The sequence below is a fragment of the Ailuropoda melanoleuca genome, chromosome 9 (assembly GCF_002007445.2).
Source record: "Ailuropoda melanoleuca isolate Jingjing chromosome 9, ASM200744v2, whole genome shotgun sequence".
NCBI lineage: Eukaryota > Metazoa > Chordata > Mammalia > Carnivora > Ursidae > Ailuropoda > Ailuropoda melanoleuca.
This window is the reverse complement of record NC_048226.1, coordinates 62,364,118-62,432,954: the sequence shown is the minus strand read 5'-3', so window position 1 is coordinate 62,432,954 and position 68,837 is coordinate 62,364,118. Positions and strand designations below refer to the sequence as shown.

General features: G+C 37.2%; 3 protein-coding genes across 11 annotated transcripts in view; 1 reads left to right on the top strand and 2 right to left on the bottom strand.

Annotated features, from left to right (window-relative positions):
- Nucleotides 1-10,694, bottom strand: part of TMEM67 (transmembrane protein 67) — a 45,824-nt gene extending 35,130 nt beyond the window's left edge. For 2 of the 4 annotated variants that reach the window (XM_034668304.1, XM_002916608.4), the window contains exons 1-6: nucleotides 10,423-10,693; nucleotides 8,738-8,826; nucleotides 6,536-6,629; nucleotides 4,117-4,216; nucleotides 2,571-2,640; nucleotides 2,400-2,474 (exon numbers count right to left, since the gene is read on the bottom strand). In XM_034668304.1, the coding sequence (XP_034524195.1) occupies nucleotides 2,400-2,474; nucleotides 2,571-2,640; nucleotides 4,117-4,216; nucleotides 6,536-6,629; nucleotides 8,738-8,826; nucleotides 10,423-10,648 (654 nt within the window). In that variant the 5' untranslated portion in view covers nucleotides 10,649-10,693. Of the gene's footprint in view, nucleotides 1-2,399; nucleotides 2,475-2,570; nucleotides 2,641-4,116; nucleotides 4,217-6,535; nucleotides 6,630-8,737; nucleotides 8,827-10,422 lie in introns of all 4 variants that reach the window. The other 2 variants (XM_019796856.2, XM_034668305.1) reach the window with 2 other exon arrangements.
- An 11,539-nt stretch (nucleotides 10,695-22,233) lies between these two features.
- Nucleotides 22,234-44,252, top strand: RBM12B (RNA binding motif protein 12B). 5 transcript variants are annotated; one of them, XR_004627843.1, is made up of 3 exons: nucleotides 22,234-22,755; nucleotides 26,023-26,070; nucleotides 38,057-44,252. XR_004627843.1 is itself a non-coding variant. In XM_002916604.4 (3 exons), exon 3 carries the CDS (start codon nucleotides 26,674-26,676, stop codon nucleotides 29,704-29,706), a length of 3,033 nt encoding a protein of 1,010 aa, XP_002916650.2. In that variant the 5' UTR covers nucleotides 22,547-22,755; nucleotides 26,023-26,070; nucleotides 26,646-26,673; the 3' UTR covers nucleotides 29,707-30,326. The 5 variants fall into 5 exon arrangements, 4 of the variants coding, with proteins under 4 accessions (XP_002916650.2, XP_034524191.1, XP_011219839.2 ...); XM_002916604.4 differs by lacking the exon at nucleotides 38,057-44,252 and adding an exon at nucleotides 26,646-30,326 and having other exon boundaries at nucleotides 22,547-22,755; XM_034668300.1 differs by lacking the exon at nucleotides 38,057-44,252 and adding an exon at nucleotides 26,646-30,326 and having other exon boundaries at nucleotides 22,547-22,773.
- Nucleotides 32,488-58,969, bottom strand: CIBAR1 (CBY1 interacting BAR domain containing 1). 2 transcript variants are annotated; one of them, XM_034668301.1, is made up of 9 exons: nucleotides 58,615-58,969; nucleotides 57,832-58,066; nucleotides 55,481-55,549; nucleotides 54,412-54,513; nucleotides 51,869-51,874; nucleotides 50,616-50,720; nucleotides 41,245-41,358; nucleotides 35,207-35,326; nucleotides 32,488-33,553 (listed from the first exon to the last, which is right to left on the bottom strand). In XM_034668301.1, exons 1-9 carry the CDS (start codon nucleotides 58,638-58,640, stop codon nucleotides 33,464-33,466), a joined length of 867 nt encoding a protein of 288 aa, XP_034524192.1. In that variant the 5' UTR covers nucleotides 58,641-58,969; the 3' UTR covers nucleotides 32,488-33,463. The 2 variants fall into 2 exon arrangements, with proteins under 2 accessions (XP_034524192.1, XP_034524193.1); XM_034668302.1 differs by lacking the exon at nucleotides 41,245-41,358.
- Nucleotides 58,970-68,837: the final 9,868 nt, after the last annotated feature.

Sequence of the window (68,837 nt, the reverse complement as noted above, 5' to 3'; positions counted from 1 at the left end):
AGAAGCAGGCTCACAGCGGAGGAGCCTGATGTGGGGCTCGATCCTGTAACGCCGGGATCACGCCCTGAGCCGAAGGCAGACGCTTAACCGCTGTGCCACCCAGGCGCCCCACTGTCCACTTTTTCTTAACAGAGAAGTCTGCAATGGACCTGCTGCACAGTGGTGTGAGGAGGGGAGGACGTGGAGGTGGATGGACGAGAGCAGTGTGGTTCAAAGACTGTTACACTGAGCAAACGTGTTAAGTGAGGATGAGACCCAGATTTCTCACCACTAGAGAAGGTACTTAAAATCTGTCAAAAGGAAAGGTTAGAAGGAACGCTGAGGAATTGCTCTAGAATTGAAAGTATCAGTATGAACTCATTTACTTCAATATATATACAAAATTAAAAAATAGTTATAGATATGTGTATGTATATAAGTGTGTGTGTGTGTGTGTGTGTGTGTGTGTGTGTGTATTTTAGCTATGTCTCCTAAAAGAATAAACTAAGTGCGGTAATCTTGGTTTCTAATATTATCCTCCACAAATTCTTAGAAAAATGGCTGATTCCAGGAATGAGGTAGGAAAAGTACAAGATGAATCTGGAAATCTTCTTGTGCCAGAAAGAAAAGAAATGCTCAACAAATGATGGAGACATATCAAAAAGGCACAGGAGCCAACTTGAAGGGGCTTCAATGGCTAAATCTAGGAAAATTTGAACATCAAAACAAATAATCCATGTATTGGATTATAACCAACTGAATAAAAAGGAACCCACTAATCTATACTGACATGAATAAACAAATAAATACATAAATGGGAAGAAGGGGAAAGTCCTCCTTACAGTAGAAGGTTAACTAATAAATGTAGAAAGGACGATGGAAACATTTGGCAACCTCATAATAGTGGTTGATAAAGGCAAGCATCACCAATGGAGACCAAAGCTTACTGTTACTTAACTTATTGTTAATGTTTGGTGAAGATGAAGCATAATCTTGAGAATTCTCCTCACAAAATACCAATTACAAAGGGAAAAGTGGTACCCTTATAGCAGACATGGGTGACTTCTGTAACAGGTGATCAAAGTTAGCATCACCAGTGATAGGACATATGAATGCTGCATGCCTTCTGTTATGGTACCCTGCACTGAGGAAAGCAAGACATCTTTTGTGGTTTCCTGCCAAGCATATTGTGATTATGAGGCAAAACTGGATGACCCAGTCAAGGGTCATCCTATGGACTGTAAGGCCTATAACCTTCAAAGCTGTTGAGTTCATGAGAGGCAGGAAAAGATTAAGGACCTGTTCCAGGTTGGAGACTGAAAGAGACGGGAGCTCTATATGACTGATCTGACAACAAAGAGGAAAAGGAAATTTATTGGTACTTTCGGCAAAATTATTTTAAAAAGGAAAAAAGAAGAAAAAATAAAAATAAAGCCCTGCAAATTTGACAATGTATACAGCAGGTCACTATAACTTGAGAATCGGAAAGAACACTCCAGAAGATATCCATCTTATTGCTAAGGAGCTAATTTTGGGGTAATCTCCAAACTCCATATCTATACCCCCGTCTCAGTATTTATTTTGTTGTTTTGCAAATATTTGGTACTTGCCTATCACGCTGATAAGACAATACTGGAGAAGAGGAATTTTTGCTTTATTCGTCAAGAGCCCAGATTCTACCTTCATCATGGTTGTCCTCCAATCCCTCCTAATCACTCTCACTAATCTGAGGATGATTTGAGCAACCAGATCCTAGTCTGTCCACCCCAACTCTGCTGGCATACTGGGTATTTTCAGTGCTCATTAACTAACTCCTAGTTAGTCATCTAACTCCTATTTTATTGGATTCATGATCTCTTCAGTTCCAATTCATCCACTTTCTTCCTATTTTACATAGCAGACATTGTCAGACCAGCAACTCTTACAAAGCCTCTAAAACTAGGCCTCCATGCTCTCAACTACAAAATAAGGAACCTGGCCAGATACGAATAACCCTCATTTCTCCAGTGATTACCATGTACAGGCACTGTGAGGTAAGTATTATTACTATGTCCAATGTACAGACAATAAAACTGAAGTTTAGAAATATAAAGTAAGTCCAAGGATATATAATTAATGACTGGCAAATCCAGGGTTCAAGTCAAGAGTCTCTGGTGCTCTTAACACATAATGCTGCATATTTTTATAGGATCTATAAAAGAACTTACCAGCTTAAACATTCAGAGATCAATGAAAAAGGATGAGCCAAGGTAGAGAAGAAAGTAACTGTACTTAATAATGCTGAGTTGTTAATCTTTCTCAGATTGATCATTTCTGTTTTAAAATGACTTGCACAGAACTGTTTCTCATTTTAGTCCCAGACTAATGAGCAAAGGAAGTAATGCAACAAGAATGGAACAAAAAAACTGAAACATACTCACAAGATCTCCATAACGGGCAGATGAAATTACACGTGAAGGAAAATTCCCTGTCCTGCTGAAACATAATCCCCCTGTCTTCATAAATAAAAAAAATAAAAAATAAACAGTTTATGGAAAGGTATAAGCAACTTAATTCTCAAATATATACTTCATTAATTTGATTAGCCTTACCAAAATATTCGGTGCTGAACATGTACAGGACCTGCTGGTATTGATGAATGTTGGTTCACATCGGACACATCTGTCAACATAACAAAAAATTTTTTAAATGTTAATGAATTACGCTAGACCTAATTTCATTATACACTTGTCTTCCTAAAGGCTTATTAGAATAGATTCATTCAGCTAAGTAATTACTTGTAATAAAGTAAACAAATTAAAAATACTAACACTGATTTGATTAGTTTTATACCACTCCTTCCATTACAAAGCAAGGTACAAATAAATAAATAAATAATATTAACCAATAATAGGACAGCATTCTTCTGAAACTACATGGAGTGTGTAGCATAAATAATACTGAATAGCAGAGATGGCTCAGTCACTCAATTAAGAGCCCAAAAAATTCATATAAATAAAACCCAATCTATTTTCAAATGTAGTTATATCAAATCTACTTTCCTTATTTTGTCTGTCACAAAGCAAAAAGGAAACATATGCTGAAAAAGATATGTGTATCTATCCCTTCATCAAGCCTACAACAAACACTGTTAAAGTCTACTCATTATCCTTATTTATTTTAGGAAAATACTTTATATTTTTCATTAATGTATGATATACAGGGTGGAAGAGCATCCACCAGAGTAGTGGGGACAGTGAAGAGTTTATTGTATTCACTACTTGTAAGACAGAGCAGGTAGGAGGGGATGGGGCATGGCACAGAACTAGGCTTGAGGTGGTACTGGAAGGGAGGCCTCGGGATCAACCCAGTAGTCATTATTTGAACACTACAACCCACATCAGCCTAAGAGAAGCAGTGCTCCAATACTAAGTATCCCCAGGAGAAGCTACTCAAATATTTTCTATTTTAAACTTGGGAACTAAAGAGAAAACTGTGCTTAGAGGGAAGTCATCATATAGCTCTCTAAAAAAAATTAGAAGAAGCTGAAATAGGGATACTATGTTTGAATTAGGCAGGGTGTGTGTGTGTGCGTGTGGCGTGCACATACGCACACATGAAGGGGAAACAAGAAGTGATACAGAATAGGGCTATAAATCACGATTCTTGGGTTCTATAATTATCATTTACTTATTAATATCTTTTTTATATAACTTTATTATAACACACAGTTCCTGGCACATAGTAAGTATGCTGCGAATAGAAGTTAATATTTATACGCTATATATCATATTATAGATTATGTACAAATTACATAATAAACAAAAACAGCTACCTTTTACTGAGCATTTATTCTAAAGCACTATGCTAAGAATTCACATATTCATTTCTGAACTGTGATAAAAGTCTATGGTATATCTCCATTGTAAAGACAAGAAGACTGACTTACTAAGCTTACCACCGTCAAACAACTGATAAGAGACTGAGCCAAGCTTTGACCTCTAATCAGTCTCATTCTCTGGGATTCAGCTTCTTTATGTGTTAATGTCTACTTCTATATTGTGAGGAAAAGTGATATAGGAAGTATTTTAAAAAGGTACAGATTCCATATAAATGTAAGATGACATTTAAAAATTCAGCACCCAGCACATGGCTTACCTGTTTCCTAAAGCATTTGGTGCCGTAAAAGAGTTTTCATTTTCATCACAGAGCTTACAAGTTGCTTGGGACAACAATGTTCCATTAACATCTCTTTCCACTAGATGATTTGGAAACAAAATTAAGATGTAACTCAAAGTCAGCATATAAGCTTCTTCATACTTTGTAGAGCCCACTCTTAATTATTATTCTAATAATTCTCAAAATACCTGATTTGCAGAAGATCCTTGTCAAACACCATGAAAACAAGGCATAGAAAAGTGAAGACTTCCTCATTCCCACATAAAAAAATACAAAAACTAATTTTCCAAATCATAATAATAAATTAGTGGTTTTTCCTCAAGTTTTTTTTGTTTGTGTGTGGTTTTTTTTTTTTTACTTTTTACCCATATGTTCCTGGATATGCAGAAACAAGTAATTTCATAGACAGCTGACATGTTTCTACAACTTACAGGGTTTTTGGTAGCACCTATTAAAATTAAATTCACATATCCTTCAACACTACAATTTCATTTTTAGATACCTAACCTAGAGAAACACTCGTACATGTGTATAAGGGTATTTACTGAAGCATTACTTGTTAGAAAACCTAAATATTCACAATAGCAAAATGATGGCATATTCAACCTATGATATACTATGGAGTAAATAAAATGAGGTAATCTAATAGATCATACTGGCAACTGAAAAAAGTATGCTGTAGAACAATATTTTTGGTATGAAACATTTATATAAAAATAACAGTTATATTTCCTAATGGCTAGAATGTATACTTTAAAAACAGGAAAAAAAAAAAGTTCTAGAATGAAACAGACATGCAAACATGTATGTGAACTCACATCAAAATGATAACAACTACTTTAGTGCTAAGGGAATTAACAGAGAACCAGCATTGGGAAAATGGGTCAAAGACCATATGATGTTTTAGAATTTGTATTTAGTCAAATATACCAATGTTTCCTTCTGTAGGTTCTGGGTTTCTCCTCAAACTCAGGCCTATTCCATTCCAAGACTAAAAAAAATTTGCCTATTTTTTATGATCTTTTATAGAATCATATTTAATATTTAAATATTTGACTAACCTGAAATTTATCTTTCTTTAAGAAATAAGTTAGAAACCCAACTTAGTATTTTCCAAGTTTCCACAACACCATCTACTAAACAGTCTTTTCTCCACTGACATGAAATGCCACTTTTATCACATATCACATTCCAATTGAAATTGGATCTATTTTGATTCTCTACTTTAAGTTCCATTCATCAGTATGTGTAATCCATATGCCAGCCATACATGTTATTACAGTGGCTATAAAATGTGCATAATACCTGATAGGGTTATTTCCTCTCTCCTTTTTCATCATTTTCTTGGTTTTTCACATTTTTTCCAGAAAAGCTTTGCAATTAGTTGTGTAGTCTCTAAAAGAGACAAACAATATCCTAGTAGAATTTATGAGGGATCCATTAAATGTATGGACTGGGATTGGGAGAGCTGACATCTTTGTAATGTTTAATTTTCCTCTCCAAGAACATGGTATGTAATTCACTTATTAAAGCCTACTTTTGTATTCTGCAGGAGCATTCTAAGGTTTCTTCGATTTATCTTATAGATTTCTTCTGAAGTTTATGCCTTGGTATTTTTTTCTTTTTGTTGTTACTGCAGATGAGATCTTTTCTTCCTTCATACATTCTAAAGAAGTGTTGTTTAGATAGAAGAAGGCTACTAATTTTTGGAAAATAATTTTGTATCCAAACCCTTTATTGTTTATAATTTTTAGTAATTCCCTTGGGTTTTCTAAACATATAATCAAATCATTAAAAATTAATTTTTAATGATTTTTACCTCCTTTTTAATTACTCTACCACCTATTTCTTTCATTTACCTAAGTCCACAGTTTACATCTTTATCTGGGTCCTAACATTAATAGAAATGCTTATCATTTCTCCCTATTAAGCATCATGTTGGCTTTTGAGCTGAAACATACATACACTTTATCACGTTATTTTAAGGAAGTATCAATCTAATCACACATTATAAAGAATTTTTTTTTAAAGATTTTATTTATTTACTTTACAGAGAAAGAGAGAGAAAGAGCACAAGCAGGGGTAGTAGCAGGCAGAGGGAGAAGCAGGCTCCCCACTGAGCAAGGAGACCAAGGCAGGACTTGATCCCAGGACCCCAGGAACACGACCTGAGGCAAAGGCAGACACTTAAATGACAGCCACCCAGGCGTCCTGAGAAATTTTTTTTTTAATCAGGTGGGGCTTTTTATTCTCTTCCCAATGCCTGCTATTGTCTTAAATATCATTAAATTTTGAACAATAAAAATACTGTTCACCTGCTATTTCGATTAATGTCCTTATCAAAAACAGCATAAGTGAAGATTCATTACTACTTTTTCATAAAGAAGCTACTTCTTACCTAAAATATGGCCAGTGGGACAGTGGCATTTTCCTTCTGCAGTTAAACCACCAGGGCAAGAAATGCAATTCCAGCCATCTTCAGTAATACCTTTCTAAATTAAAACAAAAGAAAATTAAACTAAACTAAATTAAATTAAATTATATTAAATTAAATTTCTCCTTCTTAATTGGTGATGTAAATCCAAAAAACCACAACAGTATATAATTTGTAGTCAATATTCAAATAAATCATGCACATATGAGCCACATAAAAATTTCCTGGATAGCCAAACTGTCCTTATGTTCCAAAATTAAGTTATACATTATCACTATGTACTGACTACTGTTAACTCTGGGCAACAGTTCTTTCTTCTTCATGATTTTCAGTTCAAATGAGTCCTTACTTTCAAAGTTAATACTGTCATTCAGTTTTTCCGTTTACAAAGATAAAACACAACAAAATTCAATAGGATTTAATCAACAGATAGCCAAGTATAGTTTGGTTTTACCTGTTCTAACATATTCTTATTTTTATAATCCAAATACATTAGCTTTTAAAAATTAAGCTATGATTCAAAATGGGTGAATTTTATGGTATATGAATAACATGTAAATAAAGTTGTTAAAGTTAAATTATAAAGATATTTCTTTCTATCCATTGTTTGTATTAATAAAGTTTTTTGATAAAATATGACATCATTCAAAATTGGACTTATTATATCATATGGTTTTTCCTAAACCTGGGGCAAAAACAAATATGGATGTAACCAAAATGAATAGAGAACAAATGGTAATAACAAAACAATAAGAAATTATTTTTAATTTTGATTGAAAAGACTGGCTATATCAAGAAATGCTCTTATATTTGGCAGTACATTATAGAGGACTATTTAAAAATTACGATCATTTTGTAATTTCACTGAAAAATAAATTTGCTTTGCAGCCATTTCATATTGGCAGCTTTTTATCATTGATAATTCAGCAATGGTCAATATTTCCAAAAGTATAAAATAAGTATTAAAGTAATAATCAAACTTATAAATTAAATCAAATTAGCCATAAATTAATACAACTGGTAAATTAAACTATTAACTTAATAGTAATTAATTTAATAGTAATTTAAACTATTAAATTGCAAGATTCAATTTTTTTATCTTGATAATGAGACGAAAAAGTACTATTAAAGAACTGCCTCACAAAGACTCCTCTATTTTTTTTTGAAGACTGTATTTATTTGACACAGAGAAAGAGAGTTAGCACAAGGAGGGGGACCGGCAGACAGAGGGAGGAGAAGCAAGCTTCCCACTAAGCAGATAGCCTGACGTGGGGCTCAATCCCAGGACCCTGGGAACATGACCTGAGCTGAAGGCAAGACGCTTATCTGACTAAGCCACCCCATGAGCCACCCAAGTACCCCAAAGACTCCTAATTATTGAAGATGATTGGAAAATGTATTTCTGTTAATTAAGAATCATTATATACAGTAATTAATTTGCTAATTTTCCAAAAATTATGATATAATGACTAACAAAACAGCAATAGGTAATATTTAACCTATTTAATGATGCAATTGGCATTTCGTGAACTTATCACAACTTAGGTATTATTATGAACGTGAATTGTTATAAAACTATTGACACAACAGGTCCAAGACACAGAACTCAATCTGTACCAGTCAAAATATACAGACATCGCAACTTGCTCTTTATATTATCATTATAAAAACACTGAGTTACTCTATGAGAAAATATAAAGACACAAATTTTCACAGCTTTGTGTTTTTTTAAATTTCAGATTTTAAAAACTAAGGCAATACATTTGTTTTTCCAAGTTTGCATAAAATTTCACTGATCACTCAAAATTTACTCCAGTAAAAACAAAATTAATTTAATAGTTTTAAAGTTTGGGAATATACTAGAGTACAGCATTAAAACATAGTTTAAAAAATAAAGACATTTAAGGGGCGCCTGCGTGGCTCATTTGGTTAAGCGGCCAGCTCTTGATTTCAGCTCAGGTTATGATCCAGGGTACTGAGATTGAGCCCTGCGTGAGGTCTCACACTCAGCAGAGAGTCTGCTCAAGGATTCTCTCTCCCTCTCCCTCTGCCCATGCCCTGACTTGTGCTCTCTCTAAAATGAAAAAATAAAATATTTAAAATAAATAAAAACATTCAATTCACTACCTTTTAAAGTAAAATTATTTTAAAGTAAATACTTGATACCATGTTTTCTGGGCACTTTTTACAAATAAAATCAGGTCCTCCATTATTAGAGATCATCTGAAATCCTGGTAGACACATACATGAAGTTCCTAAAAAGAAAAGAGCCAATTTTGACCTTGGTAAATAAAAATAAAACTCCAAGATAGGGAAACTTTCAATATTCTTAAGATCTTGAAAAGCAGTATATCTGTTAAGAGCAAATCCAGAAACATATGTGGGTTCCAATCTTAATTCTGCTATTTAACTATGTGACCTTGAGCAAGTTACTGAACTCTGTGCCTAGGTTTCCACTTCGCCAAAATGGGGACAATAACAGTACTTACCTCATAGGGTTGGTATGAGTATTAAACGAGTTATTATATGGAAATGTCTTAGAATGTGTATGGCACACAGTAGGTATTCTGTTTGCTACCACTTTAACTGCAGGCGTAACTGAACTATTAAAGTACTGAACTTTAATTTTAATAATCAAACTATTCATTAACTGTTATGGGAAGTTATACAGTTCTATTTCATCCAACCATACACATATTCAATGACTTCAAATTTACTTTGTCAAAACAAAACCTTATTAGCAAAGTTACCTTGATTCAAATAAATCAGTTTTCCTCTGGACAGACAGTAGATGTTATAAGATAACCATTATTCAACTTACTGGATAGGTAAGGACAACATCTTCTAAGGAGACATCAAGTGGAAACAGATCCCATAGGAATCTATGTGGTAGAATGCATGTGATATTTGGGTTCATAAGTATGAAGCTAAGACCTTATACTTTAAGAGTGTGAAGCGCCTTCTCATTCGTATTTCCTCACCTGAGGAGCCTGACCAATCTTATGTGATGGCTTAAATGAGGATATACCAGATTTGAAGATGGCAGAAAGTTAACAAATCAAGATTGAAAACATCCTATACTTTAGAATATGGAAAAAGTCTTATTCTGAGCAGTTTCAGTGAGAACTAGGACCACATGATGGAAGTTTCAAGAAAAAAGAAATAAGCTTAATCTAAAGAGACTTCAAGGGCAGTTAGTAATATTTAATAAAAAAGGGGATAAGTCCTAAGGAAATCTGTTTTAAGGACACACGATATAGCGGAAATACACGGGTCGAAACTGAGGACAAACAGACACCAATTCTTCCAATCCACAATTTAGGTGACAAAGAAGATATTACAACATCAACTGCGCTTCAATTTCCTTATCTGTAAAATGAGAAGACTGGACCTGATCCTGGTTAAGGTCCCTTCCAGCTCTAGGTTTCTGTGATTTGAAAAGCTAGATAAAGAGCTAACAAAGTTTATAAGCGTTCATTTCATTCCCTCCCCAACCTGTCCTGTGACCTACTCCTCTACACTGCGTTACTTCTCTGTTTCTTTTCTGTCTTTGGTAGGCGACTTTCCAGGTGCCTCCCGAAAGACCCCTCCGATGAGAAGTAGGAGACTGGCGCGGAGAAATTCAGTATTGATTCTTGGCTCACCCGGTAGCTTACTCTGGGTTCCCCAACCTCATTTGTGTGCAAGCTGCAATCCTCCAAGGAAACCCATCTCTCAGGCACTGGCGGTTAACTTTCCTGAAACATATCTTCCCGCAGACAAAAAGGTGTTTCAGAGACGCCGGGGGCTGGGGGCAGCAACAGGGCTGGAGTGTTGGAACTTTGGCTAGGGCCCACCCTGAACCGTCTCACCTCCGGCATCCCGCCTCTGGTTGGCTCCGCACGGGACACAGGACAGCGCGGAGATATCGAAGTACTGGCTGTGGCCGCACGACTCCGGCTGCAGGAATGGAAAGGAGAAGGTCTGGGCACGTGAGACTCGAGGGAGGACCCACAGGAGGAATACATTCACGGCCGCCGCAGATAAGACAGACCAAGCCGCCATGGCCACCCTGGCCCCACCGCCGCCCGTCACCATGGTGCAGACGCCGGCCGCCGCGCAGTCTCTGGCGCCCCATCAGCCGCTGCGGCGAATCTGCAGAGCCGATTGGACAACTCCAACTGGGGTTCCGGAAGTGTCTGCAGTCGCTGCCTGGTTGCTAGGTGAGCAAAGCCGCGGGAAGCTGGCTGGTCTGGGAAAGGATGGGTTAGGGAGGCAAGCCAACCCTGTAGGCTAGTGGGTGCAACTAGCTATTTAAAATGTTTCAAACTCTGAGACGCGTCGCATTACCGGGATGTGATATCAGTTTAGGGGGTCGGAAAAGAGAACACCACAGCAAAGACAGTATCTGATTGTATCACACAAATTAAGAGTTGTTTCATTACGCTTTTGAATCATGTTTACATCAGAATTTATTCAGATCAGGCCATTTTCGCGTTAAAGGAGTCATTCCAACAATGTATTTGTCAAAATACGTTTGTCAAAAAAGTAGAAAAAAGCCCACTGATTTGAAATCTGCAATGCTAGAAGACTAGCTTAAACACTCAAAAAAGATCTTTCCTGGCAGATCTTTTCTTTGGGTTTCTAGTTTCCTTGTTGTGGATAAAGGAAATCATGCATATATAATGAGATTGTCTTTTGTGAATAAAGAAGCTAATTTTTAACCAAATTTACGCATACATTAATGCTGCCTTTCAAAGCAAGCACCCTTGTAGGCTGTTACCTTCAAAACATTTTAGAATTACCTTTAGAATCAGTTTATAGATCTTAAAAGAAAATTTTATGCTTTAATATTTAAATCTCACTTCTGTTTTGTTTTGTTTTTTACTGTTTTATTTTGTTCTCACACCCTCACTCTCCCAGTACAATTACCCAGCATAATTTTTAGCCACCTTATTATTCATCAGTAATAGCTTGAAACAACTTTTGGCTTTCTCAAAAAAAAATTTTCGTAATAAAAATGATTTGTCACTGTTAAGGAAAATACATACACGCACACACAATTCTTTTTTTTTTTTTAAAGATTTTATTATTTATTCGACAGAGATAGAGACAGCCAGCGAGAGAGGGAACACAAGCAGGGGGAGAGGGAGAGGAAGAAGCAGGCTCACAGCAGAGGAGCCTGATGTGGGGCTCGATCCCATAACGCCGGGATCACGCCCTGAGCCGAAGGCAGACGCTCAACCGCTGTGCCACCCAGGCGCCCCCGCACACACAATTCTTAATGCATATGGAAAACGCATCTAAGTTAAGTTAGATGGCCTAGGATACTAGAGGCCTAGTATTTCTCATGTGGCCTTCCCAGCATTCACTCAGTCACTAATATCTATGATACAGGACACAGGAGAAATATGTTCTGAAAACTCTTCCTTAAGGATGAATTCAAAAAAGTGTTTTTGAGTAACTATGCATTGTTGCAGTGCCTAGTTGGTAGTGAAAATCACGAATAAGATTTAAAAAAATACATGTGACTATACAAATGTTAATGGGTACTCAGAAAGGGTATGGTCAGAATTATTGAGGTTATCTGCAAAAGCTTTGTATGGGTGATTTTTAATTCTAGTCTTCTTTAATTAAGTGCATACTGTTATATGCTCTGTGGAAGGGATATTTGTTCATTGCCTACTATGTAATTAAAGCAATAAAAGAGCTCCCTTTCATGATGGTTTTCCTTGTGTCCAACACCATGTACTATACTAAGTTCTTGGCAGCATTCATCTTAATTCTTCATTACAGTCCTTTGAGGGAATTGTATCCTTTTTTTATCCTTTAACCAAAAAAAAAAAAGGAGAAGAAGAAGAAGAAGAACAACAACAACAACAACAACAACACCTTGAGGATGAAGAAAGTTACATTTTAGGAAGTGGTGGGACTAGAATTTATCTCCATCTGGCCAACTCCACAACCTGCTATCTTTTCAATTTATTAAGTGGCTTCTTTGTAGAATAGACAGAGAAAAATTCTGGCATTCCACATGTAGGACAAACCTATTGCCTTTAGTTAACAAAATGATGCTGACATTGTATACCACAGTGAAACTATGATTGTCTAAGACCTTTGGGCACTTCACCTGACAAAACTGCTCCAAAGAGCTAAATTAAAAGCTTAGTTGTGAAAGGATTCAAAACACAGTTAAGTTTGCTATAACTGTAGATACTGTGGGTTCATCTGTATAAACTGCTTACAAGGATAGCAGAAAGAATGTTAGCTAAAACTGTTAAGCGTAAATTGGCACTGTACCATGAGGGATATTTTTGCTGCAAGTAAATAGATCAGGTAGTTTAAGCCAGTTCACAATGGCTTAAACAGAAATAAACAAGAGAAGTCTAGAGATAGGTGGTCACTGGTCTTCATTCAATGATGTCAGACAATCATCGCTGTAGTTTTCTTGGCTTTTCCCTCTTAGTTGCAGTGTGCTTCCCTTACACCAGATATCAACATTCAGATTTAAGACAGGAAGAAGAAAATGAGCTGAACCAGAAGATATTTCCACTGTTTCTTTAAAAAAAATGAAAGCAAATGCTTTCTCTGTGTCATGTATTATGCTAAACCTCTTACATGCTTTATTTCAATCTTTTTAACAGCCCTATGAATAGTGCATTTATTAGTCTCAAAGATATACCCAGTATCATCCAGCTAAAATCTGAGAGAATTATCCTTAGAAGTGGATGGGACTAGGAGAACATGGTTTAATGTCAGCTTATGGAGTGTAAAAAACCATGAGAGGATGCGTTCAAAGAGTATACAAATGCTTATTGAACACCTACAGTGAGATAGATACCATGCCATGTCTTACCTACATTAACAAAATTAGGGCAATGGAAGAAGGGAGAGGCAGGAGAGGATGAATGGAAGAGCTGTTTAGGAGGAATAATCATGAGAATGTTATGACTTGGACAAAGAAACAAAAGAGAAGAAACAAAAACAAGGGTCACTCAGTTTCTGACTTGGGTGGCTAGGTGGATTATGACAGTATAGGAAGATAGGAAATGTCTGGGGACAGATAAAAGCTTCTTATTGAATACAGAAAAAAATTAAAGGTAGAAATTAAAGTTATAGGAATTGGGGCACCTGGGTAGCTCAGTTGGTTGAGTGTCTGCCTTTGGCTCGGGACATGATCCCAGGGTTCTGGGATCAAGTCCCTCAGCGGGCTCCCTGCGTGGGAGGGAGTCGCTTCTCCCTCTGCCCTTCCCCTCTCTGCTCGTTCTGTCACTCACTCTCTCTCTGTCTCTCAAATAAATGAATAAAATCTTAAAAAAATAAAGTTATAGGAATTATCTGTTTGTGGGAGTTGAGACCATATAATTATTTAAATAATTGATATTAATTGCTTGTTTTCATGTGTCAGGCACTGCAGTATCTCATTTAACAAAATTGGGATCATTATAATCACTTCTACTTTACAGATGAGAAAACCAAGACTTAGAAAGCAATATAGGACTTCCTAAGGTCATGCTCACATCATGATTCTAACTCTGGTAGTTTGATACCAGAGCCCAAACTTTGGACCCTGATTCTTTCCTGGGCATGAATAAAGAAAAGGGAAAGGCAAGTAAGCCCATGAGGGGGATTAATTAATTAAAATATTACAAAGAATGTGATGAAAAAAATGCAAAGTGCGGAAATGGAGGTTGTGGTCAGAAAGGGGAATTAGTGAGATCAAGATCTTACAGTCAGGGCACTTTGTGTGGTAAGCCCTGCTCTCTTTCCCAATCTTCAGACTCTTGGTGTTACTCTAGTTCCTACCAGAACTGCCACATCACATTCAATATGGTCTATGCTGAACTTGGCTTCCATGATGGAACATTCTCCCAGTTTTTCTCCAGGTTATTTCTAGAATAAATTTTCTGGTTATTCCTGCTCTTTGCCCTTTGTTGGCTCAGCTTCCTTTACCTAACTATTATATGAAGAATCCCTGAAGGCTCAGTCCTAGACTTTTGTCTCTTCACATACTTTGGTTTCCCTGTGGATGATGTCAACCATGTCCTTGACATCATTGACCACTTTTTGCAGATGACTCACGTATTTATTTATATCCAAGCCAAGTATCTTTTCTGAGCTCTGAATAGAACTTCCACTGCTTGCTCAAAAACTCCATTTGGGTGGAATGAAGCATCTTTAATTCAAGGTGTCCAAAAATAACCCATGAACTCCATCTCTCCCCCACCTCCAACCTTGTCTTCTTCCAGTGTTTTATATTTCAGTTAATGGCAACATCATCCCACCTATAATACAGACTAAAAATCTAAGAGTCGCTTTTGATGCTTTTCTTCATCTTCCCATTTCAGTCTAAACTTCTTGATTTTTTTTATCTTCTAAATAGCTCTTGAATTAATTGCCCAAATATCCCTTGAATTCTTTTACTTTTCTTAACTTCTACATCAGTATCATCCTAAAATGCTACCTTCACCCATATGAATTACAGCAATGACCTATTTAAAAAATTATTTTTAAAGATTTTTTTTTTTAAAGATTTTATTTATTTATTCGACAGAGATAGAGACAGCCAACGAGAGAGGGAACACAGGCAGGGGGAGTGGGAGAGGAAGAAGCAGGCTCATAGCAGAGGAGCCTGATGTGGGGCTCGATCCCACAACACCGGGATCACGCCCTGAGCTGAAGGCAGACGCCCAACCGCTGTGCCACCCAGGCGCCCCTAAAGATTTTTTTATTTATGTGACAGAGAGACAGCCAGCGAGAGAGGGAACACAGCAGGGGGAGTGGGAGAGGAAGAAGCAGGCTCCCAGCGGAGGAGCCCGATGTGGGGCTTGATCCCGGAACACCGGGATCACGCCCTGAGCCGAAGGCAGACGCTTAACGACTGTGCTACCCAGGCGCCCCAGCAATGACCTATTTTAAACCTTAATTTTTCAGTGTTATCAATTATTTTGCTTTTTTATTTAGGTATAATTGACATATAACATTATATTAATTTCCGGTGTACAACATGATTCAGTATTTGTATATATTGAGAAATGATCATAACAGTAAGTCTAGTTAACATCCATCACCATATAGTCACAAAATTTTTTTCTTGTAATGCGAACTTTTAAGATCTACTCTTAGCAACTTGCAAATATGCAATACAGTTTTATTAACTATAGTCACCATGCTGTGACTTAATTATTCTATAGCTTATACTTTTTCACTCTCTTCACCCATTTCACCTACTCTCTACCCCCCACGTCTGAAAACCACCAATCTGTTCTCAGTATCTATGTTTGGGGCTTTTTGGGTCATTTTTTAGATAGATTCCATGAGTGAGATCATATGGTATTTGTCTTTCTCTGTCCGACTTTACTTACCATAATGCCTCAAGGTCCATCCATATTGTTGCAAATGGCAAGATTGTATTCTTTTTTATGATTGAATAATATTCTTATATATGTATGTATAATCACATTTTCTTTATTCATTCATCCATCATTGGGGACTTAGGTTGTTTCCAATATTTCCATATCTTGGTTACTATAAATAATGTTACAATGAATGTGAAGGTGCATATATCTTTTTGAGTTAGTGTTTTCATCTTCTTCAGATAAATACCCAGAAGTAGAATTGCTGGATCATGTAATAGTTCTCTTTTTAATTTTTAGAGGAACCTCCATAGAGGATTCCATGATGGCTATACCAATTTAAATTCTCACCAACAGCACACAGAGGTTTCCTTTTCTCTACATCCTCACCAAAATTTGTTTCCTTTTTTATAATAACCAGTCTAACAGGTGTGAGGTAATATTTCACTTTTTTTCTTTAGATTTTATCCATTTATTTGACAGAGAGAGTTAGAGAGAAAACAAGCAGGGGGAGTGGCAGGCAGAGGGAGAGGGAGAAGCAGACTCCCCACTGAGCAGGGAGCCTGACATGGGGCTCGATCCTAGGACCCTGAAATCATGACCTGAGCTGAAGGCAGATGCTTAACTGACTGAGGAGCCACCCAGGCGCGCCTCAGGCATCTGTGTTCTTAAGCACTGTTATGTGGCCTCTAAAGGACATAAACCAAGAATGAAAAGACAGTGCAATCTATTAAACTGGAAGGGGATAGTGGAGTGATGTTCAAGAGAGATCTCAAGTTATGTGTATTGCATATTCTCTTCTTTCTTGGTTTACTTCCTTCTTTGGATAGAGTAAATACTTCATCAGCTTCCTGATAAAAGATGTATAAGATGTAAATTTTTGAGACCTGCATATCTGCAAATATCTTTATTCTTCCTTCACAGTTACTTAATAGTTTACTTGGGTATGAAGTTCTAGTTTGGAAATATCCCCTCAGAACTTTGGAGGCACTGCTTCCTTTTCTTTTGGTTTCTAACATTGCTGTTGAAAAATCTGCTATTTTGATTCTTAATATTTTGTGTTTAAATTTGTTTTTTACCTTCTGGAAGTCTTGAGGATGTTCCTCTGTCCTCATTTTTCTTAATTTTACAGTGATGTGTCTTGGGGTATTTCATTGTATTTTTTTTAAAGGATTTATTTGAGAGGGAGCGAGAGCAATTGCGAGAGAGAAAGCATGTGTATGAGTTGGGGGCAGGGGGCAGAGGGGGAGGATCTCAAGCAGAATCTGGTGTGGGGCTCTGTCTCACAAACGTGAGATCATGACCTGAGCTGAAACCAAGTGTCAGACTGAGCCACCCAGGCGCCCCAGGGGAATTTCATTGTCTTCTTTTGTGTTGAGCACTTGTTGGATTTTAATTGTTCCTCTGAATATGTTTCATTTTTTCCTATTCTTTCTTTCTGGATACCCTATTTTCAGATATTGGACCTCCTAGACTGTTTCTCTAATTTTCTTATATTATTTTTTCCATTTTATTTTGTTTTGCTCTACTTTCTGGAAAATTTTCAAACATTCCCTTGAATTTTTCATTTCCACTATTATTAATTCAATTTCTAAGAGCTCTTTTTTATTTTCTGACTATATCTCATTTATAACATCCTGGTATTCTTTCATGAATGCAATATTTTATCTCTTTGAGTATATTAAATGATAGTGTTTCAAAGTTTTCTTCTGTCTGCACGATCTCTGTTTTTCAAAGTTATGTTTTGTATGAGAGCATTTACTCATAAATCTGGTGACCCTTTGTTATTTATGTGTATTATATTATGTGTATTACATCTATGTATATGTATGTTTATATATGTAATGCATGCATATTAGAGCGGGGCACACTAAAAAGCTAATAGGAAGCTCTACAAGGACAGTTGGGAATCACTTTTGGCTAAGATCAAGGGAAGGACAGGTGGGGCTTCTTCACTGGGCTACAATGTGCAGGGTGATTTGCCTGGGCTGTTTCTTTGGGCATTCACCCATGTCAGTATTTTTTCTTTCTTCTCTCTTGTTGTGCTGATCAGATTCCCCAGAAATAATCTTCTTCCTAGAGAATTTAAGCCTGGCTCCCCAGTTTAGTGGGGAAAGAGGGTGTGAGTTTCATAATTCAGTTTCATCATTAACATACTATCCTTCTTTTATATAATAGAACCCTTGATCTCATTTGTACCCATTGTCCCCTAGTCATACTCTTTCCAGAGAATAAACTTTCAGTCTTCTGCTGTAGTGGGGGATAGAGAGGTTTCTTGGTACTGGAAGGAAGGAGTCTTAAGTGAGGGTCTTTAGGGCTTTACAAATTAATGTTCAACCAACTGTTTTCGCCTCCTTCCCCAACAGAAGATATTGAGGATTTCTAAGGCTTTTAGGACTTATTTATATCAGATTGATTCTTAGCTTTTCTGTCAATTTAGGAGTCAGCCCTCCTGGATTCACAAAAGACCTATCCATCTGTTTCCTGCTCAAAAAGTTTTATCGTTGTTGCCTCCTACTCTAGTATCTTCATTCACGTCAGTTTTTGCTTCTTTCAAAAGTTCCTTTTCTATTATTTTATTAGGATTTCTGGAAGGAGTGGAAGTAAATACCTGTGTTCAAACTGTCACCTTAAACTGGAAATTAAAAAAACCTGTTAACCTGGCCTCATACACATACTCTTGCCACCTTCTAATCCATTCTCCATACCTCACCTGGAGTAATCTTTTGAAATGCAAGTCTAGTATGTCACCTCTCTGCTTAAATTGTTTTTTTCCAGGGGGAAGCTCAAAGTCTTGAGCATGAACCTCAACTCCCAGCAGGGTCTGACTTCTTCCTGCATCTTTTCATTGTCCTGTGCACTCCTGTGCATTCTACCTGCATTGGTCTTCTTTCAGTTCTCTAAATGCTGCTAAGCCTGTGCACCTCTTTGCATGGACCACCCCTCTCTTCCCCCTCCCTGGAAATTTCCATTTACTTCGTTAACTCTCCCCTTTCCCTCCAGCGCATCTGCCACTTCTTTAAGAAACTCCTCCTGCCTTTTGTAATCAGGCCAGGCCCTTCTATGAAATACTCTCACAGCATCATGTATTTCCCTTTTATAACTCTTGTCCCTGCTGTAAATTTACATTTAGTTGAATAATTCTTTTGCTAGTTTTCCTGTCCTCTCCTCTATGACAAGATTTATGAAAGTAAGGATCATGTCCAATTTTGTTCCCCATTGTCTCCTTAGTACTCGGAGTTGTGCATAATACATTTAATACACATTTGTTACAGTGGAAAAAACGTGCTACATTCCTTCATTCTCTAGTTTATTATCATCTTCTAAACTCTAAGGGGATCTCAATGCTGTCTCCTCTCATTTCATCCCTGGGAAGGGGGCAGAGGACCAATGTGGGTTAAGCCTGGAGTAGGCTCTAGCCAGTCATAAGAGACAGAATTTTTTTGTGTCCAAAAAATTTTTGTGTTACATGCACCAGTAACCAGTCTCAGGGGAGGACTCCAAACATTTCTGCCCATTGCATCTTAGTTTTGGAGTCACCAAGGGAAATAAAATGTAGTCAAACACTGGATGGACCACACTTTACTTACATAGAGAAGGGATAGAGCACTATCAGTTTCAATTGTGGTGTCAGTCCCTCATGGCCAATGGGTCTCTCCTGGCCACTGACACAAGGCAAATGGCCTATGTGCCACACCCCTCTCATGCTGCAGTGGAAGCAACCTGGCCTCTCTCCTCAGGGGACAGATATAACAGTGGGTTAACCAAGTGACACATAATGTACATACTTGAAACACAGACAAGAGTAGTTAGTGAGCCCAAAACAAGGAAGGATATCCCTACAGAAGGTGATAGGCCAGGAGCAGTCTGTGTGGGGTCTTTTAACTCTTGGTAAAGAAGTGTTCCAGACCCAAAGCTCATTCTTATGCAGCTGAGTGGGGGCTGAAAGACTACATGCAGGAGACTGCCTCCTCCAACACAAAGTCTTCTAGATTTTATTATTTTATATCATATCAAATATTATATTTTTGGCTTTCTCCTTACGTTCTGTCTTTGAAATTATAAGCACTGTATGATTTAGTCCTCAAAAATGGCCCTGAATGGTGGGTACTGTTATCTTCACCCTACGAATGGAGAAGTTTAAGGATAAGGAACTTGTTCACAGTCATGAAGTGGCAGAGCTGGGATTTAAACTTGGATCCGCCTGATTCAAGAGCCCACTCTTAATCTCCATGCTCTACGTGTCCTCCTGTGTGTGATGGCATGTGCCTGTCTCTTCTGCTATAGTACAAGCTTCTTGAGGAAAGGGGACTGTGAGTTCTTCACCCCAGTCTTTCAGGAGCCTTGACAAGGTGCTTTACACACAGTCTGTGCTCAATAAATGCCAGTTGAATTGAACGGAAGTCAAAGTGTGCAAGAGGAATAAAGGTCCTTGGAGTTGAGAAAATCAAGGAACCTTTAAGACCAAGTGACGAAAGGCTGTTCTTGTGGTTCTTGAAGAGCTTGGAAGGGCAGCTAAAAACTGATACCAAAATCATTCAGGAGCGTAGGGGGTGATGTAGATGTAAAAAGCTTGGAGAGGCTAAATGCCCAGGCAGAGCCATGGAATGCTCATGGCTCAGTGTGGTTACCATATTTTAGGATATAGTCTTCTGTTTTGTTGTTCCAGACACTTACTTTCCTTTCTGTTCTCTAAAATGATTAGGTTTCCATGTTGACATACTAAAGATTCAAGAAACTATCCAATAACCAGAATGCCATGTAATTAAACCCAATACCTCAACTGGAATTTTCTGGTTTTGACTGTAATGGTATTATCTGAGAAAGGCAGAAGGTAGACTAGAAAAGACAGGCATTCACTATAGTGTCCTGTTTGTGGAGAAAAATCTGTGTGCGTAGAAGGGAATAGTCATCCCCAAAGAGTAAAAGAGGCTGACAATACCTAAGCTTGTCCAAAAGAGGGAGTCTGACCTAGCATACTTGTTCAGATTAGCTTTATAGTAAGCGCTCAATAAATGATAGCTATTATTTTTGTTAACACAGGTGAGAATGCTTCCAAGTACCGTTTAACTGAGAACCACTTTTTGAGATTAGGTACCTCCTCATTCCATTTCCATGTTTAGCAAACAACCCTCTGAGCATTTAACTTCATATGGAGAGCATATACAGGCCAGGAAAAGTGCTGGTCAGCCAGAGTTGCTCTCAGGTCCACTTTACCAGTGTTTTTTCTTGTGAATTAATATTGACAATATTGACATTCTGGAGTGTTGGTTCTGTGTGCTTGTTTAAAGGGAGTCTGCCTCAAAGGACAGAATCCTCCCCCTGTGGCCTGTGGGGGCAAATGACCAGGGTTCAATTCTTGGCTTTACCTTGCACTATCTCTGTAGCTTTGAGCAAGCTGTGCAATCCTTTATGCTCCAGTTTCCCTTATCTGTAAAACAGGAAAAATAATAGTACCTACTTCTGAAAGTGGTTTTAAGAATACAATGAGATAATGCACAGGGCTTGCCACATAGTAAGCCCTCCATAAATTTTAACTTTTGAGGCCAGGTTCCCCTAGGACCAAACCCTGGGCTATGGGAAATAATCAGGACAAATGCTATCTACTCAGTGAGCCTAGCTTTCCAAAGTGCTATCCTTTGCTTGTATATGGATCACCTTGACATTTGAAACAAGCCACTAATACTTGCCTAGTCTCGGGTTTTACATATATTAACTCATTTAATATTTATGGCAACCCCATGGGGTAGAGGCTATTATCCCCATTTTACAGATGAGGAAACTGAGGCATGGCGAGGCTAAATAATTTGCTCAAATGAGAAAATGGTGGCTCTCATTCCATGAACCACCTTTTATTCACTTGTTAGACTATCTCTTCTTTCTCATAATCCTATCAGAGAGATTGAAGACTCATTTTTTTCATCTCCAACAGTGTTTTAAAGATATAGTTTCTGCTTTCTTAGTGAGCTTTGACTCCACTCACAAATACATCATGTAGTTATAAAATTGGTGGGCTGCACAAGCTGCACAAACCAATATCCACACCACCTATTACGTGGCCGGCATCACAGAGCATCCCTGTTCTCTAATTGTGCTTTTCACTTACCATTTTTTCAAGTTTGGTCATCTGCTCTCATGTTTCAAAAAATTAGAAAATAGAAACAACAAACGTAAAAAATTGCTTCACAAAATTATTAGTATCTATAGGCATGCATTTATTAAGCCCCCTGTGTGTTAGCATCGTACCTGCTGAACATCTAAGGCAGTAAAACTAACATTTTTGTGTCCTTTTAGATTTTTTGAAGAGCCTTTCAGAAGATGCTTACATTACACAATAACCGCAGAGGTGAAGAGAGAAGGAAATCGTCGGCTTTTCTCTGTTTTTGCATCTCCTTCCTTAACTCCTGGAAATCTCGAACGTTTGTCCAACGTACCTCAGCAATTATTTATTGAAGCTTCTCATTACAACGAATTGGCCCCGAACTTTGTCTAGGAATCTCTCCTCTCTTTGGCGGAGGCTCCCGGATTGGCTGGAATTTGAACATGCGCAGAAGCTCAGCAAACCCAGGGCGGGATGGTGCACTCGCGGGCAACGCCTCTCTTCCCCTGACAACGGGAAGCGGGTGAGCGTCAAGACGCCTGCGCAAACGTGGCCGGGGCGCCGGGGTGGTGGGTTACGCCTGGAGAGCGCATGGGCAGACAAACTGTACGTCCGTTTGTCCGGAGCGGAGGGGAGAGTGGGCGCCATCTTCTTCTAGGCTCACTGAGGGCTCCACCTGTACTGGGCAGGCTGCTGCGACGAGGAGTGCCCCCCGCCCCCGGCCTTGTGTGTCCGACTCGGCAGCAGTGGTGTGTGTTTATTGCCAAGTGCGAAGCAGTTACCCTTGGGGCGTCGGGGGTGGGGTGGGGTTGGCGATGGGGACGGAAGAACAGGGAAAGGCGGGGCCGGCAGCCGCGCCAGGAGCTAGCGTAGCTTCTGCCGTTAGGGCACCCTCATTCCTTGCTAAACACCGACTCTCCCGTCAGCCTCCATGTGGTTTTGTGTGTGCGCTCTCCAGTTTTCTTAAGAGTGAAGATCTCGAAGGATTTCATAGGTATTTTTTTTCCTTTGCTATGTCATCGTAGTCAGTGGTGGCAGAAAAGCGTTGAAGGCCCGGCTCGTTAGGCATGAGAGTGGCCAAAGTGTTTGAGTTAGGTATGGGGCAGTTCACCCCGTGGCGAGTTAGGGTGGAATGTTTGCCCTTGGGACGGCGTAACGGAAAGGCACGGAGGTTGGGCGGTCCAGGTTAATTTGAAGGCTGATTTTGGCTGAAGGTCTGGCGACAGCATCGGATCCCACGTAGCAACTTTGGCCTGGCGCGAAAGAAGGAAGCTCTGACCCCTGGGAGTATGGACAAAGGCTTTGGGCTATAGAAGCAATGCCTTCGGATGATCCCCATTTGAGGATGATGGATGTTATGGGAAATCCTGTGCCGTGTGGATTCGTCTTCATTTACAGTTCCTGTTAAGGACTATGGGTCTGTGTCGTCATGCCTTTGGTTTTTATTTTAACCATCTACATTATAAAAGGATAAAAGGCCTATCTTCATAAAGAATAATTGTGGACTGGGCTAGATTATTTTCTGCAGAGGAAACTCCTGCATTTAGAATTTCGTCATAACTGGGTTTTAAGGAATAGTCATTTTCTTTCCCCTTCCATTTCTGGAAAATGACTTAAAATCAGATAGAACTGAGATAATACCTATTTAAATTTAATCTCGTTTCCCTATTGGGCTTGATTAGAAGATGCACACTGCGTATTGTTTAGTGATAATGGTAATCAAGTGGGATGAATCCTCGGTAAAATCAGCAAAATTATTTAAAACGAACTTACTAATTTCAGTGACTTGCCCTTAAAGGAGCTTTTAAGGACTCACTTCCATCTTTTCATAGGTTAGAAGTTCTAACAGATCACACTCTTTAAATCAACACAGACACAAAAATACTTGTGTTGCATTCATAAGTAGAAAAAATTTAAGTGCAGTGTACTTTAGGGTATTTTGTGTATTTCGATTTTTGTGTAATGTTCTAAGAGTAGAATTTCTGGGGAGTTTGCTTAAGGAAATAACATGGGAACCACAGGAAAAGTGCTCATTTTGGGAACTGGTCTCGTACAGGTGGTCTCCTAGGTGTGTCATTGTTGAGAGATAAAAGTGGTACATTTCCCTACCATCTAAAGGGCAGAAAAGTTAAGAGTTAGGAAAGACAAAATGGCGTGTATCTTACTTTCTAAAATATTTTGAAAGTAAAGGAGCTAAGTCAGTTTGCATAGGAAGGAATCTTGCAACTTTAGTGGGGACTATTCCAGAAGCCATTTATAGTTTTTTCAATGTTGGTGTGGATATTGGTTTGTTGAAGGAATCAGACTTGTACTCACTTTTTATTTTTGGTACTGTGCGGATTTTTTTTAAGAGAGTTTTTTAGGTTTACAGCAATATGGAGCAGAAGATACAGAGTTTTCCCGTATACCCCTGTCCCCACACATGTACCATGTAAATATTTTAATAATAAATGTCACTATTAATATTTCAGCATCAATTTGGCATTGATAATTCAGATGTAGAATATGCCAAGTAATTTCTTGATATCTTTATTAGTTTAGTATGTAGTTTAAAAAGTTTAATCAGTGGACCATTTTCAAAGCAAAATAAACCTTGCAAACCTCAAAGAATTATGTCTTTAGACCACACTTTGTGGAAGAGTGGTACTTAAGTGTAAATATTGAATTAAAGCAGTGTTTATTGGCACATTAAAAACATAAATTTATAATTATTAACTTCAAACCTCTTAAAAACTTACTCAGTAAAACTACATTAAATATTGTTACTTTGGGTATCTCTGAAAATATTAGATATAAAATTCCTTAAGGAAATATTAAGATTTTTCAGTTAATACTGATAATTGCTAAACATTTTAAATAAATGTGCTTTTATTCTATTTTCTACATTGTCGTTGGGTTTTCTTCATGCAGGACAGTTTGAAATGGAATAAAGTTGTTAGCATAATAAGATTCTGTATTTGAACATTTTCTATTTGGCTTAAGATGAACTTTAATAGTAATTGTTTTAGGAGTTTAAAATGAGTATTAGAGATTGTGATTTTAGAGGCATTTTATTTTATTTTTTAAAAGATTTTGAGAGAGAGAGAGTGCACGTGCATGCAGTGGGAAGAGGCAGAGGGAGAGAGAATCCAAGCAAACTGTGCGAGCATGGAGCCCAAAGAGGGGCTTGATCTCATGAACCTGAGATCATGACCTGAGTTGAAATCAAGCTGAAATCAAGCACTCCAATTTTAGTGGTATTTTAGTACTTGCCTTAATTATATTAGAATCAGGAAACTTGGTGCCACGTTTGGAAATGTGATTTGTATGTGTAGAACTTAAAGTTGTATCCAAAGGGGTAGCCATTGGTTTGGATTTACTGCTTTTAAAAATTGGTCTTTGAATTCAAAACATTAGAGTCTTGTTCATTTATTGTATCATTTTGAATCGTTGCCTTATTAGTTTGATTTGGTCTTATATTTTAAAAGGGAGGAAAATTGCAAGAGAGTTGGACTTAATGAGCTAGGTGTTTGGTCTTTTCATGAGTGGAAGTGATAGGCTTTTGGGGAATTTTTGGTGTTTTTAAATAGTCATTTTGTAGAACAGCTGTCTTTTTTTTTTAAGTGGATGTAAAATTTATATACAGTGCAATGCACAGACCTTAAGGATAGTATTCGTTTAGTCTTCATAAGTTTATGCACCCATATAACCAACACTCTAATCAAAATGTATAACATTTCTATCACCCTTTTCCTCATGCCACTTCCAATCAAGGAGCCGTTTAATTTCCAGAAGTTTTTTTTTTTGTTTTAAAATAATTTGCAGATGTCTGCTTGGAACTTGGAATTTGTACTTGTTTTTGCTGAAGAATGATTAATTTCCCCTTGGAACAGAGAAGACCGTTTTGTAATGCCCATAGTTGTGGTTCCTTATATTTCTTCACTTTTAGTAGGTACTTCTGAAGTGAATATCCTAATCTGGCGTTAAGATCAGTTACGGGGTCCGCGGATTAATTATATTTCATTTTCTTTCCACAGTTAAGTTGCTTTTACAGAATTAACAGGTCTCCAAGAAATTTTAAAAAGGTAAGATATCCAGAGCTTAAGGCTTTTCACAGAAGCTTGACAAAAAAATGTAAAATAGAATAGGACATGTAGGTACACCTGGTTTCTGTACTGTACCTCTGGCCAGTGATGCACTGGTGGTAGACAGTTTATTATCATAAGCAAAAATTATATACTGACCATAGATGGCTTTTCATATATGTAAAACTCATCGTGGTTGGTAAAATTCTTTAACCCACAAAGCTCTCTCTCATGTTTCAGTAGAAGATATGTTTCTAAGTGAGTCTGAAAATAGTTTGGTCTTGTTGTGAAGTAGTGCTTGGCAGACTTACAAAGAAGATTTGATATTTTTGATGCTCATATTGTATAGGATAGGTGATATGAAATATTTCTTTGAAATAGTTGATTTGTATGTATAGATGGGAGAAGGTTTATTCTTTAAGAAATTAGATACAGTCAATATTTTTTGTGAACTCATACCTTGTTTTCATTTATAAATGCTGAAGAAGGTAGGAACCACGTAATTACTAAGTTTAGTTTGGGATAAGGTACTTCAAAAATAAGACTTGCTATTATGTGTACCTTTCTGTCTGCAGGTCATTATTGCTGTGGTTTGAGCTCAGCATGGCTGTAGTCATCCGTTTACTGGGGCTTCCTTTTATTGCGGGGCCTGTGGATATTCGTCACTTCTTCACGGGATTGACTATTCCTGATGGAGGAGTGCATATAATTGGAGGGGAAATTGGGGAGGCTTTTATTATTTTTGCAACAGATGAAGATGCAAGACGTGCCATAAGTCGTTCAGGAGGGTTTATCAAGGATTCATCTGTAGAGCTCTTTCTTAGTAGTAAGGCAGAAATGCAGAAGACTATAGAAATGAAAAGAACTGATCGCATAGGAAGAGAGCGACCAGGATCTGGGGCGTCAGGGGCTGGCAGCTTGTCTAACTTTGTTGAGGCTGTTAAAGAAGAAACAAGTAATTCTGGATATGGCTCTCCAATTAATCAAGATGCTGGGTTTCATACTAATGGTACAGGACATGGTGATTTAAGGCCAAGAAAGACACGGCCATTGAAGGCAGAGAATCCTTACTTGTTTCTGCGAGGTTTGCCTTACTTAGTAAATGAAGATGATGTACGTGTCTTTTTCTCTGGTTTGTGTGTGGATGGCGTAATTTTCTTGAAACATCATGATGGCCGAAATAATGGTGATGCCATAGTAAAATTTGCTTCATGTATTGATGCATCAGGAGGTCTTAAATGTCATAGAAGTTTTATGGGTTCAAGATTCATAGAAGTAATGCAAGGTTCAGAACAACAGTGGATTGAGTTTGGTGGTAATGCAGTTAAGGAGGTTGACATTCCTATGAGAACTGAAGAACATTCTCCACCAAGAGGAATTAATGATCGACATTTTCGAAAACGATCTCATTCAAAATCTCCCAGAAGAACACGTTCTCGTTCTCCTCTTGGATTTTATGTTCACTTAAAAAATCTGTCCCTGAGTATTAACAAGAGAGATTTAAGAAATTTCTTTAGAGATACTGATCTGACCAATGAACAGATTAGGTTTTTATATAAAGATGAAAGAAGAACAAGATACGCCTTTGTGACGTTCAAAACTCTGAAAGACTATAACACTGCTTTGGGGTTACATAAGACTGTTTTACAATATCGTCCAGTTCATATTGATCCTGTTTCTAAAAAACAAATGCTAAAGTTCATTGAATGTTATGAAAAGAAAAGGCCAGTGTCAGTAGAGAAAGAGAGGCTTGGACACATTTCACAAAAATACTCTCAAGAAGGCTACCCTGGCCAGAAACTGTGTATATATATAAGAAATTTTCCTTTTGATGTTACAAAAGTTGAAGTGCAAAAGTTCTTTGCAGACTTTTCTCTTGCAGAAGATGACATTTACTTACTTTATGATGACAAAGGAATTGGTCTCGGAGAAGCATTGGTGAAATTCAAAACAGAAGAACAGGCCGTGAAAGCTGAACGTTTAAACCGACAGAGATTCTTGGGGACAGAGGTATTGTTAAGACTTATATCTGAGGCACAAATGCGGGAGTTTGGTGTAAATTTTTCCCTGATGCCCACTGAGAGAATGCAAGACCATTCACAGTCATGTGGTAGAGATGACCATTCCCATTCGTTTGACTTAGGTGATCCACCAATATACTCAGTTGGCCCATCTGAAAACTTTAGGCATCAGCAAGAGGACTTGAGGCAACTGGACAGTTTCAGGGAAACCCAGGCGGATTTCCGACAGCTTGATAGGAGCCTTCCAGAAGACTTTAGGCATTCCCCAGAGGACTTCAGGCGCTCCCCAGAAGACTTCAGGCGCCCTCGGGAGGAACACTTCAGGCGAGCTCTTGAGGAGGATTTCAGGCACCCTTGGGAGGAGGACTTCAGGTACCCTCGGGAGGAGGACTTCAGGTACCCTAGAGAGGAGGACTGGAGGCGGCCATCCGAGGAGGATTTCAGACGGCCTCCCAAGGAGGACTTCAGGCGACCCCCCGAGGAGGACTGGAGGCGGCTCCCCGAGGAGGACTGGAGGAGGCCCCCGGAGGGAGACTTTAGACGGCCACCTGAGGAGGATTGGAGGCGGCCTCCTGAGGATGACTTCAGGCGGCTTCCCCAAGGGGAATGGAGGCGACCACCTGAGGAGGACTTCAGGCGACCACCCGAGGAGGACTTCAGGCGGCCCCCAGAGGAGGATTTCAGGCGGCCCCCTGGGGAGGATTTCAGGCGACCGCTTGAGGAAGACTTCAGGCGACCTCCCGAGGAGGATTTTAGGCGTTCTCCTGAAGAGGATTTCAGGCGTTCTCCTGAGGAGGATTTCAGGCGACCACCCCCGGAACACTTCAGGCGGCCGCCCCCGGAGCACCTCAGGAGGCCACCCCCGGAGCATTTCAGGCGGCCGCCCCCGGAGCACTTCAGGCGAGCCCCTCAGGAGCACTTCCGCCGGCCGCCCCAGGAGCATTTCCGCCGGCCGCCCCAGGAGCATTTCCGGCGGCCACCCCAGGAACATTTCAGGCGCCCCCGAGAGGAAGATTTCAGGCACCCACCGGATGAAGACTTCGGAGGCCCCCCTGATGAAGACTTTCGGCATCCTCCTGACGAGGACTTCAGGAGCCCCCAGGAGGAAGATTTTAGATGCCCTTCTGATGAGGACTTCAGGAGGCTCCCGGAGGAAGACCTCAGGGAACCTCCAGAGGAGGACCCTAGACTTCCTGACAGTTTTAGACCTCCTGGTGAGGAGTTTAGGAACCCACCTGATGACTTCAGAAGTCATCGCCCTTTTGTGAATTTTGGTCGCCCAGAAGGTGGCAAGTTTGATTTTGGAAAGCGCAGTATGGGAAATTTTCCTGAGGGGAGATTTATGCCTGATCCAAAATTAAATTGTAGTTCAGGTAGAGTAACACCTATTAAGATAATGAATCTTCCATTTAAAGCTAATGTTAATGAAATTCTAGACTTTTTCCATGGTTATAGAGTCATACCTGATTCAGTTTCAATACAGTATAATGAGCAAGGATTGCCTACAGGGGAAGCCATTGTTGCTATGATAAACTATAATGAAGCTATGGCTGCTATTAAAGATCTAAATGATAGGCCAGTTGGCCCTCGCAAAGTTAAGTTAATGTTGCTCTAGAGAGCATATCTAAATTCAGTTACCTCCCCACAGTATTGATGCAGTAAAATGCATTTGTTTTTTTAAAGTGTTTATTTTTAATGATCTATTGAAAAGAAACATTTTAATTTTGACTTGTGAATAGAACAAATGTAAATGTTAGAATGTGAATCTGGTTTTCTTTTGCTTGCAAATTGCCATTCACTTTTTCTAATTTAAAATTATATATGCCTTTTTTTTTTTTTGGACAGTGGGGGAGAAAATTCCGAGTGCATTCATTTTTGTTGATGTCATGGGTAAACCTCAAGGCTTGTATAATAGAGCTGTATTTGGGGAAGATAAATTTTATATTCACTTTTGTTTCCAGTCTGTAGTCTACATCTTATACTGTAAGGAAATAGTCAGTGACTGATTGTTCAGGTTTAGCATTTTTATTGCTAACTGCCTGCAGAATTAATGCCCTCTTCTTTGTCTGAGATATTACTGTGTTAAGCCTCCCGTTAATTATAAATAGTTCAAAATGGACAGACTGTGAATTTGAAGTTTACTTATGTAAAAAGCTTAGGAGATTCTTGAAGTTTCCATGTTCATAACTTTGCAAAGTTTTATAAAAATAAATTGCAACTGAATAGACCAACTAATTAACTTTACTTGTATTTGTATATAAAGAAAAAAAAGAATTACAGCTTCTTCTGTGAAGTTTTCAACAGCTACCTTAGTATTTATGATAGGATGGACCAAACATCCTATAATAATAGCATAGAATGCCACGTGTAGTTCTATGGTTTCCTTCACATTTCATCAACCAAACTGATAAGATTAACTCAAAATACTTAAAGACAAAAAGTAACTATAGCTACAAAGGACATTCAGGCTTCTGCTGGGAAGAATCTGATAAATGGATATAGTTTGTTTTTAAGAAGAATTTAGCAATGATTCATTTAAGTTGTGGTTTTTATTAGCTTCTCATTTTTAAATTTCAAGACTTTGTATCCAAATATTCAATAACTAAATATAATCAGACTTTTATGAGATTGAATTTTGACTTCTTTGATACTTAGTGTGGGCATTTTGTAAACACTGGATTTATTTTTTTTTTATACCCATAATAATATTAATGGCTAACATTTACTGGGCACTTACTGTGTGCTAGGCATTAAAAGTGTTTTACATGCATAATCTCAATTTAAATACTCCCAAAGAAGTATGGAATATATTAACTTATGTCTATTTCAGCAAGTGAGATAATGAAGTTTAGAGGTTAAGTAACTTTGCTTAAAGTTATAGCTAGTAAGTCATGGAGCCAGTTTCAACGCAGACAGACCACTGACTCCTGTTCATGCTCTTTAACACTTTTGACTACTAACTTTAAGTGGTACTTCTAATTTTAGTAAGATCATGCTAAAAATATTTTGAAGAGTAAGCTGATATTTTCTTTACACATTGCTGCTTTAAAAATAGCATTAAAAACAAAATTAGTATGCTCATCGTTCATAAAAAACAAATTAAAGTTTTTATATATCCAGGGATTCTCTTGGATAATAACATTACAAATTGACTTCTAATTAAAAATTACTTATCGAATATGATTTGACTTTGGTTGACCTTTTCATTTACATAAAACCAGGTTAATTTTTCTCAATTTTGTGATCCAGGTTTCCTGTATTGAACAAATAAGAATAAAATTTAAATATATATGTGGTAGTTTAGTCATTTAATAATAGGATATTGCGGAAGTAGAATATTTTGTCAGTATTTAGCCATTTACTACCATTTTAGATGAATCTTCAGTGATTTAAGAAGTCTAAGAGAAACCAACTCTTTCTGTGTGTTTATAGTGACTATAATTGCTAGTAGAATAAACTGGTAGTTTGGTTTAAAAAAGCACATCAGTATGGCTCTTTAAACTAGTAAGCTGATAAATAGCTAAGGAGAATGATAAATTAATAACCAAACGATGAACAAAATAGGAAGAAAAGATATTTTTGAATGTTAAAAGATTATATAGATGGTTCATTTGGTCTGTCTTCTTGAGGAATGTACGGAAGACTTTAAAACAGTTCTCAAATGCATATCAATAAGAGCTAAGGTGAAGCCTAAAAGTGAAATGCCACATAATGTAGAACTTTTTCTCAAAATGGGAACATAATAGGTCTAGTGGTCCCCTTAGAAGCCTGAGTGAGAAAACTCGAGTCTAGTTCTGGCTTTGTTACTTGCCTAGTTTTTTTTTGTTTTCTGTTTTTGTTTTTTTTTTTTTAAAGATTTTATTTATATGAGAGAGAGCACAAGCAGGGAGGAAGGGGAGAGAGGGAGAGGGAGAAGCAGACTCCGTGCTGAGCAGGGAGCCCGACATGGGACTTGATCCCAGGCCCCTGGGATCATGACCTGAGCCGAAGGCAGACGCTTAACCCACTGGGCCTCCCAGGCATCCTAGAATTTTCTTTGAAGTAGGCAGAGCATTCATTTTATATCAGAACTATTTGCTGACTGCTTTATATATCAGGCAGTGTTTTAACTTTATAGATAGGGCAACTAATGCTTAAGAGAAGTGAGTTACTATTATAAACAAGAGAAATACTATAACTCTGTTGTTTTTTTTTCCCTCCCAGCTACAACACCACAGTTAAGTACCAAAAAAATAAAAATGCAATACCTTCAGTGTCTTAATTCATTTAGGGTTTTAAAACATTTCGAATGTTTTGTTTAAAAAGTACTGAAGTAATTTTACCACTTAGGACTATTCTCAGGAAAGCAGTGTTTTGTTAAGAACAGAACCATGAATAACGAAGTCAAAAAGCTTTCTATAAAGTCTTTATTTGTCTGTTATGAATAATTGTTTTTTTGTTGTTATCTCAGATGATTTTATAAATGTCATAATTTTTATATGCCTGACTGGTATCCATGAAATATCAAAAGTACAATCCCCATCCAAAGAAAAGTGTTAGACATACTGAAAGGCTCTGATTAAATTGATTGTTTTCAGGAACAAAAGTAACTATATCCTCTTTCATTAATTTGATGGTGGTTTGGTAAAATTTTTATACTTTTAATGATTTTTGGTTTTCCATGATGTTTTCTTAGGCAACATTCCACCAAATTACAGCTTTCCAGAAGTTGTAGTTTTGTGTAATTCTTCAGTACGATAGCATTTTCATTTTAAAACCAGAATCAGGCTGAATGTAGCTTTCTTTTTGAATCTAAAATTTATGGTAAATTTTAATCTAAAATTTAAGACACTGATACCCTAGTGTCCCATTACATTTAATCAGAAGTAATAACACTTGCTGAAAAGTAAAGTACCAAACAATGAAACTTAAGGTTGTAGTAAAAGTGAAAAAAAGGAAAGGGGAAAAAAAACCCTTGTCTTTATTAAGGCTTTATGGAATAGAATTTGTATTTAATCAGAATGACTAAAGACCTTTTTGGCAATGAAAGCAAAAGAAGCAAGTCAAATTGTTAGATCTCTTGTTTTCTGTCATCTACTTATTGTGACCCCAACTATGTATAGTGCATTTATATGAAATACTTTTGAAATAATTTTTTTTAAATGTAATCTATATAAAAATCACATACTGTTGGATAGGATGTTGAAATGACTGGTGTGTAATATTTTTTAAAACCTTCATTTTTGGTCAGCACAAATTTCCTTTAATTTTCATTTTCAGTAGGATTTCATTTTGAGGTTTAATGTGTATGAAGCCAGTATAAAGTTTTACAGTGTAGTAATTCTGGATTCCAAGTCACTTAAGATGAAAACTGAAAGGTTTACTTAAGAAAATTAATTTTCTTCTTCTGTAGCATCTAAGTCTTCATCCTCTTCATTATCATCTTCTGCCTGTTGATCCTTTCTTAGTCGACAGGAGGGTACCTGTTAAAAGTTAACACATTAAAAAAAAATAGTAACTTAAAATATTTTTACATGCTTGGTATCTTTTTAATATGCCCTTATAGAGAAGAGCACATAGAACATTTATTTCAGGAAGATGATAATTTTTAATAATGAAACTTCCCTATGAATTATTGTATTCTAAGGCTGAAAAGAGTTTTTTCATTCATTTATCATGTTATTTTTGAGCAAAAATATGAAATTAATCATTTCATTCCAGTTGGATACCAGCACTTCAATAACAAAATACTTCAGAGGAAAATACAGATTCAGGATATTATGTCAAATATATTTTAGGTTAAGTAGTTCTTGGGTCACAAAAATAGGCATTTCAGTGGAATCATCAAAGGGATAGCAAAAACTCCCAAGAATATTTCAAGTAGGCAGCTGAAATACTAAAATTTAATACTGTGATTTAAATGGAATGAGTTGAGAATCTAAATTCAATCCTTGGCTTTAAGTCCTGACCATTGCCACTTGGGTCGTCTTGCCCTTTCTGAGGGCCATCTGGTAATGTCTGGAGACATTGTTGTCACATCTGGGGAGGGGTGTTTGTGTGACTGGCATCTTGTGGGTAGAAGCCAGTGATGCTGCTGAACATGTTTCGAATGCACAGGATGTCACTTCCCATTCCCTTGCCGGATTACCTGGCTCACAGTCAATGTGGAGGTCAAGAAACCTAGAATGATGTAATTTTAAAGTACTACACAGATGTTAGCTAATTTTGGTAACATTATTAGCTCAAAATAGAAACAAACTTTGTACTGTGATACTAGATCTATGGGACTTACGTGTAAGGCACTTTATGCTGGAATAATAAAAATTAAGTTTGTTGCGGGAGTGAGGCATACATATAATGAAGTAAATAAATGCTTAGAGGAGAACCAAATGAAAATAGAAGGTATTGGGTCACATTTACCTAAAAGTTAAATTTTGAAAATATTTTGTTCAATTTTAAATTCTGAATGCTGAATATGAAAAAGGATATAGATCTCTAGATCAGAAGTCGGCAACCTATACCCCAGTTTGCGTCCTGTTTTGTAAATAAAGTTTTACTATAACAGCCAAATTGACTTGTTAATGTATTGTTTATGGCTGCCTTTACTTGGGACATAGACCATATGGCCCATTTTTCCTATGGCTTCTTGGAGAACAAGGTTGTTCCCCCTCCCAGTTCTAGACACCAGGTAAAACTCAGGCTTTCTGGATGTGGAAGAAATGAGAAAATTGACTCTTACCTACAGATGCATGCTTCTGTATCTAAGATAATATTCAGCAAAAGATCTTTTTTAAATATAATTTTCAGTAAGTCATGATAGTGGAATTTTTAAACCCTAAGCAGTTTGACTTCAGAATCTGTGCTCTTCATATTATACTGCAGAACAAATCTTCTAGATTGGCATTTTCCTGTCCTTTCCACCTCTGCTCTCAAATGTTCTGCTTTCGAGAGTATTATGTGCTGTAGTATGTAAGAGATAATAGAGTTGCACCTAGTGTAACCTTCCATCATTTTATGTATGAAGGTGGGAGGGTAAGTTATATGAAGTCAGGACTTAAGGGAAACATTTTTAGTACCAAACAACACTGAAGGCAGCTGCTCAAATTCCTTTAAGTTATGTATGGTTTCTAGCTTACCTGTCCTGTTCCAGAGATACACTTAGCTGAGAGTGATCTTTGAAGAGGTGACTTTGAATTTGCTCTTACGATATCCAAACGGGATGAATAATCTGGCGGATACAGAGAATTTCGGAAAACCTGTTGGAACAATAAAGCAACATTATAAAGTAGATAGCAAACACTGGAAATCTAGAAAGCCGTATTAAGTTCCTCTTAGTTAAGATTTTTTTAAAGCAATCACATCCACCCACCCACCTCCACCTCCTAGGACAAAATTTCTATTATTGTTAATTTTAAAAAATTAAATATAAGAAATACATATTTTTAAACATTTTACTTATTTGAGAGAGAGAGAGTGCATGCACAAGCAAGGGAGGAGCAGAGAGAGAGAATCCTAAGCAGACTTCATGTCCAGCGAGGAACCTACTCGGGGCTCTGTCTCTTGACCCTGAGATCATGACCTGAGCTGAAATCAAGTGTCAGATGCTTAACTGACTGAGTCACCCAGATGCCCCAATACAAACAGTATTTTAAGTTGTAAAGATGAAAGCTAAAATTTATTTGAGCCAGGTAAGGTGATGATGGGTCCTCAAACCATCACATGAGAGCTTTTGCTAAGGAAGTGTGTAAGCTGCTACTCTCAAAGAGGATGCTTGCCAGTAGGAAGGCTGCAAGTCAGTCATACCTTTGATTCTTTGTCTTCTGCCTATCTCAACTCTTAGCAATTTAGCTTCATTGCAGTACTCTGATAGTACATCACATAAGAGTAAGTTGAAGCCAGTATAATTTATGCATTCCAGTTTCACTGGGATATGGAATACTTCTGTCAGTTTTTTTCCCTTCAAAGCAACAGTTCCAAATACTACTCTCTCAAGCCTGTCTATATCTTTGTTTCCCCCATTTCTCAGAGGTAAGGTTATCAGATGTGAATTTCTTCAACTTCACTCCCTTTTTCAACTCTTCACCCTCTCCCCCACCCCCCTTTTAAGCAAATGTCATTCTGATTCTTTCCAAGATACGTATTTCCTATATCCAAAACTTGAAACCAAAAAACAACAGCTTGCTTTCTCCACAGTTTCCTTCCCCCAGCAAACAAGCTCAAGATCAGTCTTTTTTAAATTACTTCAAGATACAACTTTACTCCTTAAAAATCTTCTCAAATATTCTACTTCATCTCTCTTTGTCAAAAAAATACACTGAGATTGCTCTTGCCAAAAATCACCATCTTTCTGTCTTGGTCTTTACTGACCTTGTTATGAAACTTCTTTTCCGTGCATGCCATCTCTAAACCCTTAATGTGCTAGCTGCTCTATTTCTTCGTATCATCTTTTCTGCTTATACTACTTAAATTTATTTTTAAAGGGTTTCCCTTAGGCCATTTTTTTTTACACCTTTCTCTGAAAGAGTTTACTGATACAGTGTTTAATGCCTACCTTTCAGTGAATTCTCTGTAGACTCTCTCCTGATAGCCATACTTATGATGTGCCCAACTGCCTTCTGTTCTCCTAGACCAACACCATCTAGAACTTTCTGAGATGGAAATGCTTGCTATTTTGTGCTGTCCAGAAGGGCTACATGTGGTTACCAAGCCCTTGAAATGTGGTTCATATGGATAAGGAACTGAATTTTTAACTTTAGCCACATACGCTTAGTGGCTACTGTGCTGGACAGTGTAGCTCTACATTCACCTTTACAATGAAAGATGTTACCATACATTTATTAGACCAAACAAACCTTGGCCATTGTCCCTCAGTTTCTTTTCTGAGGTACTTCTATTTTAATTTATTGACTCTACACATCTTTCTTTGTAGCTTACTTAGAATTATCTTACTGAAGACCAAAATCTATTACTTAAAACCTTTCTGGCTCCTGACTAGCCGGGGTCCAAATTCCTTACGTGACATCCAAGGCTTAAGATCATTCAAACCTATCACTCTTCATTTCTAGCCTACGTACCTATATATACAACATCTTATACACTGCCTTTGCAATGCTGATTCCTCAGCCCAGAATTCCAGTAAACTCATCAAGAATCAAGTCAAAGACCATTTTCTGCTTTCTCCTATTCTCTAGTCAGTCTATTTCTCCTCCTCTTCTATTCTCTAGCTCCTATTGTTACACTCTCAATACAGCTTTCATTTCATTGTTCTTTTTTTTTTAATATTTTTTTATTATGTTAGTCACCATGCAGTACATCCCTGGTTTCTGATGTAAAGTTCGATGCTTCATTAGTTGCATATAACACCCAGTGCACCATGTAATACGTGCCCTCCTTACTACCCATCACCAGCCTATAATTACATACCTCTCCTACTAGTTTTAAGTTCCTCTAGAGCAAAGAGCCCTGTTTTATCTTTTCAGTTCCTCCCAGCTTAAGACAGTAACATGATAAATGAATGATGTGAACATGACCTTAATCCCCATGTTTTGGGGAAAAAAAGACTCGTGTAGCTACACATTTCTTTAAACCTTACAGAAGTGCAAGACACCAAAGAAATTGATGAAACTTAGCCCCACAGGTGAGACTTGTGTTTTAGGGCACTTCAGGCACGCTGATTAGATTATTTAACATGTTACTGAGGACTGATTAATGTTTTGGTGCCAGATATGGAACACTGGCACCCTGGTATGATATAAAAACAAGATGACTCGTTAATCAACTGGTATTTGGAATGGATATATTTTTGTTAGAACAACATTCCTTTTTTAACTGTTCCAGCAAAGATGAGGTTAAAAGTGGGAAATGGAAGACAGTATACACCCATAATATAAAAGTCTAAACCAATTAAATATTAAAATTAATCTCAGTGCAAAACAGATTTACAGAAATATTTACTGGCAATAATGCATTTCCCAATATGGTCCAAGATCTCTTCTAGGAGTGAGTCTCAAGATGTTCTGAAGTGACTGCACAGAGGTGATCTTTTGAAGGGGGACATGAGCCCGACAATGCTTTTTTATGTGAAGAACAAATAAGGTAAGATGGTTTGTAATATAACTAGATGCCTAACTGCAAAAAAATTAGCTGCTGCCAGAATTTGTCTCAGCAGTTCTCGTAAGGCATGGACTACCTAAGAAAAGTAGCAAGTTCTTTCTCTGTTCCTCACTACATATTTTCTCTGTTTGTTTCCAAGAAACCCTGTATTTAAAGGATCCTTTTTCTTCTTGGTACCTGTTTGATACCATTTTATTTGCCCTGGTCCCACAACTGTCCCTAGACTCCTCTCTCCCCACAATCTCTATATGGCATAATAGTAATAGCATATGCCTGTAGTTTGTTATATCTAACTGTATCCTTTGCCTGAAAGGTGTTGCCAGGGGTTCTCTTACACATCCCTCAGACTTCTCATTAAGAAATCATTCTTTGATTTCTCCAGACTGTTTAGAATCCTCCATCACATATACTTACAGCACACTATATTTTTTATGAGACTGGTCATATTATAAAACTTAAATAGTTATATAGTACAGACATACCTGGTTCTATTGCATTTCACTTTATTGTGCTTCACAGATATTCTGTTTTTTACAAATGGAAGGTTTGTGGCAACCCTGCTTCAAGCAAGTCTATCGGTGCTGTTTTCCCCACAGCATCTGCTCACTTCATGTCTCTGTCACATTTTGGTAATTATTGCAATAGTTTAAACTTTGTCATTATTATTATTACTATATGTGTTATGGTGACCTGTCATCAGTGATTATGACTCACTGAAAGCTCAGATAATGGTTAGCATTTTTTAGCAATAAAATATTTAATTTAGGTATGTACACTTTTTTAAAGATCTAATGCTATTGCATACTTAAGAGACTATAGTATACAACATTGTATATTAACTATACTAGAATTAAAATTAAAAACTTAAACAAATAGACTACCGTATAGTGTAAACATTAACTTTTATATGCACTGGGAAACTAAAAAATTCATTTGACTTGCTTTGTTGTGATATTCCTTTTGTTGCAGAGTTCTGGACTGCTGCAATCTCTGTGAGGTATGCCCGTATATGTTTTTTAATGTCTGAACTCCATGGTAGATTTTTAAGTTTTTGATTTGACAACTCAGAGCATTTCTAACCAATAATGCTAAATCCTCAGAAATAAGAATGCTGCCTGGCATATAATAGGTGCTCAATTAACAGTTTCTGAATGAACATTTAATGAAGTAATAAATCCTGTATCTCCATTTTAGGGATAAGGAAGCTGAAATATGAAGAACTTGCTCAATATTGCCCCACTACAAAGTGGGGAAGTTGATACTTTGTCAAAAACATAGCTACCACACAGCCTTGAGATCTTTAGTTTTTTATGAACCTATCCTCTCATGAGCTACCTAGCTAGCTGATTGAGAACAGTAGTAAGAGAAGTGGTAGGACAAAAAGAACCTAGATAGGACCTCTGGGATGAGAAGGAAAATCTTGGGGTCCAAAGGAATTGAAGGAACTTTAGTGACTGTTAACAAATGGCATGTCAAGGGCGTTAGAAAAAGAATGAAAATACTTTTAAAGAGGACTCCAGCGTTGTAGGAAAAGTGAGGGATCAATTCTGAACCTGCCACTCAATGCAGTGTTGTTTCTTGTAGGGAATGGTGCACCTCACTCAAAGAAGCACCCTTTTTGCAGGACAGAGAGGACACAAACACAGTGTCAGTAGTCAGACTTCTGGGTTTGGCTCCCAGCTATATTACTTATTGGTTATGGGACCCTCATTCTGCCTCAGTTTTCTCTTCCATAGAAATGAGGATGATAAGTACTTCTATCTAGTTGGCGGGAGAATTAAAATAGAATTAAAATGTGTAGATCAGTAGCCGTCCAAAGTAATCACTATGTAAACGTTGCTATTTTATTATTTTACAAATGACATAAAAGCTTGATCTATTTTTTTAAAAAACAGGACATGAAAGGAGTGTAAATTAAGAAACCGTAGCTTTAATATTTGGAAGGAATGGACCCTTAGGAAGCCATCTATGGACAAACAATAAACAGAAATATGATCATATATGCATAACTGGTATAAAACTGGGAGATGAGATTCTGGCATTGGAAAACATATACACATATATTAAAACATGTGCCTTTCTTCATTTTAGTCAAGCTGTAATCTGATTTTACTGAATTAAGTTTCCTGGAACCAATGGAGTAGTGAGAAGAGAAGGCACAGGTGATTGTTTTATGATGGATAGTTAATATAATAACCAACTTGGGGAGTCGTCACAATTGTCAAATGCAGACACTCCCAAATTCTATCACTTATTAATACAGAATTCTGGTTATATCTTGAAACTACCTGGCTTTTTTTACTTCTACTACAGAGATGAAATATGGACAAAGCATGTCTTCAATATTTTATCTGTTTTTGCAAAAATACTTTTCTGCCTTTTTTCTTCCCTCTTAGAAGGTAGGAGGGTAGGATATTTACTCTTCGATGTGCTTGTTGAAGCCAGGCTTTGATATTTAGATATCTAACATTAGTTGGCCAATTGAATTTGCACTGAACACTCAGTACAAAGCAAGCCTTATTATAAATCTACATTTATTTCATAGCATGCTGATTAAGTCACACAAAACTGGTGAGAATCCTGATTCTGCTATGTATAGCTAAGTGGCTATGGTCAAGTTAAGTTACTTAAAGCCTCTAAACCTGTTTTTGTAGTTGTAAAATGAGAAGAGTAACAGCACCTACCTTACAGGATTGTGTGAGGAGTGAATGAGAAAATGCATGTGAAGCTTTAGGTATTCTGCATAGCCTAAGCACTCAGATGTTAGCACAAATCAATGATATGGTTAGTATATTTAAGTGATTTACATCACCAGTCGAAATGATACATTATTTCACATAATGGCCTTATTAACTAGCTATTAATAAATTAACTTTTAGAACTTTACCATGGTTAATTTGAAAAGTTAAAAATACATACTTAGAAAATCACAGAAGTTCAGCTATTTGGGACTGCACTGTAGTGTTCAAATTTAAGATATTTTTACCCACACAACCTAATGCTTTCTTTTAAATATTTCCATCTTAATAGAAGAACTGAACTTGGATAGACATAGTCCTACCTCCAAATCCTCTTCTTCATCAATCTTTTTTATGTTTTGGTAAGCAGCTGTGTAGACCTCTAAAGCTTTGCCATGAAATAACATTTCAATAGTGATAAATTCTGAAAATATAGTCTAAAAAAAAAAAAAAAACAAAAGACACCGAAGATTTGAATTTAAACAATCATATGAATTTGTGAATTTAGTATATTTATTCCTTACCATAGTCTTGGCATTTTATGAAATACAGAGGTATCTCTTTTTCCACAGGGCAAATGAAGTACAAAAGATAACAGGAGTAAAAATAGTTGCAAAGACCTTTTACAACACAACCTTGAAATTATACAAAATATTTCCTATCTCACCATTTACTTCCCTCTTAGTTTTTAAGTTAGTGTTTTGTATACCTTGTAATTGACATTTGTGATAAAAAAAATCTGACTAAAATGTATATACCATTATGTACTCTGTTACAATATGTCTATTAAGTATTAGATAAAGCAGGTCAGTTCTAAACCTGGTATTTTATAATTCCAACTGATGCTTAAATAATAGTATGTTTTTCAGACAGGAATTATATCTCATCATGTTTCTCTGTGTTCTTGTTCTCTAACCACAAAGGAATTACTTGGTAATTATATTGTTACCACTAATAATAGTGTCATTCACTTGCATAGAGCCTTCCAGTTTACAAATATATGACTTGCCTAATGTTACTCACAGCTAGAATGTTGAAACTTGGGTCTGATTCTTCAAAGGTTGCAGCTCTTGCTTATTGTACTGTGCTATTCTTGCTGGAATCAATCATTTCTTTCACAAATAAACTTCATGTAAACCTTATGAGCTTGATAACAACTTATGACAAGGAAGATGATGCGCTAAGAGAATGAATGAAGATGTACATGTTGATCTAAGCAGGGGTGAGATAATCAGTAGGAAAGGAAAGGATACAAACCAGACAAGTTTTCAATAAAATAGGATCTTATCCTTTTGTTATCTTGTCCCTTATCAAAATAAAAAATCAGAATTTTTGTTAAAGTAGGAGTGGGCAGAATAAGAACAAGGTAGAAAATACTCAAGCATTGTCCTTAAAGGGGCAAGAGAGAAGACATGGGTTATAGAAGACAAGAGTCAAATACCCTTTTCTCATCATTCCTGCTCTCCTGTGTTCACCACCCAGCTAGGAGTGGTCCTGCACTTTGGAAGACAGTGTTACAGGTATCCCTTAGTGTCCTGTAATTTCCCCCCACCCTTCTCCATTCTTTCTTAAGGATCAGAAGAATATTTAAGGGAGTACTAATAGGCTTCTGATCACTACTTAATGTAAACAGATCTGTAGTTAAAAAGTATCCATTCTGGTCTGCAAAGACTGGGCTCTGGGATAAGACAAAACTATGACTCAACAGTGACCCTTTCACACAGGTCACAGAGGATTCTGGTATACTGCAGTGGCAACTAAGAAGCAGCATTATGTCCAAGAATCTCCAGATCCCAGGAAATACCTTCGAAGTGAACTGGCTTTTGATTAGGACTGGGACTTACTCACTTAGGTGTCAGTCTTCCTAAGATAGCTGCCTAGCTTAGAAGTGCCCTTTAGGAGTGTGGAAACTCTCAGAGGGAAAACAGCACAATGAGGAGTCAGTGATAAGCCAAAACACTGGAAGACTCCTACTTGGTTCTTGGTCTGCAGCTGATTTTAGGTAATGGGAACAATCAAGCACAGGCTTACATCTTTCCTTCTGAATCTTAAATTTAGAGATTTTCTACATTTAGTAAATAAAGAACTATATAAGAATATATAGACATAGTTTGACTTTATTTTTATTCAAGGCTGGAACAGAAAATTTTTTCATTTACTTAAGCTTAGAATTATACAATAAACCCTTAAACTTTTTTCAGGTAAGTACAGAGGGAGGTGGAAAAGCACATTTTACAATGTTATATAGTCAACTCTCTGTTTTAGTTTTTCTTGGATATTTACAGACCATCTGTTTACTTACGTGGAGAGAGAAGAGAAGGTATTTACCTTATGCTATTAAAGTACCTGAGAAATAAAATAGCCTCAAATAAGGGATTAAGCTTAATCACTCAAGTGAGTTAGGTGTTACTCTTATTTTTACATATTTCCACAAATGGATGTTTTAAATCTTTTAATAGACTGTCACACTATTTAGTAACTAGTGAAATTCAAACATTTATGACCTTATTACACCTAAATTTGTAGTTTAGGCTTAATTCAAATCTATTCCACTGTGGTACCTTTGTGGAATATGTGACTATTTTAAAATATTTTTCAAATATGTGAATATAGTTATTAAATTTCTGATGGTCAAAATCTCTGTCATCTCTGAACTAACAATTACTTAATACTAGCATTTTATAGGATTTATATTCCCCTTAGCTCATAAGCCCTGAAAGATATGTAGATATGTCTGTCAATACACTCTTTTTCTTTATTCATATCCTCTGATAAATTACTACATTCTCATTTTAAGACACTGATGAACTTTTAGTCTGTTACCATTTTCCAGTCTCAAAATTTAGTTTTAATTAGTGATAAGTACTTTACAAATTATCTTTATAAATGGCTATTATTTACTAGTTGGAAGGTGGGGGGAAATCACTCTCAAGTTCTGTGATACTTTGGTTTAAGCCTCTGTGGTTTGAACTTTTATTTCTTGACAAAATCTCTATTAGAACACCTGAATAAGAGGAGAATGGACCTATTGATTTTTTTATACTGTTTATTTTTCTGTCAGAAACAGTATGAGAAAGCAGTAGTACTGGTAATTTACTATCCCAGACTTGGAATTTTTGACCAAGAGTCATGAAGCCTAAAGATTATCACAGAGGAGAGTTATATCCCTGAGTACAGTCAGAAGAAATCCTACCAATTATACTCTTTCTAGTTAGAATTTCATAAAATACCCAAAAATAGGCAGAAGGAAGAAGAATAATAGCAAAGAACATAAAAGTTAGATGACAACTAATATAAGAAAGAATATAAAAGGCATGTTTTTGAAATAAAATATTTTCAGTGAATGATCAGAAGGGTGGTGGAACTTTCTAGGAACCAGTCATATTTAGAAATAATTTTCTTCGAATAAATACAGCTAACTTTCAGTGATATCATATAATCTTATTTGGAATGGGTGAGTATGATCAGAGACAGAAGCATTAATGAATTACTTTTTCCCCCCTTTCCAATTTTATTTTGTGTCACTAGAAGGCAAATTGGGCACATACCTAATTTTTATGGGTGGGGGATGGGTGAGCTAATCTGAAATTCTTACCTGTTGGTAAGTATTCTGTAAAGCGGAGAGTATAGTAGTTAAGAATATGGGCTCTGGATTAAGATAAATCTGGGTTCCAATCATGACAAACATACAGCTATATAATATTAAGCAGTTTATCTGTTCTTTTGCCTAGTTTTTTTCGTCTGTACAATGGGGATAACAACAGTATCAACCGCATAGGTTTTGGGGTTAAGGATTAAATGAGATAATCCAAGAAAAGGTATAGTATGGTAACTGGTTTAGAGTAAGTGCTCAACCCAAGTTAGCCATTTTTATTACTCAAGAAGTACACTTGCTAAGTCAGAAAATGTTCTTTTTCCTAATATCAAAGCCTCCATCTGATTTAATTAGCAAGCAAGACTTTTAACAAAAATGTCATAAAAGGTCTTACTAATATTTTGGCAAATAAAGGGGAAATAATGGTTCTCTAGAATAGAGGTTATCCAATAAATGATGTCAAGAGAAATTTTATCTACTTGAAAAGAATGAAATTAGAATCTACCTCATACCATATGCAAAACACAACTACCAGATAAAATGCTTAAATATTTAAAATTTTTTTAGATATCACAAATACTAGAAGAAAATATAAGCAAGTATTTATACAATCTTAAGGATGAAAACAACCTTTCTAAGCATGACACCATGTCAGAAACCAAAAAGGAGAAGACCAACAGATCTGGCAACAAAAATAAAACTTTAAGGCAAAAACACACCATAAACAACAAAATGGGAAAATACATTTGCAATGTATCTTCTCTTTAATATAAGGGGTTAATTTTCTCAATCTAAAGACTTTTTACAAATTCATAAGAAAACTACCAATATTCAATAAAAATACAGGCTAAGGACAAGTGTGGGTAATTTACTAAAGAAGAAAGAAATGTGTCATTAAATGTATGAAAATATTCCATCTTAGTAGTAACTGCAAATTAAGATGACACTGATTCTTTCACCTGTCAGATTAGTTATTATTAAAAACACTGGCACTCTTCATTGGTACACTGTGTTGCTCATGCAAGGTTTTGTAGAAATGCTACTTAAAATTTTGTGGATGGAAGTTTAAAGCTTTGTGGACAAACAGTATAAAAAGTTAAAGGTTATATGCTCTTTGAATCAGAAATGCCACTCTGGTAATTCATCTGAGAAGCATAACTGGTCAACAAAAAGGCCAATGTTTAATGATGCAATGAGACTTCTAACTGCAGAACTAACCAATAATCCACCAATAAGGACTGGTTAGATGAAGTAATATATCCATAGAAAATACTCTGAGGATACCAGAAAGGATGATATGCATCTCTTGTTTCATAGCAAATATGTCCATGATATATTAAATTTTAAAAAGATCTGCTACATACAGTGTGGTCTACTTAAATATAACTGTATGTATAGGGGTAATGATATTCTTCTCATAAGGACGTTGTAAGGAGTAAATGAGTTTATTCATGTAAAATGCACAGAATATGTGACATAGTCAAAACCTGAGAAAATCTGTTATCATATCTCTTGTACATATGTGCACAGAAAAAAAGTTGGAATGATATGAACCAGAATGGTAACTGATTATTTGAGTAGTAGGATTATTACATTTTTCTCAATAATTTTATGAAAAAAATTATGGTGATTTTATATTTACTTGTAAGAAAAATAAAGCTTTTAAAAATTAAATTTAGAAGATGTCTTGCTCATGTTAGCTACTTTACCACACACTGCATTCCTGTCCCTCTGTTCAGGAGTGACCCCTGGTCAGTATCCTTTCTATAGGTCTGAAATTCCCTTGACATTCACCATATAACTGATGATTTTTCCAATTACCTGAGAAACAAATGGGATTGTTGTTTTTTTTTCTTAAGAGAGAAAGAGAGGAGGAGGAATGAACGGGGAGGAGCGGAGAGAGAATTTTAAGCAGGCTCTATGTCCAGCATGGAGCCTGGTGTGGGGCTCCATCTCATGGCCCTGGGATCATGACCTTAGCCAAAATCAAGAGTCTGGATTTTTAACCACTTAACTAAGCCACTCAGGCACCCCAGGGATTGTGATTTTTTTTCATTCACATTGTGTACAGTAATTTCCATAACAACTTTTCTCAGAAAGACAAATTTTTTGCAAGCTTCCTATGAAAATTATCTAAAAACTGTGCTACCTTGCTGATTAATGCTGCTACCAAAATTCAGATGGGCTTGTAAATTAAACCCACCTCAACACAGTAGTACAGTTATCAGCAGTGCTCACTCATTTCTGCCCCCAGGGAGGTTAAAGGAGGAGCCAGAAGCTCTGTCCCCATCTGTAGCAGTAGCCTGATAACAGGTAAGAATAAGAATGTTCTAGGTTTCTCTCTAAATTATGAATGGCATCAGCGATTTTTACTTTTCCAAGAATTTTCTCATAAACGGAAATGTGAGACATGCTAACGTCAACATAGGGGGGCAGTAATGAAACTCTTTTTGACTTGTCTTTGAGGCTTCTGGTATGGGATTTGTGCACTCCTTTTCATCACGCAAGATCTCAAATGAGGCCTGACTTGGAAAAGAAACTATCTGATACTGAGGAGGAAGGATGTATAAAATGGAGATTCAGAACTGTAACAGAGTTTAACACTGACCTCTGGAAACCATTTCTGGAAGTTTGCTAGATCATGGGGGTCTGCATTTAAAGTGTAGGTTGTAGAAAATCCCAAGCAATCTACTAAAAAACTGTCAGTGCTAATAAATGAGTTCTGCAAGGTTGCAGAATATAAGATGAGTGTGCAAAAATAAATTATTTCTGTGTGCATTTGCAGTGAACAATCCAAAAACGAAATTAAATAAACAGATCCATTTACGATAGCATCAAGAATTGTAAAATACTTAGGAAAAAGTTTAAGAAAAGCACAAAACTTATACTCTGAAAACTACAAACATGGTTAAAATAAATTAAGGAATATTTAAATAAATGGGAAAATGTCCCATATTCATGGATTGGAAAAATTAATTTTAACATGCCAATACTCCTCAGACTGATTTACAGATTTGATGCAATCCCTACCAGAATCCCACCTGACTTCTTTATAGAAACTGACAAGCTGATTCTAAAATTCATACAGAATTACAACAGATCCAGAATAGCAAAACAATCTTTAAAAAGAACAAAGGAGAACTCACATACCCTGATTTTAAAATTCATTATAAAGCAATGCTAATGAAGATAGTGTGGTACTGGCATAAGGAGAGACCTACAGATCAATGAAAGACAAAGTCTAGAAACAAAACCACCTCCAATGATCTTCAACAAGAGTTCCAAGACTATTCAATGGGAAAGAATAGCTTCTTCAACAAATGGTGCTTGGGCAACCAGACATGCAAAAAGATGAAGTTTAACCTTCGGTTCACACCATACATAAAACTTAACTCAAATGGATCAAAAGCTTAAATGAACCATGAAAACTATACAACTATTAGAAGAAAACAGGGATAAATTTTCAAGATCTCAGATTCGGCAATGGACTGTTAGATATGACACTAAAACAATAAGCAACAAAAGAAACATTGGATTTCACTGAAATTACAAATTTTCTGCTTCAAGGAACATTAAGATATTGAAAAGAACCCTAAGAATGGGAGAAAAAATTTTCAAATCATAGATCTGAAAAGGGACTTGTATCCAGAATAGATAAAGAACTTTTACCACTCAATAATAAAAAAAACAACCCAATTAAAATACGGGCAAAGGATCTGAAGAGACATTTCTTCAAGAAGATATACAAATGGTCAGTAAGCATTAGCAGGGAAATGCAACTCAAAACCACAATGAGATACCATTTTACACCCACTAGGATGGCTGTAATGAAAAAGTCTGATGAACAGCAAGTATTGGTGAGGATGCAGAGAAATCTGAACCCTTTTATGTTACTGGTGGGTATGTACAATGGTGCATTCTCAAATGATTAAAGATAGGGCTACCATATGATCCAGCAATTTGATTAGATATATACATAAGAAAAATGAAAATGTATGTCCAAACAAAAACTTGTACATGAATGTATCATTAATCACAATAGCCCAAAAGCAGAAACATCCCAAATGTCCATCAACTGATAAACGGATAAAAAAAAAGTGGTTATATCCATATAATGGAATATTTGGCTATAAAAAGGAATGGATTACGAATACATGCTATGATATGAAAGCATGTATATAGCTAATATACATATATATGTTATATATAGCTAATAATGAAAGCATTACGCTAAGTGAAAGAAGCCAGTTAAAAAAACCATGTTATGGTTCCATTCACATGAAATGGCCAGAACAGCCAAATCCACAGAGACTTCAGATTACTGGTGGTTGCTTAGGGCTGGGGGTGGGAGGTAGGGGTACAGGAAGCAGCAAAGTACTAGGTCTTTGAGGTGATAACAGTGTTCTAAAATTGAGTGGTAACGGTTGCACATATTGGAACACACTAAAAACCACAGGGCTGTACATTTTAAATGGGTGAACTGTATGGTGTATGACTTCTATCTCAATTTATTAAAAAGGTTTCTTCTTGTCTTATACTTTTGGTGACCACCAAGAGACTTCCTTCCAGGGGCATAATACAGTAGGCAAAGAGAAAAGCTTGAAAGCCCTTTTCTTGTTCGTGCACCCTCCACTCTGTAGCCCCTCTATGTCCTAATGCTTCAGGAAATCCCAGGTCGTAGGAATTGCAGTTGGGAATTCTGCACTCACTCTCTCTGCCCGTTTTGTAACTGGTGGTTGCTCAGGGAATTAAGATCATCTGTAGAGGTAGTCTGAACCCGAAGTGAGCCCAAAGATCAGAGACAAACTGCCATGTGTAAAAGCAAATTTTGCAGGCGTGAGGAGCAGTGCTGCAGGGAGGAATCAGACTGCCATCACTAATGAAGCCCTTAGTGGCAATGGAGTCAAGCATACCTCACAAGTCTCCATTCTCATCGTTCAGGTGAGAGCTAATTATTTTAATAACCTTACTTCCTTTCTCCCTCAATTTAAGAGATGATGTCACCAAGTATAAAACATTATATCCTGCCCACACACTCCCACCTCAGGAAATGGAGTTTGTCTCAGGGCAGCTTTCTGACATGCTCTTCATGCATTACACAGCAGAGTGTAGTAATTGAGAGGCTTCAAAAAAAGGTTTTTGGTCTTCAGGACCAAACCAGAGACCTTGGAGCATGGCTATCAGAAAAATCAAAGTTCTGAAATCCTTTGAAACTATGATGGGGGGGGGGAGGAAAGGTGCAAATGAATGTTGATTCATGGACTGTAAAAAGGAATGATGATTATTAAGTGGCAGATGGTGCTTATTTTATTGATAAGAACATAACTTTGTTAATAGTTATAAAATGACAAAAATATTTTTCTTTAAAATTTGATCCCGGAAAATTTGCAGGGAGCCAAAATACATCCCAGATGACTTGTTTTAAAGGACATTCTATGGTCACAAGCAATCCTCCAAATCTGTCCAGGCACCTATGAAAAAGTCACTAAAGACCTTCTGAAGTCCATGATCCCAAAGGTGTCAAATCTACTGGCTTTTTACAATAAAATAAGGCAATTCTTGTGATACCACATTGTGATGGATGCAACTTTATGTGGTTGGCAACGCTTACCTATTCATTCATTTGATAAGATGTAGTGACTAGAGAGCATTTAATGAGAGTGTATTGTAATGGAAAGCACAGATTTTTAAAATAATTGGTTTTTAGTTCAGATTTTTGGCTATGATACTTTGGGGATTACTTTATATCTCTGCTTAAATTTCGTAAAAGATATGGATAACACCACCTCATGCTTACGAGGTTGCTATAAAGATTAAAAGATAATATATATATATATATATATATATATAGTGCCTATAACAGCACTGGATGCACAAAAACATAAGAAATGTTAATTTCCTTTGATTAAATAGTATTTATGATAATAAGTTGAATATCTGAGGAAATGGGAAAATAACATTTGATATTTTTATTTATAGTATCTTATTCATATAGACTATGGCCTAAAAAAATCAGTGATTTAAATTTTTCATACATTAAAATAAAACAAAAAATAAGATTAGAAAACATGTTTCGAACTTTAACAGTTACTTTATTACCTTTATATCCTTTATTTTCTGCTTTTCAAAATTGTCAATAGTTTCCTCCAGATGATGAGTTGTTCGGGTAGCATCCATTGTAGCTCTCTGCAATTCAGTTTCTGCCTACAAAAGAATTCCCCAGCCAAAGATATAAAAAAATTCAAGTTAGAATCCATTCAACTGAATCTATTTGTAAATGTTACCATTGCATTATTGGCTTTTTGGCATAACAACTGTAAATTGTTCAGTAATATATTTCACCATATAAAATAAGAAGATGCAGAATAAAGAACTTAAATCTATTAAGAAACATGATTCCTGACCTCAAACAAAAGAAAAACAAAACTCCTTCCCTTTCTTCCTACAAAATAATTTTTTCCCCTATATCACCCCTGGATTACTAACTGTAAAACAATTTTCTATATTTTCTACTGCTTTCACCTATTTCACTGTCTATGCCATTTATCATTCTATTTTTCTTCTCATTCTTTCCCCTTAACCCTTTCTCTCCAAAAAAGGATCTGTGACTTAAGTATTTTCAATTTTCTAGTTCTCCAAATGCATTAAATGTTTCTAATCTTATAATATCCTAATCAGATATAGTAGAATATACACTACAAATATTTATTTCAGCATGGGGTGTGTTTGTATATTCTTCTTAGAAGCTAACAATATTACACTGTTACCATTTAGTTAGTGCTTAGTACAAAAAATATATATACCAGTAACAAATTAGATGGCAAGTCTAATGCTTTGCTTCATATATTGTAATGACAAGCACTCATACTACTCTAGATCTGTGTTGTATAATCAGTATGGTGGCCAGTAGCCACATGTGGCTATTTACATTAAGATAAAATGAAAATTTATGTCCTCATTTACTCATTCCATTTCAAGAGCTCAAAAGCCATATATTGCTAGTGGCTACAGTAAAGGGCAGAACATTTCCAATCTACTCATGTATTTCTCTTAAAAAAGTATCTCTTACTTTAGAACAATTGTTGCCCAAAACTATTTAAAATATTTTGTTAAACAGCAAAGGTTTTAAAAAATAGCCTACTGATTAAATTCTAATAGTCTTGTTTCCTATACTAATGTAGTATATTTATTCAAAAGTATCAAATATCATCATTTAATAATTAGTCCATGGGAAAAATGTGACACATATTCTGACATTTAGCCCTTGCTTTCAAGAAAATATATAAATTGAAATAAGCAAAAGAGTTTTTACTATAAGGATCCATTTCTTGACACACCACTTTATTACCCACCTGTGCCTGAAATTTTTCATAAAGGAAAAAATACATTTCAAAGAGAACAATTTTTAAAAATAAATTAAAATCATATGCTCGTAGAATTATATAATCTTGCAATTAGATTATACATTAATTATAACTTCATAGTGATTATGTACTCTTATATTTAGATTAACTCAAATACACGATTTTAAGATACTAAGTGTAAAAAAATATTGTTGTGTGTGTGTGTACATTTGCCATATAGGGTGTAAAGTTTCTTAAAACCATATAAACTTTTAACTTTTAATCATACCCAATAATCAAAAATAATTTTCTATATTACTGGGCTTGAGATTTAAAAATATAACTTCATCACAGGAAATTCAGAAGTGACTAGAGCTCCTTTATAGATTCATATGAAAAATTTCTAACAGTTATTTGATGCACGTTAGCCTACTAACGAGAATACTCAAGCAGACTAATTCCTTAATACTATTCCATGTGACCCATACGTTCTTTACTTGTGACTACTTCCTTTTGACTTATGTCTTTGTCCTCCCCATTTTACTGATAGTTTCAAATTTAAAAAAAGTTTTAAAATTTAGACGGGTGGGTAGAATTGGTTAAACCAGGGGAGAGTGGTGAAGCCGAAGCTACAGCTGGGACACCTTCATCTTCACCACCTTCCAGCAACTACTGTTCATCTCTGGAAGTCTCAAATCCTTTTACTTAGGCACAGCAACTCACCCAAAATTACACGGCTATTTTTAGCAAAGAGGATATAGGTTTCTATTTCTTCTTTTTTCTGAAAATTCTTCAAAATCCTATGATGGATCAAGTTGAGTAGGAAATGCTTTTGATTAAGATATTATGAGTAGAGGTATCAGTGTATTTCATGAAATTAGTCCTGAATGCAAAATGGCTTCTGAAATGGTGAGCCAGAGCCCCGAGATTCTTCTTTGCCCCATCCTCTTGCATCAGTGCTACTCCATGTTCTTTGGCATACTGAAATTTAACACGCTTCTTTTGAACTGTCAGATGAATTTTAAGGGTCTGTCCTGGTAAATACTCTGTAATGCTATGAGTAAATATTTTTATATTTATATTGAATACATTTATAGCTAGACTGTCCTTTATTTTCTCATCTTAGGTTGTCAAAATCCACTCACTTTCCCAGTGAGCACAGCAGTTCACCTCCAGCAATAATCTATTTCTGTGTCGCATTTATTTCCCCCCATGTGAACTCAATTCCAGTTTCATCTACAGTATAAGACTACCTCCTCCATAGCAGTGTTCACAACAGACCATCTAAGTCAGAAACATCTTTGTCTTAGGAATATTCATTTCTGTGTTGTCTCCATACCAGTACCCCTGATTCAATCCTACCAACCGCTCAGGATTCCAGATATGACATTTTTCCTGCCTTTATGTATTTTCCTCCAAATCAAAACAGTAAAATTTTGACCTCTGGCTTACTTAAAAACTGGTGACAACCTGGTCTCTCCCTTAGTCCCTAGTCGTCAGTCATAAATTTTCCAGCTTTCTCTGATTTGCCTGACTTGCTGAAAACCCAGACTGCATAATCTAGTTGTACATCAACGAGATGTTCCTATCCCAGCCTCCAGTGGGCACTCCTAAGCCCTATGGCTGCCCATTTTTTATTTTTATTGCAAGGTTGGGCGTATGTACCTTTGGTCCAAAGGAAGGAGGACCAGGCAATTGCTGCAGCCCCAAATCACTGTTCAAGGGATTCCCCTCAGGAATGGAGGTGTTCTGGAACCTCAAATGCCCCCAAAGAGCCACTCCTCATGTGGTTTCTGGCTGGCCTGGGCAGTAAAAACCTTCAGGAAGTAGGGAGGAGACATAAGGAATGGGAAAAAGAGGCAGCGGGATAAATTAGTACTTTCTATATAACTGCACTTATCCCAATTGCTGGCAATTAGCCAGGCACTATTTTCTATTCTTTTGTTTAGTCACGAACAAGGCACATTCTAGCTTAAGTAAGTCATTCTTAAAAGAAGAACCTTGTTATAGTAGACAGCCCTATCTAGATCCTTTTGTGTCCAGGTATGGACCTCAATTTTACTCTAGAATCTCCTGAGGGTCTTTGGATGCTAGTCATAATTGTGGTTTCACGTTGTTGTTTTTAAAGGTGAAGGGAATTCTGGGGAAAAATCATTCTTTCTTTCTTTTCTCAAAAATGGGGCAGACAGGGCACTGATATATTAGGATTCATGATAGATCTTTAAGTTAATTTTATAATTAATATTCAGTCATGTGAAAAAAACCCAGAATTTTGAACTTACTTTTTATAAACACATCAACGTTTTTAAGTGTTTTATTTTTTTAATATCTATTATGGAAAACAGTATGAGGGGACTGAATTAGGTGGTGTATTCTCTTTAAAATTAGTTTATTTCTATAATGAGAATTTATAAATGCATGTGTTTCTTTCAACCTTTATATTCGAATTTTCTGCACACTTAAAAGTAGAAATGTGTAATTCCCATATATATTCACTTTTGTACGGCATACCTTACAAAACATTTTTTTAAAGATCAAAAGTCAAAGGATACAATAACATGTCGATCAGATGGGTTTCGCTGACGTGTTCTTTCTAACTGAGTTAACTGTTTAGCTTCTCGATTCCTTGCTGTTAATGTTGCTTTGAGGTCATCCTGAAAATAAGCATTTTTGATTAATGAAAATTTCTGATTTAAGAAATAAAAGACATACACTCTGTTTTAAGAATGGGAGAACACTCCTTGTTTGGTCCAGGTATTATTACCACAGGAATTATCACTACTGCAAAATTAGTATGTGTCTTTGTGTGAGAGTGTGCATATGTGTGTTTCTTTAAAACCCTCTCAAATAATGACATGGACAAGATAATTTCAATGCAAACCTATAACCACATATATAATTTTATATACATATATATATATAATTTTGATTATGGTGGTAGTTATATGTGTATACACATTTGTCAAAACTCCATGAATACTTAAAACAGGAGAATTTTATTGCCTATAAATTATACCTCAAAGTTGGTTGAAAAAACAGAACTTGGGGTAGAAACATACAGTGTGGTGAGGTGACTATAGTTACTAACACTGTATTGCATATTTGAAAGTTGTTAAGAGAACATTTTAAAAGTTGTCATCAAAAGAAAACAATGTCTAACTAGGTATAGTGATGGATGTTAACTAGACTTGTTGTGGCGGTCATTTCACAATATATACAACTATTGAATCATTATGTTGTACAATTGAAACTAATATGTCACTTATACCTCAATAAAAAAATAGAACTTTGTCACATTCACTTTTAGTCTACATGTTATTGCCTGTTTAAAATGAAAAAATAAAAACATATTCATTTAGTAAAGTAAGTTCTTCATGACTATAAAGATTAATATTTTAAAGTTTCTGTAATAAAGTATTCCTTCATGTTGCTATGGTTTACTTAGTAATAAGCTCACTGAAAATATTTCATTACTCTCAAAGTTCTAAGAAATGGTGCTTTACAGAGTGTGAAAAAAAACTGTAACACTACGTTGTACTTTTTATTAAGAGGACAGTTACTGGAAACCTCATACTCTTTGCCATTATAGTTAATAATAGTAGGAAAAATGAATTTACTTACTCGTTTCATTTTTACAATGGTTCCATAAGCTTTCAAAGGTTCAACTACTTTGGCTTCAAGTCTTTCAACCTATTGAAAATTATTATAAAACATAACTGAAAAGAAACATAGACATAACAAAATTTAAATTCTGAAATAAAACCTGGGCTATTTAACCTGAACATAATTACTACACAGAATAATGTTTTAAATTGTTTAAAATGTCTGTTTATAAGTAAAAGCATAATCATCAGAAATTGATAAAACTCAGAATCTAAACTCAAACACAATAAAAGCTGTAAAGATGTAGAGTAACAATGAAAGCAGAAAAGTACCTAGTACGCAATACAATAAGAAAACAGCTCAGGTTTCTAAGAAGCTTATCTCTGCCACATGATCTCCGTATTATTTTTCTTCATTATAGTAGCTTTTGGGTAAGTGTCAAGACATCTCAAATTTTAGTACAGTTACCACTTTCAGTGTGTTTAGCGCGGTGTCAGGTACTTTACACATATTATCTCTGAAATGTAGCAGTCTAACTTTCCAGATAAGAAAATTGAAGCTGAAAGATACAGCATATTGGAAAAATTTAAAGCGACACAATCCTCAAAAGCAAAAAAAAAAAAAAAAAAGCTTAAAGACCACTGTATTAGCTGCAATTCTTTTCTGGGAAGCCAGAAAAGAAGCTTGGAGAAAAAGATAAATGGTCTCAGTGTTGCTGAACTGTCAAACTCCATGGTTGATCTTTTATATAGAATTAAACTGTTTTTCTTAAACATTACAATTTTTATCACATTTTGAGTAATTACTTCCTTTAATTAATAGCACTAGTGGAAGGCACTGAAGAAATGGGTTTTTTAAAGGCAAATACAGCATAAGAAAAATAACTCCTGGACATGAAAATTTTCTTTATCAGGACAGGTAATACAAGATGACATTATTTAACTGTTTAAAATGAACATGTATTTTTGCAGCAGGAAGAAGGCTTTTTTTGATGATACATGTTTATATAGCACATTTCATTTCATATTGATTTTTCTATAAACAAAATGTATATGAATGTTTCACTTTAAAAGATCTTAGGAAAATGAAAAAAATTAAGTTCTCATTGAGTATTTAAATATCCTAGGAATTTTAGGAATCCTAAAATCAAAACCATGAATACTCAGGATAGTTTAGTCTACACCATTTCAAATAATCCATACGCTGATTATTCAGTGCAAGGATTATCCAAGTCTCTTTTCCTGTTCTCCTTTTTGTCGCCTACCTTTTGTTCATTGTTCATTAGCACCTCCACCATTTGGTAAGCAAGAGAAATAAAAAAGGAGAACAAATGTAAATCAATTCACTTTGCTATTTGATAAATAGCATAAAGATTTTCTAGAAAGGGCCATTGAAATTATTGTCTTAACATGGGGTTTTAGGGTTATCAGTGAGTATAAATTATTTTTGAAGTCCCCAGTTAATGTGTTAACTGAGAGTTGCTTGTTTATTATAGAATATCATATGACAATAACTCAACTTTTCCCAAAAAGTACCCCCAAATGTAATTACAGCAAGTACAGTTTCAAAGATCATTATCTTCACTTTGTTTTTGTGAGGTTTTTTTGATGACTGAAATTTCTGTATTAGGCTTTTAAAAAGTACCAAAAGCACTGATGAGAGGAGTACAAGAGAAGCAACGCGGCTTCTAACTCGGCAACTTCTAACATTTAACCTTGAAACCTAAAATAAATATAAGTGAAAGTGCTTATGAGGTATTAAGAGTAAAAATGAGCTTTTAGAAAGAAAACAACTACAACACCTTCTTCCCTCCCTTCCAAAACAAAAGAACAAAACAAAACCACACCACAAAGTCTCACTAGTATATATGATAAAAATCAGTAAATCAATGCTGCTTTTCTTTTTGTCAATGAAATACTCGTCAGCTTTCCAGAGCACTGAAGGATGGACAAAGATCTCTTGTCCATTTATTACTTATTCACTCATATTACCACTCAACACCTTCCATCTCCAGACGTACTTTAAAATATACTTACGTGCACACAAGACACAAGTCATGCTCCTTTTCTTCCCCATAGGTACTATGTTAACTACCCCCTGTAAATAGCCACCCCTTGGCCAAAAGCTGGCAAATGAAGTGGGGGAAATTCAGGACTTCAGGACACCCTAAAGTTTAGTTTAAAAACGGTAAGATCACAAATCACAAGAAGCTTCCCTTTAATAGACTCACACCATGTTACATGAAAATGCACGTTTATCAAGTGTGCGTTCGCCACTGCGGTTAGGTGGATTACAAGTGCAAGTCTTCACGGGTCCTTCATCCACTACTTCAGGGCTCATTCATAACAATGACGCTGTGACCTCCATACCTCTGCTTGTCGATAATCCTGAAGTTTGGCAAACTCATCAGCAAAGTTTTTCAGGCCCTGCTTTAAATTCGGGGTCTCTGTAGAGGCATACACGTTAATTTCATTCACCAGTAGGTCTGCTTTGTCTCTCAGTCTGGCAGTTTTCCGCACATAAGCAGCAAAGATTTGGCACAGCTCTCCGAAATGCTTCTCCACATTTGTGACAGCATCTTGCAGTTGTCTGGTTTGAGCGTCCCTAGAGAAAAAGATGACACAAACCACAAATCATTCTCATTAGAGATGAGATGGCTTTATCTCCACGTTAATTTGATATGCAAACATTCCCGGGCATTTTGCAGCTTCGAAGGCACAAACCATCAAGGATCCCACCACCTCCGGGAGCGGATTCTGGTCCTCTAAGTCCCCTTTCGAGGCCGGGCCTCAATACCCCGACAGCGTAGGCGCACGAAAAGGCCGGGCTCTGGGCAGCGGCGCCGCTGCGGGGTGGCCGCTGCTAGGGCTGCTCGGCGCGGCCCGGGAGCCCAGCTGCCTCCCAGCCGTCTGCACAGCCCGCGGCAGTGCGGGGGCCCGGGGAGCATGGCCCCGAGATCGCCCATCCCAGCCCTGACCTCCGGGGCTCGCTGCAGCCCGGGGAGGTAGGCCCCAGAGAGCAGCGGGCTCGGTCCAGACCCAAACCCACGGTCGGAATTCGGCACGGAGGCCCCACGGAGAGAGCTCCACTTCCCCCACCCGAGCCCTCGCGTGGCGGGGAGGGCTGGCCAGCGGAGGCCCCGGGGCTGTTACCGGTTTTCCAAGCTGCGTCTCAACATCTCGCCTAGCGCACGGCCGGGGTCCCTGGGCTGGGCCCAACGACCTGGGCTCGGAGGGGCCCGAGCGTGCGCCGAGGCGCGAGCCGCCGCCTCCTGGAGCCTGAAAGCCCGCCCCGCGCGCCGCCGCGCCGGCCCCGGCGTTTCTACGGCAACGCGGCGCGTCCCCGCGCTCAAAGGCCGGCGTCGGCGGGAGTGCTGCGAGGGAAAGTGGGGGGCCGCGGCGCCCACCCCGAGACCCGCCGGCGCGTTCGCCTCGCGATTGCTTTCCTGCCCAGTGTGCCCGCTCCCGGGCCCTTCATCCTCGTGGAGAGCCGCGCTGACCGAACGCCGCCTCCAGTCAGTCCTTCCAGCCTGAACTGTGAGCCAAGGAGGCGAGAAGCCAATCAACCAGTAACTAGGAGGGAAACGTAAAACTAAAGGCCAATGGGGGCAAGAATTGCTGCTGCGCCGTTTAGCCGCGGAACATCTGCTCAACCTGTCCGCCTCCCTGTGTTGGATCCGAAAACGTGGGCTCTTTGGCAGCTGCCTTTGGTAGGAGCAGTGCTTACTGTCTCATCTTTCACTTTTCATTTTTTCAGCAAATAGGTGTTGAGTTCCTATTTTCTGGAAAAATCGTGTTAAGACACTGGACTCATACAAAGATAAGAAGAAAGGACCTTCTTCATCCTGAAGGACCTCAGAGTTCGATGAGGTGACAAACCGCTTACGCTGTTGAACAGTGTGCCCTGAGATAACAAACAGGAGACTTTTCTTTTGCCTTTGAACCCATGTTCTTTGGGCTCTTTTGGCCTTGCCTGGTGCTGCCCTTCCAGGTGAACACTGTTAGTACTCAATTCAAGCTTTCTCTCTCTCAAGAAACCTCTCGACAACGCTCACATTTCTGTCTTCCTGACGGCGTTAGGGGCCTCTTCCTTGGTAGCGTATTTTCCCGATTTTGTACTTAATCCCCTCGTGTAGACCAAGCTCGTGGAGGTAGAGGAAATGTAATTTGGTCTTGTATTCCCCAATGCCTTATGCTGATGAAAGTTTGTTCTGGACAAATGGATGTCCCCTGACCTGTGTTACCTGTCTTAGGGAACTCCCTTATTCTCTTATGTTATAGTGTATTCCTCTCTTCTTCCCCTTGCATTCATTCAGCAAGTTACCTATTGAATGCCTGTTGTATTCCAGGCATTACGCTGGGCTCTGAGCATGGAGTGATAAACTAAAATCGGAACAGCCTTTGCTCTCCTAGAGCTCACAGTCTTCTCAGAGGGATAGACACTAATCAAACACATGTGAAATTATAATTGAGGTATGTGCTGCTGTATCTACGTTGGCTATGTAACAAACCATGGCAAAACCTAGTGGCTTGTAACAGTCCTTTAGCTAACTCATGATTCTGTGAGTGGGCTGAGCGGTTCTCGTGTTTTGGTCTGCTCAAATGGGCTCTTTTGTATCTTTCTGGTCCACTGTGGGTCAGCTGGTGGCCGAATGAGCTAAGATGGCCTCGATCACAAATCTGGGGGTGGGAAGGCTGTCAGCAAGGGCAACAGAGGCAACAGGGTAGTGACCACTTTTGCAGTGTAACACAGGTACTAAGGAGAAGCACATGGTGCCAAGATAGCATACACTTAATATAGAAGTTTGGTTTGAAGAAGTTGGGGAAAGTACTTCATTGAGAAATTGACAATTGATCGGAGATCCAAAGATTGGGGAGGGGTTAACTAGGTGAAGAAGGAGGGAAAACCAGTCCAGAGAGAGGGACAGTATGGGCAGATTCCCGCCCTCCCACCCCCAACCCGGTTCCCATCTACCCTAACTTCCATGTCTCAGAAAATGGAACGACCCTCCAGCTGATTATTCAAGTCAAAAACCTTGGAATCATCCTTTCCTTTCCCCAGGCACACTGACAGTTTCCATCTGTTCCACCTCCAAAACATATCCTGAATCGTTCCTTTTTCATTTCTTCTGCATCACCGCAATCCAAGCTACTATCATCGTTCACCTTTACTGCAAACCCTTCTTGTTGGTCTCTCCACATCCACAGTTACACGTTGCAATGCAAAATAAAAAATGTAGATCAGAGCATGCCAGCCTTTCAAAGCCTCTACTGAATCATCTGAATGTTTATGTCTCCCCAAAATTTATATGTTGAAGGCCTACCCCCTGATATGATGGTATTAGGAGGTGGGGCCTTTGGGGGGTACTTTATTAGTAAGAGGCTCTCACTGGACGCTGAATCAGCGAGCACCTTCAGAAGTGTTTTTTTATAAGCTACTCGGTTTATGGTAGTGTTTTGTTTTGTTTTGTTTTTGTTCTTGTGGGGTTTTGTTTGCTATAGTAGCTTAAATGGATCTAGACAGACTCCCACTATGCTTAAATTTTAAATCTTTACTCTGGCCGTGAAGGCTGTGTCTCATTCTTGCCTACCCATCCACTTTCACTGTCCCACTATGTTACAGGTACAATATCTTTCTTTCTGTTCCTAGCATATATCAGGCTCATTTTAGAATCCGTTTTGTGTTTGTTATTTTCTTTACCTAGAACACTTTTCCCTCAGATCTACACATGGTTGGCCCCTTCTTATCACATAGAATTCTGCAGGCATGGAGTGAGGTTTTCTCTGATCATGTCATTATTAGCATATCATTCTGTTTTGTTTCCTTTGAAGCACATATCACTCCCTGAAGTTAACCTATTTGTTGATAGACTATTTCTGTCTCCCATGACTAGAATATATTCTGCGTGAAACTAGGCACTTTGCTATCTTGTTCACGTTATATTCTCCGCAGCACCGAAGTCTTTGATTCATAGTAGAAACTCAGTAATTAGTTGAATTTGTCAATGAAAAAATGAGTGAGTAAAAACCCCATGACAGCGAGAGCGTGGTATGTTTGAGGAAATGGAAGAAAATCAATGAAGCTGGAGTGGAAGTGGTGGACATCATGATTTGTCATGTGGTTGAAGTTGTAGGGAGAGGTCAGGTCATGTTAGGCGCATTAGCCATGCTAAGTATTTGGTCATTGCATTAGAATTTTTCAGAGAAACAGAATGAATAGTATATATGTATATGTACTAATATAGTGTGTGTGTGTGTGTGTATACACACGTTTTTATTATCTATCCATCCATATGGTTTATTATAAAGAATTAGCTCATGTGATAATGGAGGCCAAGTCTCGAGATATGCAGTCAGCAAGCTGGAGACCCAGGAGAGCTGATGGTATGAATTCCAGTCCAAAAGCTGGCAGACACAAGATGCAAGAAGAGCTGGTATTTCTGGCTGAGTCTAAAGGCTGGGAAAAAAGCAACATACCAGTTTAAGCAGTCAGGCAGGAAGCATTCCTTCTCCCTCAGATTTTTTTGTTCTAGTTGGGTCTTAAATTGATGGGACGAGGCTTATCTACATTCAGGAGGACAATCTGTTTTACTCAGTCGGCAATTCAAACGTTAATGTCATTCTAAAGCGTCCTTACAAACACGCTCAGCATAATGTTTGGCCAAAGTCTGGGCGTCCCATGGCCCAGTCAAGCTGATACAAATAAAGGATCACAATCCTTATCTTAGTATTGATGTGAAGGTATTTATATGTTATAGCAACAACTATTTATTCATCATATATGTTTTAAATCTTTTAGCAAATGCCTCATGTAAAATTTTTGAACAAATATGTATTGAATTGTACTGTTTCAGCCTCCATCTAACATATGGAATGAATATGTTCTAGGAACCTTTCTCCTGAGCCCTGGGCCCTTCTTTGGTCTTACTCTCTTGTTAACAGACATTTCAAAACATGTATCAACATAATTGTTGTTAAATCTTTTCACTGCTTGGAGGTACTTTTGTATCAGCTATACTTTCTCCTAGTATACGTCATCCCATAGAAGAGGAGCTGGGGGCCTGAGAAGGCCAACTGCTTTGGCCATGGTCACATGATGAAGTAATAGAGGAGCTGGAATTAAGTCCTTCGTCTTCTCTTTCCAGGGTTCTTTCCACTGTGCCAGGATCTCTCTCTCTAGAGATAGATAGATCTCTTGCTCACACACACACACGCCGCACACATTATGATTTTTTGCAAAGTTCTTAAACAAGTGGAAACATTAAATAAATTACTTTAAGTAGTCAATGAATGACATTCCATATTTGGAATAAGGAGAGTGTGTGTCAGTGATCAGTCAATCATAGGTGTAGCTTTCCAGAATCTCTGGGAATTATTGTTCCAGGCTACAAGCAGTATAACCTGACTTTTCACTGACTTTTCCTAAACTACTATGTATTTGTATCTTTATACTGAAAATGGCACAATCTTAGTTTGCATAACATTGAATGAATTCCAATTTATTTAGGTTGGTTTAAGAAAGGTCCAGTGGAGATAAAGAGTTCCACTAACTTCCTTCACTCATTTATTCAGCACACTTTGCTGAGAACTTGTCACGTAGCAGGTGCTGGATGGATTCTATAACCCGAGTGCCCTGCATAAGGTCAAAGGAGCCAACTATACACATAGCTGGATTGGTTTTTGAGGTGATGATATAGTTTAGCTTATTTTATTTAAGTTATGTTATTTTGTTTTAAATATGAGCATCCATATGTGTTCTTTTTAATATTTTATTTATTTATTTATGTATTTGTCAGAGAGAGAGAGAGAGAACACAAGCAGGGGGAGCAGCAGGCAGGAGAAGCAGGCTCCCCGCTGACAGGGAACCTGATGCAGGACTCAATCCCAGCAGACGCTTAACCAACTGAGCCACCCAGACATCAAATGTTATTCTTTTCTTAATCTTAGCTTTCTCCACCCCCCCCGTCCCATTTTAGAAATGAAGAAAGTTGTTAAGTGAACAACCATGATATATTGTATTTATTTGCCATTGTTTATGGCTAAACAATATAACTTCAGATGTAGCTGTTCCATGTTAGTTTTAGCAAATTGTTTTAATGCTGATACACAGATAAAAACAACAGACCCTCTCTCTAGCAAAGGGTTTTGTTTACTATTTGATTTTGTTTATTTTCTACTTTGTAATTCAATATTTGAGGGGATATAAGGACTCCCTCTAGTGGTAAATTTAGAACTTAAAATTATTTGGTCAAGCACTACAAGCCAAGGGGATAGGATGGAACTACCCCAGACTTCTATGTCTTTTATGATCGGTTTTTGAGAACCCACCTATAACTGGCTTTCTTTGTATATTAAGGAGGGAGTATCATTAAGTGATGAAGCACATGGGCTTTGGTGGGCTCTGAGGTCTCACATCTAAATTTAAAGCCGAGCTTAACCACACTCTTGAGGGTTGGCTCGCATCAGAGTCACCTAGAGGGCTTGTGAAGACACAGCTTTCTAGGCCCCAGCCCGAGTTTCTGATTCAGGAAGTCTGGAGGGAGAGGCAAGAACATACATTTATAACAAATTCTCGGGAGATACTGAGGCTGCTGATCCAGGGACTGTAGCCAGGGTCAGAAGATGCAGGAGCAGGTGACTCCAAGGCTCCCATGTGGACCAGGTTCAGCCACTCATCGCTAGCAAAATCCAGTGGCAGAGAGAGGCGGTGAGACAAGAAAGGGATGTGTCACTGAGGTGGGCACCCGGAAGACAGCAGACTAATACCCCAAAGAGTGTCTCCAAAGTGCTGAAAATACTGCTGGGTTTATGTAAGGAAATGTGGGACAAAGGTTGGTGGGTATGTGGGTTGGGCTGTACACGGTCAGGTCAATAGTCGTCTTAGAGTTTATCGTGGCGGGTCTTGCTGGCATCTAGGCAGTCCTTACTGCTTGAGGGGTGGTTTCGGTTCCCATCAGGGGATGCTTTGCCTGCCAGGTCTTTTGCCTGAGTTAAAAGATAAGTCAGGAGGAACTTAGACTAAGGTAAAAATGGAAGTCAAGTCCTCTTTCAAAGCTGCACTTTGAGAAGCACTATCCTTGACTCCTGGAGTGATGAAACTCAGCCTTATGTTCTTCAGGGGTTAGCCGCAGGGCCGTTGTGAGGACTAACGGAGCAGTAGATGTTAGGTGCTTAGCAGAATACCTGACATAGTGAGTGCTCCACAAAGGCTAGCTCCTATTAATATCATAGATCAGTCAATGGTTTCTAATTTGAAAAATTCAAAAAATAAGGTAGGACTTTTTAATAATATTACTGAGCTAATATTCTCACTAATTTATATCAGTAATTTTGCTTATGAATAAGGTCTTTGTGCTCAACACTGTACTAAGCACTATTTTTTTTTAAAAACATTTTATCTATTTATTTGAGAGAGTAAGAGAGCAAGTGAACAAGCAGGGGGAGTGGTAGGCAGAGGGAGAGGGAGAACTAGGTTCCCGTTCCCTGCGGAGCAAGGAGCCCAGTGTGGAGCTTGATCCCAGGACCCTGAGATCATGACCTGAGCCAAAGGCAGGTGCTTAACCGACTGAGCCACTCAGGCACCCCAATACTAAGCACTATTAATAGATCTATTAACATCTCTCTTATTATTATTAATCTTTTTGCATATTGCTTTGAAAAATTGATAACAAAACAAAACAAAAAACACACATTGAAGGGAGGTATGTCAGATGAACACAGGGACCAATTGAAACAGCTTCCAGTGGTCAAAGCTGGAAAAATTTGAGCAATAAAATACAGTAGTAATGGATTATAACCTGAGGTGAAAAACAAATGGCCCTGAGTCCATGCTGAGATCAACAATTGAGTGAATGAAGAACTTTATAGTGAAGAAACATGACAAACACCACCTCAACCAGGTGATTAAGGTCAATATCAACAGTGATAAGTTATGTTACAAGTATGTACCTTTTATGGGATGTAATGATAATGGTAACTTACGGTCTTCCTCCTCAAAATCCGTAAGCCTAGGGTGATTGTGAGGTACACATCAGAGATACGCGCAGCGACATTTTACAAAATATCTGACCAGTACTCCTCAAAACTGTCAAAGTCATCAAAAATAGGAAAGTCTGAGAAACTGTCACAGCCAAGAGGATCTTAAGGAGACATGACAACTAAATGGAATGTGGTATCCTGGATGGGATCCTGGAACAGGAAATGGACATTAGGTAAAGAGTAAAAATTAAGGAAATTTGAATAAAATATGGAAAAAAATCAAGCAAAGTTCTTTGACTTTTAGAAAAAAAATGAATACGTATTCGTAATTAAAAGTTCCATCAAAACTTGAGAAGTATAATAAAGAAAAAAATGCCAGTGTTATATGATAAAATGTTGTGTTAGTATTAGGTGAACATTTTTCTAGATCAGTCTATTTTTCTAGATTGATTTATCTAGCTCTCTGATAGGTAGAGGTAGAACGCATATATATATATATACACACACATTTACATATATATTGTAGACATGAAGACAAATAATCTTATAAAAATAGAATCTTTGTGTGTCTTAAATTTTTAATTTGGGCATTATTTAATTTTTTTTACATTATGAAATATATCAAACATACAGAAAATAATTAACTGACCCCTGTATATTCATTGAGCAGATTTTACCATATTTGCTTCAAATTTTTTTTAATAAACAAAAGTTCCAGATAAGTTAAAGCCCTACCCCTTCATCTTGTTCCCTCTTTCCCTTTTTCTCATGATAATCACTATCTTCAAAGTGGTACATATTCTTTCCATGTCTGTTTATATACTTCTACTTTGTATGTATTCATTAATGATATGATATTTTTTATGTTTTTAAACTTTTTATAACTGGTATAATATTTACATACCTTTTTGAAATTTACTTTTTAGCACAACATTATGTTTTAGAGGTTTATGCATATTGCTATGTTTAGCGCTTGTGTAGATTTCTGTTGCATGAATAAACTACAGTGTTTGTATTCTTCTGATAAATATTGGTTATTTCCAATTTTTTATATTATAAAATATGCTGCAGTGTATATGTACTTTATTTTCTCTAGAGTATCTATAAAGAGATGGCTTATCTTTTCATGTTGCTTGTAATATCTTTTGCAGAACAAAAGTTTTTAATATTAGGCCTTTAATCTAGTTGGAATCTGTATTTGTATGTACTAGAAGGGAAGGATCTAATTTGATTTTCTTCCATATGGATAACTACTTGTACCACATTAATTTATTGAATTATTCATCCCCTTCCCCTATCCCAACTGATTTTTATTACTACTTGTATCACATGCCAAGTTCCCATACAGTTCGGCTTTTAATAGGCATTTTTTTTTTAAGATTTTATTTATTTATTTGACAGAGATAGAGACAGCCAGTGAGAGAGGGAACACAAGCAGGGGGGAGTGGGAGAGGAAGAAGCAGGCTCACAGCAGAGGAGCCTGATGTGGGGCTCGATCCCATAACGCCAGGATCATGCCCTGAGCCGAAGGCAGACGCTTAACCGCTGTGCCACCCAGGCGCCCCTTTAATAGGCATTCTATTCATTGGCCTATTTGGTTATAGCTGGGCCAACTCTAAACCATTTTGTTTAGGGATATTTTGAATGGATCAAATTACTTGAAACCAAGAGAAACTTGCCTATAGATTTGTAAGACAGATGAGGTCGGCATTAATGTGAAAAAAATTTTTTAATGGATATGACTACAATTTATTTTCCTAATCCTCCTTTTTTAGATAGCTTTATTGGCCTATAATTTACATACCATAGAATTCACCTATTTTAAGTGTGCAATTCAGTCATTTTTAGTATATTCACAGATTTGTGGAGTCATTACCACAATCAATTCTAGAGCATTTTTATCACCCCAAAAAGAAACTCCGTGCACATTAGCAGTCACTCTCCGTTTCTTCTCAATCCCCCCAGCCCTCGGCAATCAGTTATCTACTTTCTGTTTCCATAGACTTGCCTTGTCTCAACATGTCATATAAATGGAATCATGCAATGTGTGGTCTTTTGTGATTGACCTTTCACTTAGCATAATGTTTTCAAGGTTCATTCATGTTGTAACCTGTATTAGTATTTTATTCTTTTTATTGGTGAGTAATAGTCCATTGTGTGGATCTACCAATTTGATTTACCCATTCATCAATTGATAGACATTTGGGTTATTTCCACTTTTTGGCTATTATGAATAATGCTCCTTTAAACATTTCTGTACAAATTTTTGTGTAGACATCTGTTTGTATTTCTCCTGAGTATACACCTAGGAGTTGAACTGCTGCATCATATTCTAACAGTATGCTTAAACTTTTGGTGAACTTCCACACTATTTTCCAAAGTGGCTATACCATTTTACATTCCCACTAACAGTGTATTAGGAGTTTGGTATCTTCACATCCTTTGCAACATTTGTTATTTTCTTATTTCTGTTTAAGATTTTATTTATTTACTTGAGAGAGTCAGGGGGAGGGGCAGGGGGGAAGCAGACTTCATGCTGAACAGGGAGCACCACTCAGTTGGTCCCAGGGCCCTAGGATCATGACCTGAGCCAAAGGCACATGCTTAACCAGCTAAGCCACCTAGGCACCCCACAACATTTGTTATTTTCTGACTTTATTGATTTTAGCCATCCTAGTGGGAAAAAAATGATAGGTCATAGGGGTTTTGATTTCCATTTGCCTGATTGCTAATAATAAGCATCTTTTCATGTTCCTGTTGGCCGTTTGTCTTTTTTTCTGTATTTTTTAAAATTGAAGTATAATTAACATGTAGTGTTATATTAGTTTCAGGTGTATAATATAATGATTCAGCAATTCTATACATTACTCGGTGCTCATTGCAAAAACTGTACTCCTAATCCCCTTTATCTATTTCACTTATCTGTCCATCCACTTCCTCCTGTCATCCACCAGTTTTTCTCTGTATTTGAGTCTGTTCTTGTTTGTTTGCTTGTCTCTTTTTTCTTTGTTCATTTGTTTTGTCTCTTAAATTCCACATATGAGTGAAATCATATGGTATTGGGGCACCTGGGTGGCTTGGTTGGTTAAGCGTCTGCCTTCTGCTTAGGTCATGATCCCAGAGTCCTGGGATCAAATCCTGCATCAGGCTTCCTGCTCAGTGGGGAGTCTGCTTCCCCTTCTGCTCCTCCTTCAACTCATGCTTGTGCTCCTTCTCTTTTTCTGAAATAAATAAATAAAATCTTTAAAAAAAAATCATATGGTGTTTGTCTGACTTATTTCACTTAGCGTTATACCCTCTATGTCCATCCATGTTGTTAGAAATGGCAAGATCCCAATTCTTTTCTATGGCTGAATAATATTACATTATATATATATATATATATATATATATATATA

Coding starts and splice junctions, on each gene's coding strand:
- RBM12B (XM_002916604.4), top strand. CDS start 26,674: ATGGCTGTAGTCATCCGTTTACTGGGGCTTCCTTTTATTGCGGGGCCT.
- CIBAR1 (XM_034668301.1), bottom strand. CDS start 58,640: ATGTTGAGACGCAGCTTGGAAAACCG. Junction 35,327..41,244: donor ATGAAGAAGAGGATTTGGAG/GTAGGACTATGT, acceptor TTGTTCCAACAG/GTTTTCCGAAATTCTCTGTA. Junction 33,554..35,206: donor GTATCTCTGGAACAGGACAG/GTAAGCTAGAAA, acceptor AACTTTTAACAG/GTACCCTCCTGTCGACTAAG.